Below are 72,089 nucleotides of genomic sequence, written 5' to 3' on the forward strand. Positions count from 1 at the left end.
CAGTGGAATGGTTTGCCTTCAGATGTTGTGGTTGCCCTATTGCTGGAGGCTTTCAAGAAGAGACTGGACAGCCATTTGTGTGAAATGGTATAGGGTCTACTGCTCAAGCACGGGGGTTGGGCTAGATGACCTTATAGGTCCCTTCCAACTCTGTTATTCTGTATTCTATGTTCAGCCCAACCGATCCATTGATCACGTAGCATTACATCAGCTAGCTTCTAAGTTGGTGTTCCCAAGTTGGCTTTTTCTGTCCAGTTGTTGGTGGCCCTCTGTATGCTGCATTCTCCCTCATCTCCTTCCCTGCCTCATTTGACTCTCCTTTTCCCTTTTGTGCCCCTGCTTCCCTCTGCTTGGCTTCTGACTTCAGTGACATTGTTATTCTGCTTGGGTAGCCATTCTGCCTTCTGACTATGGCACTGAAGACCTAAGCTTCCCCCTCCTCCCCCTTCCAACGTTAGCAAGATGTTACCCTAGCAGATTCCTCTCCCCGGCCTGCCATTCCCCTTCTGCTGACAGAGAAGGGAGAGTCACTGACCTCCCAACAGGGAGTGACACAGGAAACCTGTAATTACAAGTTTGTGACAGCAACCTTTCCTCATCTTAATCATGTATAGCTGCCACAACAAAGATGTTGCTTGATGGTGGGATTAAGAAAAACACAAACGTTGACGCAGGGACAGTTGCCATGTTTGAGAATTTCTCTGGAAATGCGTTTTTGGCTCTAAATCCTACTTGAATCCCTGACTGTTCTGCTGGAGGTGGCACCTCCTAGCTGTCCCTTCTGATCTCTGAGTCTACATCCCTCCCATTACAGTATTCCAAAAGGGAACAAGCCCAATCAAGATGATACAATAACACCAAAGAATAATCACCAATAGAGTACAAATCTGACATATTCAAAGATCTCCATAAACAAATCATAGGTTTCCTTTTTAGATTATTGCCTGAAGGAGAAACAGATTAATCAACTATCTTGATGGTAAACTTGTTGAACTTCCTAACACATTAGATTTTTAAAATATATTATATATATTTAATATACTGAGAGCATTTTATCCTGTTCTTTAGCCAAAAAAAATAATGCATCCAGATTGATTTATGAAGCCTATTGGCATCACAACCCTGATCTTAGGCAGACAGCTTAAAAGACATGACATGTAAAGAAAAATGGAGGAAGGAGGGTGAGGAAGAAGCCATACTGACTCATTATTCAATGGAAGGACTGGATGCTTCTCTTGTGTATTTTAATATTTATTGATGAGACTTATTTGTAAAAATAATGAGGTTATTGGACTTGTATTGAACTCAACTTCTAGAGACTACATAGGCACTTCCATGTAATTTGCCTAGTAACAATACAGAGATGGCTTAAAGTTGTTTTTGTCCAAGATGTTCGTACAGGGTCACCAGTGTGTTTCTATTGGCTGACATTCTTTAGGCCATCCAGATATGTAACATGGTAGATAAATAGACAGATATCCAGATACTGTAACACGGTAGGTAAGTGCGTAGGTAGATTGATTGACAACGTGGCTACTGAAGGACATCAGATGTGGAATATGATAACGTCACTAACAATAGTATCAGTGGAGCAACATTATAGAGCAAAGGAAATCCTGGCTCATTACAGCTGAAGGAATAAAGAAATGAATATGAGAAATGAATATCAGTAGAGGTCTGAGTAAAGTGCACTATTCCTCACTAGCAAAAAAGAGCTTACTATGAACACATAAACACCTAAACAATGTCAAAGTTAAAGCCAGAATTTACAGAATAAACTCAGAGAGAACTTCCTTTAATGGGGTAGAGCAGGAGGTAGTACTTACTCAATCGGAATCCGATCTTGAAAAGGTCAAGGAAGGGTGGATCTGAGAAGTACTTAGTTGGAAAACCAGTAGAAAAACACAGGGCCTGTGGATGTTTTATCAGCATGTGGAAGAAAGCAGTTGCAAACTACTTCTGAATTATGTTGGGAAAAGAACACAGATATGGACATAATCAGTACATACAAAACATGCTTTGACTAGGAGGGTAGTTAAGTAGGATAATTGAGCAGAACAGAAACTATGATTGGACAAGCTGCCCTTTCTCTATTCTCACTTTTACTCATCATTTGACGTCTAATTATTCCTTAGCAATGAGGCCTAAAACATGTGTGCAATTCAGGGCTAGAGTTTCCTTGAAGTCTGTTCTGTTGGTTGGTGGGTCTAAAAAAAGTATTAAGTCAATGACTGTAGCTGAAGACTAGGAGATATTTAGAAGAGTCTGAATAGGGAAGATTGGAGTTTCAGATACATTGGATTAACTCCTACAATTCTATGAAGCAGTGATCTGGGAATTATGGAGGTTGTATTCATTGCACCAAGAGGCCAATATATTGGGGAAGATAATTGTATCCAGTAGTCAGAATCAAACAGCATATCTTGGCCATTGAGTGATAATGAAAAATGTGGGAATGGGAGGAATGTCTAGAGACTATCCCATGTTTTCCCCAAAATAAGGCAGGGTCTTATTTCCTTTTGACCCCAGAAATAAGCACATGGCCTTATTTTTGGGGAGATGTTATTATTTTTGAGGTGCAGGAGGTGGCGAGCATGGTCACCCCATGGCTGCTGCTGTGTTGCAATATTTTCAGGGAGGGCTTATTTTTAGAGCAGGGCTTATTTTAGGCTTATTATCCAGGGAGGTATCATTTTTGAGGAAACAGGGTAGTTAATTCTTTGATTATTGTTGTTAACTATAGGACCTGGAAGGGACATATCTGGTGAAGTGATGAAGACATGGAGGGAGGCAAATATTTCCAGGGTTCTTTAAGGTAAGAATTTAAGTATTTTTAAAGGGCAAATTGGGTGTGTAAAAAACAGAAAAACAATAACTGGGCTGGAAGTCTAAGTGTTGTTCCTGAATTTTGCTGGCATTTATGATCTGTCTGTGAATGTGTTCTGTGGATTACATATTGAAGATGGACTGCCGCCTGCTGCCTATACTTTTTCCTAATGTATAAAAAGCTGCACATGGCCCAATTGGAGAGATCCTACAGCTGAGGTTTGGACCTTGGACCTTCCATCGTTAGTAAGGTAAAGGTTCCCCTCACACATATGTGCTAGTCGTTCTTGACTCTAGGGGCCAGTGCTCATCTCCGTTTCAAAGCCGAAGAGCCAGCCACGTCCAAAGACATCTCCATGGTCATGTGACCACCATGACTAAATGCTAAAGGTGCACGGAATGCTGCTACCCTCCCACCAAAGATGGTTCCTATTTTTCTACTTGCATTTTTACACACTTTCGAACTGCTAAGTTGGCAGAAGCTAGGGCAAGTAACAGGAGCACACTCCGTTACATGGCATTAGGGATTCGAACTGCCAAACTGCTGACCTTTCTGATCAACAAGCTCAGTGTCTTAGCCACTGAGCCACCGTGAACCTTCCATTGTTATTATTGCATATATTCAGAGGCTGATCTCTAGATGTTTTCATTTAGACCCAAGTTCTGCTTGGTACTTCTTCAGTAAGACAGGAGACATCATTAGTTACATACTGGTATCGATGATACTGAACACCTAATTAAAAAGGACAAATAGAGGAAAAGATAGAAAGACCAGTCATCCTGGTTCTTATTTTGGGAGAGGCATTTCTGGCACTGGGTATATCTAAATCTAAACTGCAAATATACATATAACTGCTAGATGGTAGCAAAGAGAAACAGAAACCTTAACTCTTGTCTACCAAATGGGCCATCTGTATTTTTCATTTTTGATGAGGTTGCTATTTCCAGAGGGCCTGGGTTTTCTTTCATTCATCAAATTTGGGTGCCATGGAAGAGGAAACCTACTTTGTGTTCCATTTTATGACTGATAAGTAGGGGGTTACATAAAGGCATTACTCAGAATGGGAAGTATGTGAAATTATTGGACTGAAAACTGCTTCATTACAAAGAAAAACTTCCAAAAACCAGTTTTTTGTTTCTTCCCCTGTTCTTTTTTGTATTCTTTGCTGTGACTCTTGGGTGATAGAACTATGGATTAACGTTAATATGCATTTATTAAGATTTACAGGTATATGTTCTAGTTTTTTTTGTCTTGGGAATCTGTTCACCTGAGTAAAGCAAAGGAAATGGAACAGATCAAGCTCCAGTTCCTATGGAATTGCTTTCCTTAAATGTCAGTCTGCTGCAAGCTGTGATCTTAGACAAACAACCCAAATTTTGCACTCCCTTCTTAATGAATTCCTTCTCTGACTGTTGTTTTTGGCCTGAGGAGGACCTTATGGTTTTCCTGCCCAGAACCATGTGATACAAGCATGCCTGATATGGCTCTTCTGGGCCCTTTGCTTGGTGATAAGCAAGATACCTGATGCAACAGAAACTTCCTCTCACTTTTCTAGACTGGTTCAGTATAGTTTCAGGTAATCCTTGACTTACCACCACAACTGAGTCCACAATTTGTGTCGTATGTTATTAGAGTTGTTAAGCAAGGTGCCCTTATTATGACCTCATTCAATGACTGCAATCCCAGCTCCCTCACTGCAGTTGTTAAATAACCACATGAAGGGTGCCTCAGAGGGTGGGAGATGCCCTGAGAGGCCTGATGCCCAACACATGGGAACTTGCCATGGGCTGGGAGGCCTCACTGGCTAGACTAGACCCACCAGTGAGTAGAGCTTCTTGCCAGTGGTTTGCGGATCTGGCAGCAGAGTCGGACAGTGAGGAGGTTGGGGAGAAACATGGGCCAGTCCTGGAGTCTGAGGAAGACTAGGATGAGGGCTCTGTGTTGGAGATAGAGAGGGGGCCGGGGCCATCTGGGAGTTATGTGCTGCTTCTGGAGCCTCCAGAATTAGACATCAGCAAGGCAGAAGAACAGGCTGCCCTCTGCATGCGAACAGCTGCCAAAAGGCAAGAACAGTTATAAAAGGGGAGACTCGGGAGTAAGACTTGGAAGTGATTAGCCCCTCCCATAAGACATAAAGGAGGAGCAAAGGCATGTGAGCCTTTGCAGGAAGCCACTTTGTTTGTTCTGGCCAGTTTAAAGTCTGAAGCTCCATTTTGACTCTGTGCTCCGTATGGCCTTGCAAAGCTAATTGCCAATTAGGTCTTTGGCAGCGTTTCAAGGGAGATAAAGGTGGGTGCTTATCAGCCTTATCCTGAAAGATTTTGGCAGACTTCTGTTGGACTCTTTACAAACTATTTGTGACTCATTACAAGCTGTGAATGAACAGCCATTGAAATAAAAAGAGAGTTTTGGGACTAAGCGTGTGCTTTTGACTGTTACAGGAAGCCCAGATCAGAACACTTCTTCCTACTTCACCACTCTCCCAAAAGACATGGCCTTTCTTCCTGCCAAATTGCATGGCTCCACTTTTTACCTTCCTTTTTTATGCAGCAGCTGACAAGTACACCCAGCTGATGCGAGATGCAGTTACTGTAAGAAACCTAGCAAACACAATGTTTCTGAAGGTAAACATTGCAAGGATTGGTGCTTGTCTCATGATGTTTCTGAGGTTCTTTCTAGCCACCCAAAATCAGCCACTATGCTTTCCATTTTCCTTGCCAAGAATAAGGTAGTACAAAGTAACTCATACAAAGTTCAACATCTCCTCTGATATTTCTACTTGGATGTTAATAGAAACACAGTGGAATAGTGCTCAACAAGTTATTTAAAAGACATATAAGTGCAAACAAATGGCAAAAATAAAAGCAGACTTTTTGAAAAATATCCAAGCAATTGTTTGATAGAAATAATCTATATGGAAATAATTCTATGATATTATTCCATAAGTTGAAGTGGCCAGATGTGATGGCACTGTTTCAAACATGAAGAATGGTAAGGATGCAACTAACTGATGAGATCTCTCTCTCTCTCTCTCTCTGTATCTCATCCTCTGTGTGTGTGTGTTTGTTTGCACGTACATGGCAGTGTGGGTAGGAGGATGTGCAACTCACACCTCACCAGGGCATCATGAAAACTGCTTTGGTGTGGCTAAACTTCTTGTTGCTACTACGTTAATAAATCAAATCTGCATGGGCTGGATGATCCCCATGCCTGCTTCTCAAGCCACCATAAACAATATCATTATATAAGCTTAGTGCTTATGACTGAGCAAGCAATGTGACATCTAACTTAGATAAGAGATTGCCAACTTAATTCTTGGGAGGTGATCCCATTCCCTAAATGGAAGAGGGTAATCTTTTTCCTGTTGGTCACACTTCATGTCTATGTCCTGCCTGGGGCCCCAAAGAGTGAAGTCAGAGAAGATATGATGACCCAAGAGTGGACATAATGGAATGTTTTCTTTTTAAATTTTATTTTGGAACCATGGCAGGTTTTTTATCTGATGAAATTGGTCCAGTTTTGTCTCTTAAACCTCCCCAGATATGAAAAGTGGATCCTTGGGGTTTCCGGATTTCTAAGAAGTGTTCTTGACACTGTACATTTCTGCAAATCTTAGGATACCCATTGTGCCCCCTAAACAAACTTCCAAATAAATAAAGGCCTATAAGTTTCAGCCTTGCTCAGTTTGATGGATTTTGGGGAACATAAATTGAATGCTGCCAGGCTGTGCACTCTTGGCTTACCCATTTTTGGTCCAAAGAGTTACTTGGGGACCCAAAATGTCTTGATCTCACCCCACTCATCAACAGTGAGCCTCTATGGGGACATCAGAGTCATCTATAACCAGAAATGTACAGTCATACTATATGGATCCAGGGCAGTGGTGGGATTCAATTTTTTTTTTACTACCACTTCTGTGGGCGTGGTTTGGTGGCCATGGCAGGGGAAGGATACTGTAAAATCTCCATTCCCTCCACACTCCAGGGGAAGGTTACTGCAAAATCCCCATTCTCTCCCGATCAGTTGAGACTCGGGAGGCAGAGAATAGATGGGGACAGGGCCAGTCAGAGGTGGTACTTACCCGTTCTCCAAACTACTCCAAATTTCTGCTACTGGTTCTCCAGAACTGGTCAGAACCTGCTGAATACCACCTCTGATCTAGGAGCCAGAATCTATAAAACCAAAAGATGTGCTATCAAGAGAAAGGTCATAATATTTTATGTGTCAAAGCTAGCTAATAATTTTAGATCTTCCTTTTTTACTCCCTTACATGCACATGAACAATCATGAATGCTTAAACAAAATTGTATAAGTTGTATGGAATCATATTAGATGGGACAAATTAGGTCAGAATTAAGGAGGTAGAATCATACTTTAGAAAGATTTCTGAACTTCATGTTCCACAAATGCATTGAGATTAAAATTTTCAGAATTCCCAAGTTGAAGATAAAGGTTTTAAAATACTGTAGCAGTTAAGTTCATGGACTGGTGTAGGACAGTTATTCTTTAGGAATGTCATTATCGTAAAACTCTGGGTTTGCATGTACAATCTAGGCTGAAGACCCAGGATCCCCAAGTGAAATAATCTTCCAACAAATTATATCTATGAAACCTGCCTGTGAGAGATTAACTGTGAACATCAAAATTAAAAGGCTTCACAGACAAAGTCCTGACCTGGTATAAGACAATTAATCATCTTTTATTTATTATGTATACATCTCTCTCATTCTCTTTCTTTTTGCCTGAGTTGGTTTTCTAGGAGCTAGAAGATATTTTATTCAAATAAAGCTTTCCTTGTCATTGCTTCTGAGGAACGGGAATATTACCAAACTTCAAATCCCCCGCAAACTCTGCTCCATCGTGATCTGTATCATGATCTGATAGAAATTATATCAGCTAGAAGTTATAGTTTACCAACCTCTGGAATACACAATTTCTATCACACCAATAATTAACATCTCTTTTCCCAATGCAAGTATTTTTCTCTAAAAAAACCCCCCAACCTTCTTGAAATTCCTCAGTTCCTTCTTAGTACCTCTCTCAGTACCTATTGCTGATTCTAACCATGTGATACAAACATGCCTGACATTGACTGTCCTGCTCCCTTTGTTGGGTGACAAGCAAGGCATCTGATGCAGCAGAACCTTCCCCTCAGTTTTCTGGACTGGCTCAGTTCTGGCTATAATAAACAAGATCATTGGGAGTGCTCCTTCTCCTCTTCTTCCTCCCTCTCCTTTAAAAATAATAATAGGTGAAGGTGACTTGGTGTTATTTCATCTGAGATTCCCACAATAACATCTCAGATGATCTTATTTCTAAAAACAAAGCTTCCATTTACACCAGGGCTGTCAAACTCCTGGCCCATGGGCCGGATGTGTTATGCGCTGGCCACGCCCAGTTTAGCAAAGGGGAAAAAAGGCCAATACGTCACATGACGCTGCCCTAATGACGTGAATTTGACATCCCTAATTTACAATAATGCTTCTAAAGTTCCCATTTTTAATTTAAGGAAATGTGGGAAAATGTGAAAACTGAGGAAAAAATGGCTTTTTCTTATCAGAAGCAGTCAATAAGTTTCTTCTTAATTTGAGTCAACCCTTGGAGTTCTGTCTCTGGAAGTGAGAAAAGCTGTATCCAGACCTTCACCAGGCTATGAAATCTGATCACTTTACCAATCCTTGCTTTTCTTTTTTTCCTTTGGTTTGTTCAATAGAGTCAGTTCCTTGCAAATAAAAGTAGTTTCCAACAACCATCATGCATGTAAGCAAATGAAAGGAATCCAAATGCAACCTCACCATTTAGGTGAATTAATGCTGGGTATCTCTGACAGGGTGTCCTGTCAGTAAAATTTTTTCAAAATGTATGTTCCATGTGCTTGACAGGAAGTTTGTTCCTAAGGAAGTAATGAATGAGTTTCATTACCACCTGCATTCTGTTCTGCAAATGAGACTACACCTCCAGTTTCAATAAACAGCTTCACCTGATCCGATGATGGTGGTTGCAGACTGATGTTTATAAATTCCAGATGCACAAATCCTACAAAGAATTTCTGCTTCTCTGATTGATCTAACTGAGGCCTAGAGTGTTTTCCCACAAGCAAGGCTTCTATCATGATGGGTATAGCATCTGTTGGGTGATGAAGTCTGAAGGGAACGCTCTGAAGGGGCGCAGGAGTTCATGGCTTCCATGACAGCCATGGGCTTGACCCAAGTAATTCGGGGCCCAACCCATGCAGCGGGTCACATGCTCGACCTCGTATTTCTCTCGGAGCAGTGGATGTGTGATCTTGGTCTGAGGGGTAATGAGATCATACCCCTGTCGTGGTCAGACCATTGCCTACTGAGGCTTGACTTCCGGAGGCCAAACCCCCACCGTAGGGAGGAGGAACTGACCAGGTGGTTCCGCCCCAGGCGACTTATGGACCCTTTGAGGTTCCAGACGGAGCTTGGGGTTATTCCTGATACCCTCGCCCACAGTTCGGCGGAGACTCTGGCTGCCGCCTGGTACTCGGCGGCGTCGGAGTCTCTCGACCGGATTGCGCCACTACGGCCCCTCCGGGTCAGTGGATCCCGGAGAGTTCCCTGGTTTACCGAGGAACCCCGGGAGAAGAAACGCCGGAGGAGATGCCTAGAGCACCAGTGGAGGTCCGATAGGTCCGAGGCAAACCGAGCACTCTTAACTACCTGCACCAAGGACTATGTCCGAGCATTAAGAACTGCAAAAAGATCATATATTTCTTCCTTGGTTGCGTCCGCCGAGTCACGCCCAGCCGCCCTGTTCAGGATAACCCGCTCCCTCCTTAATAGGAGGGATGCGGGAGACCCCTTGCAGGGTAGGGCTGAGGATTATGCTCAATTCTTGGCGGACAAAGTAGCTTGGTTTCGATCGGACTTGGACTCCACCGCAGTAGATCCAGCTGAGACACAGGAGGATCATTTGCCACATCAGTTCTGGGTTGAGTTCCAGGAAGTTGCCTCTGGGGATGTGGACAAGGCCATCCGAGCTGTAAGTGCCTCCACTTGTATTCTGGACCCGTGTCCCTCCTGGCTGGTGGCCAACAGCAGGGAGGTGACACATGGCTGGATCCAGGCGGTTGTCACCGCCTCCCTTCGGGAGGGGCACTTCCCCGCCGCGCTCAAAACGGCGGTGGTGAGACCCCTCCTAAAGAAACCATCGTTAGATCCAGCCATCTTAAACAACTTTCGTCCTGTCTCCAACCTTCCCTTTATCGGGAAGGTTGTTGAGAAGGTGGTGGCCTTTCAGCTTCGACGGGCCTTGGAGGAAGCTAGTTATCTTGACCCCTTCCAGTCCGGCTTCAGACCTGGTTACAGCACAGAAACCGCTTTGGTCGCATTGACCGATGATCTCTGGAGGGCCAGAGATGGAGGCTATGCGTCCATCCTGGTTCTCCTTGACCTCTCAGCGGCTTTCGATACCATCGACCATGGTATCCTTCTGCGACGACTGCGGGAGGTGGGAGTGGGAGGCACTGTTTTGCGGTGGTTCTCCTCCTACCTCTCGGACAGGTCGCAGTCGGTGTTAGTAGGGGGGCAGAGATCGTCCCTGAGGCCCCTAACATGTGGAGTACCTCAGGGTTCGGTCCTATCCCCCCTACTATTTAACATATACATGAAACCGCTGGGCGAGATCATTCGGAGGCACGGGATAAAATACCATCAATATGCGGACGATACGCAATTGTATCTGTCCGCCCCGTGCCAACTCAATGAAGCGGTGGACGTGATGAACCGGGGTCTGGAGGCCGTTAAGAACTGGATGAGTGCTAACAAACTGGTGCTCAACCCGGATAAGACCGAGTGGCTGTTGTGTTTCCCCCCCAATAATTTGGCTAATACACCAACGCTTAGGCTGGGGGGTCAAATTTTATACCCCTCAGATAGGGTTCGCAACTTAGGAGTCCTCCTGGATCCACAGCTGACTTTTGACCATCAGCTGTCAGCTGTGACCAGGGGGGCATTTGCCCAGGTTCGCCTGGTCCGCCAGTTGCGGCCCTACCTAGATCGGGGGGCCCTCACAACAGTCACTCGAGCCCTTGTGATCTCTAGACTGGAATACTGCAATGGGCTCTACATGGGGTTGCCCCTGAAGTGCATCCGGCGACTACAGCTAGTCCAAAATGCAGCCGCGCGAGTGATAGTGGGCGCACCTCGGTTCGCCCACGTTACACCTGTCCTCCGCGAGCTGCACTGGCTGCCTGTTGGTCTCCGGGTGCGCTTCAGGATAATGATGACCATCTTTAAAGCACTCCATGGTAGTGGATCTGGGTACTTGAGAGACCGCCTTCTGCCGATTACCTCCCTAAATCGACCAATCAGATCGCACAGACTGGGCCTCCTCCGAATTCCATCTGCCAGTCAATGTCGACTGGCGACCACACGGAGGAGAGCCTTTTCTGTTGCTGCCCCGACCCTATGGAACGAGCTCCCCATGGAGATCCGCACCCTCACCACGATCCAGACCTTCCGCGCAGCCCTCAAGATCTGGCTCTCCCAGCAGGCCTGGGGATAGGCTTCCAATTACCCGCCCGAGTGTTTGATTGCTGAATGAAAGTTGTGTTTTATTATTTTTCTTTTGTTCACAAAGTGTTTGTTTTGACCTTGCACTTCCCCTCCCCTGTGGTTGTAAGCCGCCCTGAGTCCCCTCAGGGAAAAGGGCGGCATATAAATCCCAATAAAACCTTAATAAAACCTTAAACCTTGAAGCTTGAATAGCTGCTGACCAGCTTTCCTGATTGGTGGTGTCTTAAAGCTACAGGTTGTTTGTTCCCTGAGTTATTCAGAGGCACTAAACTCCTGGGTTTAAGAAGTTGCAAACATTTCTCATGGTAGCATCTAATTCTGTGGCTGGGAAATGGCATTTACAGCTCTCAAAAGACTGAGGTTGACTACCACCATAATGTGATTTGTGAGGAAACTCTATTGGAGCCTCCATCACTCCGAGGAAAGATATTAGCACCACTGTCATAGGTGACAACTGGACATAAACAACAACTTCATGGCTAATTCAAGCCCATGAAATTTCAATGGAATAATTAAAAAGAGGAAAAACAGCCCCCAAGTAACTTGTACACACACCCAAGTAAAGAAAAATAGGAATTGTAGTTCTTATAGTCCAACAAAACTAGAATGTACCAGAATGAGAAAAGGTATAATTTAGTTATCTAATGTCTGGGAAAAATGTCTGAAAATTACCTCTTCTAGTCTGCAGGTATGCTCAGATTTGCTTTGTGCCTACATTCTAATCCAGTCATGGAACACAAATATCCATAGCTAATTTGTTTTAAATAAATAGCAAACAGCTTTTCTTATTCTGCTCAGCAAAGGTATCACATTTCTATTGTTCTGCTTGATCAGGGTTAAAAAGATGAATGTTCTGCTTTGTTACGAAGCTGCTTATATATATATAATACTAAATGCCATACCTGTCTGGTCCTGTGGAACCCTATACCGGAGCACCAAAGACTTGATGCTTCCCCCTCAGGTAGGAATGGATTCCCTGAAAATCCTGCCTCGAATTATAGTTCTTGAAGGCAATGCAGAAGGTATCAAAGGTCAACCAAGAAGTCTAAGAAGGCAAAGAGGAGTGCTTTTTCCTGAGTAGGCCTCAATGAGGTCATCAACTAGGACCATCTATGACAGGAGTGTCAAACTCACGTTGTCATGGCAGCATCACATGACATATCAGGATTTCCCCCCTCCCTTTGCTTGGGCATGGGTGTGGCCAGTGTATGACACATTGGGCCCGTGGGCCGGGAGTTTGACAGCCCTGATCTATTTGGACATGGACGTGTGTCTCTGTGTGTGTGCGTGTGTGTGTGTGCGTGTGTATGCCAGAGGTGGGTTCCTACCAGTTCGCACCTATTCGGTAGAACCGATTCGTCAAATCTACCGAACCAGTTAGAAGAGGTTCTACCAGTGGACCTGGAAAGCAGGCCACACCTACAGAAGAGGTTCCAAAATTTTTTGAAACCCACCACTGGTGGGTGTGTAATGTCCCGCAGCTATCTATGCATTAATAATGATCTAGTAATATTTCCTTGTATATTTTAGGGAGCTTTCCTTACATAATTGGTATTTTCTTTCATACTTTTGGATTTCTAATTTCTGTTTCCGTTAGTTGGCAATTGCTAAAACCAATCCCACATGAAAAAGTATTCAAAGCCTTCTTGATTTTAATTGTCAATTTATTTATTCCTGCACATTGTAATATTTATTCATTTATATATCTCTGTTTTTCCACTGTTGTGCAAACACAATTCAAGCAGCTGCTAACATGTGTAAAATTAAATATATATTATACTCCCTTTCAAATAGTCAACAAAATATTTCTGGTTTTAATTCCATATCTTGCTTTACGATTGCTTCTAACCACTAACTTCTGAATAGCTACTTGGACCGACCTAAGTACTAATTCATAATTTCATATCCGGTCACATGGGCGGCAAGCCACTCCCATCCGGTCACATGGGTGGCAAGCCACTCCCACAAAGGAGGCTACACCCACAGAGTAGGTTCCAACAATTTTTGAAACCCACCACTGGTGTGTGCATATTTTGTATTTGGATGGATCCAACTCTATTGTTTAGAAGAACTGTGAAGACCTAGCTCTTCATCCAGGCCTTCAGTTAGGGAGAGTGGGATCTTTCATTTCATTGTGCTTGTCATCTTTTTTCTTTATTTTGTTTTAATGATTAATTGTAGTTTCTTTGTTTGATTGTGGTGAGCCATTCAGGATCTTTGAGAATCAGGTGGGACAGTATGCAAAAGTATATAAAACTTGTAGCCCACCAGACTCTATATGTGCATATATAATATTTATAGACCAAAGCGACCAGTATTCTCAGTGTCTCACAACTAAAGTAAAACAGCAATTTTATAAAATTCCACCAACTGTCAACATAAACATACCTAAACTCCAAAAGGCATCTGGTGTCATCCAAGAAGGACATCTAAGTCATGGACAGCTCCTTTATGGGCTGTGCTACTCCATCAAGAGACAATGCAGGGGACATGGAAGAACTCTGATAAACAGTAGCTCTAGGGTTCACTTTAAGTCTCTTCTCTCCCATCTAGTCTGTAACAATTCCAGGCACTAGGATAAAATGTCTACAGCATCTTCAGTAGACCCCATGGTCACACTGTTCAAGCTGGTGATAGTGAACCCTATAATTTTTCCTTGTGGCTATAACTGTGAAATAAGAGGAAAGAGAACATTGATCCCTATGGCACCCCATAAAGAGCAACCAAGGGGCCAATCTCTCTTCCCCAGTTACCAATTATTGGAAGGGGCCACCAAGGAAGGAATGGGACCATTGTAAATCAGAAGCTCCAGTCTCAAGTCCTGTAGCTGGTTGTTTCAGGAGCCAAAGATCAATGGTCTTAAAAGCCACAGTGTGGTCTAAAAGGACCAGGATGGGCACATTGCCCCCATCTTAACACAAGTGATCAGCTACAGAGATCAATACTCTCCCTCTCTTTCATACCCAGACCTGAACTCTGGCTAATAAGGGTCTAAATGCTCCACTTCATTTAGGATCCTGAGCCATCATTTCCACAACCTCCACAAAAAAGAAAAGCCAGAGTTGGGATAATAGAAAAAAGGGAACGTTGGTAGTTGTCCAGTTCCAGGGAGGGCTTCTTCAAGAATGGATGAACCAAACAACTGTAATCAACACAAAATATACTTGTGATTATGTAATAAAAAATAAATGTATAAACAAAAAGTAGGGGACAGGGATAAACATGGCCTGTTCAGGGACCATGACTACAAATCATGGTCCCAATTTGAGCACCTGTCAAATACTCCCCAAGAATGAAAGATGGCCCTCTCCCATGTCCTTCCTCACATCACCACACACCTTGCCAACATTACTTGCCATGTGCAAGATACGTCTACCAATCTAGCTTGGTATCATCCACCCAATCACTTATTCATCTAATACTAAGTACTTAATCTAACTAATCATCCGAAGCAATTCATTTATATCCCTATTAACATACTCCAATTTTTCCTGATGTTTTTCTGGAGTCCTTTCATACACAACACTAATATGCATTAAATTACAAGGTTCTCCAATAGTGGTATTCTGTCCCTGCAGGAGAAATACTCTCCTCAGTCCTTATTGGTGGTCACTTGAAAAATGTGCCCTTGTAAGTTCCACTCAGTCTGATTAGATCTTTTCCAGCTCATCTAATTTTGCAGATCAGCTCCAGAAAGTCTTCTGGAATAGCTAGCACCAAAACCAATGGTTGATACCTTTCCTGGCAAGGCACCAAATATTTTTTGTTCTATTATCATTCATGTTCAGTCCTTCTCATGCTACCAAATCTGGTTATTCAGTCTTCCTGGCTGCCCTGCCAAAGTGGCTCATATCCAAACAACCACTCACAAGGTTTTGGGGAAAGCCATTCTGTCCACAGTGGCTCACAGGCAAGTCTGGGGATGAATCCAGGGGTGGACTGCTATTGGTTCAGCCAGGTTCAGGAAAACCCATAGCTAATGTTATGGCTGGTTTGAAGAACCTCCAAATCCCACCCCTGGCTGGTCCCACTCACCCACCCATCCCTCCCAGGAGTATCCACACGGCCCATTTTGGATGTGAGGTAAGTGCGGGGCCCATGCAGAGGCTTGGGGAAGGGGAAAAATGGGACTCCTGGAAGTCCAGAAGGTTGGAAATGGGTCTCCAGAGCCTGGGAGAGGCAGTTTTCACCCTCCCAGAGGTTTGAGGAAAGCCTCCGGAGCCTGGGGAAGGTGAAAACACCCCCTTGCCATGGTGCAGGAGGCCGAATAGGCCACACCCACCATGGCCACATCCATCCAGCAACTGGGCAGACAACCTGTTGCTGAAATTTTTGAAGCCCTGGATGAATCCAATAGCAAACCCCTTTAATCTTACCCAATTCTCACTCATTTATCCAACACCATCTAACTTCACTAGCTCATGACATATATTACAAGAATAACTTGTTGAACTATAGAAATAAAATAAAATAAAATCAAAATAATCCTCTCCATCAAGAACCATCCATAATTGCATTCATTCATTCATTCATTTATATTTTCTTTTTCCTATTTTTTTTTACTATCACTAAAATTTTCCTTTTCCTGTCACAAATTATCATCCAAAGTTAAAAACATGCCTTATCCAGAGAAGGAAGGTAGTGTAGAGGTTATTTAGATGATGAGCAAACCCACAACAGGTTGAACAAAAAGCTTCACCTAACACTTTATTGTGTCTGATACTTCCTCCAGTACAGGACAATGCTTTTGGCCCAGTTGGGTGAGATTAGTTTCCAGTCATTGTGTTCTGACTTAGTCATGTAATCAAATTCCATGGGGTTTGACTTATTCAGACTCCTTATAAGCCTTGCCTTCCTCCAAAGTTTTTGGCCCATGTTGGGGATTTTGTGCAGTTTGGTTGCTCCTTAAGTTATTTCAAGCCGTTGGGCAGAATGGCTGCCAAGCTCTAGGCTGAGCTCTAAGCTGAGCTCTGAGTAGGGGCTGCTGAATGTTTTCCCTCAAGGCAAACTCAAAGCAGAGATCAGACAGAATTTTAACTGCTTAGTTAGATGCTAGAACTCTGTTTTTCCCCTGCTTTTGTTTAATGGTCTCTGGAGACCACTTTCCTGTTCTTTGTTCATGGGCAGATTTTTCTTCTTTTATCCTCTTACTCATCTACACCCTCCACATACCTTCAGGGTTAGCTTTCTTTCTTATGTATGTTAAGAAATAAGAAATATAAATCAATAAATACAATGTTGAAAATGTGAGCAAGCACATATGTACATCAGCACCAGAGGTGGGTTGCTAATTTTTTTACTACTGGTTCGGGAATGCTCGTCTACATGTGTGACGCTTTTGCGCATGCGCAGAAGTGTCCGGGTGGGTGGGCGGAGCCTCCCACCACCGCTACTACCGGTTCGGCCAATCCAGGCGGAACCTGCAACAAACCACCTCTGATCAGCACAGAATAACAGCCAACCTCCCTCATAATATAGCTAGTAAGAATGGGGAAAGTAGAATAAGTTACACGGAGAAGTGAGAGCATTCCAACAACCAATCTCAGTATCTTACCCCTGCACAAATACAGGGATGCAATACAATGAATGCAGGTAGTCCTCAACTTACGACCATAATTTTGCCCCGAAATTTCTGTTGATAAGTGAGTTTTCTATTTGTTAAGTGAGCAGCAAAAACTAACCATCCAGCCCGGCCACTTTGATGTTGAAATCCAGCCACCCCTTCCTCCACCCCTTCCTCAGGGCGAAGCGCAACGCAGCTGTCGTGAGGGGGAGGGAAAAGGCTGTGGCGGCGATGGTAAACCCGCCGTTCGGTTCGCCTAACCCCGATGACAGCCCAGTCCAGAAGTCTCCTCTCTGGGGGGGAAACAGTCAAAAGAAACTCCCAAAGGCTCACCACTGCAAACAAACAGGGCAGGAAGGCAAAGCAGTCACCAGAGTCGCTGAAAAATGTCGCTGTTATCAGAGTGAGGCCGCCCTCTTCATCGCCGAGTAGCAGAAGTAACACAGAAGCCGCTGAAAATTGCGTGGTCCAAGGCCGCTCCAAAGCGACGACCCCTACAGCTGTCTGGTCTCCTCGGGTCCTCTGGATCTTGATAATCCCGAGTGACCCTTTTTTTGGCTGGTGTAAAGTTGGTTCTCAATGATTTTTTTCAGCGTTCTTCACCTGAATGATTCAGGATGAAAAAGCCTAGCAGCCATCTTAGTCTCGCACATGCGCGTTAATGAGTTGGTTGCAACTTGTTTCTAGATCCTTAACAAATAGAAAACTATCTAGATCCCTTCCAGTCGGGATTTAGGCCTGGCTACAGCACGGAAACAGCTTTGGTCGCATTGATCGATGATCTCTGGAGAGCCAGGGATGGAGGTTATGCCTCCGTCCTAGTGCTCCTTGACCTCTCAGCGGCCTTCGATACCATCGACCATGGTATCCTTCTGCGATGACTGCGGGAGGTGGGGGTGGGAGGCACTGTCCTACGGTGGTTCTCCTCTTACCTCTCGGACAGGTCGCAGTCGGTGTTGGTCGGAGGACAGAGATCGACCCCTAGGCCCCTGAATTATGGGGTGCCGCAGGGTTCGGTCCTGTCCCCCCTCCTGTTTAATATCTACATGAAGCCGCTGGGTGAGATCATTCGATGGCACGGGATAAAATACCATCAGTATGCCAACTCAATGAAGCGGTTGACGTGATGTGGCAGTGCCTCGAGGCTGTTAGGGACTGGATGGGGGTTAACAAGCTTGTACTCAATCTGGATAAGACCGAGTGGCTGGTGTGTTTCCCTCCTACTAATTGGCCAAGTTTTCCATCTCTCAGGCTGGGGGGTCAAACAGTACGCCCCTCAGACAGGGTTCGCAATTTGGGAGTCCTCCTGGACCCACAGCTGACTTTTGAACACCACTTGTCGGCTGTGACCAGGGGGGCATTTGCCCAGGTTCGCCTGGTGCACCAGTTGCGTCCCTACCTGAACCGGGAGGCCCTCACAACAGTCACTCGTGCCCTTGTGACCTCTAGACTGGACTACTGCAACGTGCTCTACATGGGGCAGCCCTTGAAGAGCATTCGGAGACTTCAGCTTGTCCAGAATGCAGCCGCGCGAGCGATCGTGGGTGCACCTCGGTTCACCCATGTAACACCTATCCTCCGCGAGCTGCACTGGCTGCCTATTGGTCTCCGGATACGCTTCAAGGCGCTAGTCATCACTTATAAAGCCCTTCATGGTATTGGACCTGGGTACTTGAGAGACCGCCTGCTGCCAATCACCTCCACTAGACCGATTAGATCCCACAGATTAGGCCTCCTCCGAATTCCATCCGCCGGCCAGTGCCGACTGGCGACTACCCGGAGGAGAGCCTTCTCTGTGGCTGCTCCGACCCTCTGGAACGAACTCCCCATGGAGATTCGAACCCTCACCACCCTCCAGGCCTTCCGCAAAGCCCTTAAAACCTGGCTGTTCCGACAGGCCTGGGGCTAAAGAGCTGTTGCCCTCGTCTCGAATGGTATGACTGTTGTGTGTTTTTAAATTATGTATTGTTATGTTTCGTCTTTTATTTTTTGTCTGTACCCCCCTTCCCTGATTTGAATTGTGAGCCGCCCTGAGTCCCCTTCGGGGGAAAAGGGCGGCATATAAATATAATAAAATCAAAGCAATCAAATCAGTTTCGCCCATTTTATGACCTTTCTTATCACAGTTCTTAGGTGAATCACTGCAGTTGTTAACAACCAAAGTTGTTAAGTGAATCTGGGTTTGCTTGTCAAAAGGTTTCAAAAAATGATAACATGAATAATCTCTCCTGGTTATCATCTAGTTTTTCTGCTTCTATGGAATGTGGCACAAAACTTCATGAATTATCAATACTTTCTTTTCAATCCCTTTTGCTGCCTTTTGGCATCTCCTCAGCTAGCCCTACTCACAGAAATGTGATAGGAAATCAATGGTGACTATCTTGCCCATGTATGCTCTTCCGATTCACAAAACAGTAGATGTAAATTCCTGGTTGATAGGCTTCTTTTGGAAAAAGACATTTCAAAGCTCTTGGAGTCACCATTTTTCAAGCCTGAACTTGTTTATTAATTAGGGAAGAAAGAGATTTGGAGACATTGCATCTCTGTAATGCCACTAAGCTGGGTGGAAAAAGACTGAAGATTTCTGAAATAAGGGACTGAAAAGGGCTGTTGCCGCTTTGTCATAAAACTGAGTTTTGAGCACAACATTTCTCTAATTAGGAGGAGCAGAGTGGAGTCAATTAACCATTTGCCAGTTTCCAAACCACACACAGACTTCGGTCTGTATGTTGTAGCACTGTGTTCTTTCTTGCACTTTGGTAAGAGTAATGAAAAATAATAACGCTCTCAGCATTTATTGCAGGATGTTTCAAGTGCTCTGAGTGCTTCATAAACACTAGCTTGTCAAAGCTAATGAGACTAGGCATCCATTATCTTAGTAATCCTTGCAATATCCCAGTCTCCTAGGCAGGAAAGAATATAGTACTCTGAATAAGAGAGAAAGTCTTATTTCCTTTCCATCCTGTACTCCCTCCCCACCATGCTATTTATCTATATTACATTTACTGTATATCCCACTGCAAAATAGCAATGCTTGAAGACTATGTATTTGTCCCTTAGGTTACATAAATCACACTTATGCAATCTTAGATAAGAGTATTATCTAAATATTTTCCAAAATACTATCTAGCCCTGGTGGCTATCTACCTCTAATAGAATAAGAGAGTTGGACAGGACCTAGGAGGTCTTCTTGTCCAACCCGCTGATCAAGCAGGAGGCCTGTTCCATTGTTCCCTTTTTGGCTTGTTGATTGTCTCTTTTGCATGGTATGGTGATATGGCTTATCTCTATGTGTGTATTGATGGCTAAATTGTTGCAGGCTTCCAGAACGTTTTTGGACTTGGCTTGGTTGATGACGGTCACAGTTTCCCAGTTGAAACTATAGTTAAGTTTGTCCATATGTTATGCAAAAGAGACAGTCAACAAGCCAATAAGGGATGAAAAAAAACCAAAAGACCTCCCCACCAGAAATCAGAACCCAGATGAGGACATATTAACTTGAAGATTAACATTAGACCAACAAACAAGAAGTAAACAATACCCAAACAAGGAACTGCCAAACAAGCTAAGAGTAAACAGCACAAACAAAAAACCTCTAAGGCCACCCCCACCAATATGACAGGGCAACCTACTAGATTATAAAATGAGAGCAAACTCCAATTCTTACTAGCACTGGTGATGTTACCTAGTTTGGGTAATGAAATAACTGCAAGAAAACAACCAAGCTCAGAAAGCACCAAAGATCCCCCATTTCAAACCCAAACTATTCTCCTTTATTGATACTTAAAAAAAAAACAATTTTAACTTAATGTTGACTACACTACCCTGATAGTTAAAATATCAATGATCTGCAAGCTCTAGTACTGAGAGTCAAGGAGCAGAACAGGAAAGCAGAACTAAGATTATCTATAAAGAAGATTGAATCAGTGATATCAGGCACAGCAATTAGCCTTAGACATGACAATGGAGATTTTGAAATGGGAGATATCTTCTGCCTTTTAGAATCAGTCATCAACAGCAAAAGAACCAGCAGTCAAGAAATGTTCTACAGATAAGCATCTGGTAGATAACAGTAAAGACTATACCTTTGTATGTCAGAATAACAGAGTTTGAAAGGACCTTGGAGGGCTTCTAGCCCAACTCCCTGCCTAGGAAACCTGCTGTCCCACTGCTCAGGAAACCCTATGTCATTTCAGACAAATGGTTGTCCAATCTCTTAAAAACTTCCAGTGTTGAAGCTTTCCCAACTTCTGGAAGCAAGTTATTCCTCTGATTAATTGTTCTGTCAGGAAATTTCTCCTTAGTTCTAGGTTTCTTCTCTCCTTGCCTACAGATGTCTATACCTACAGATATGAGAATTGTACAGGCAATGGTTTTCCCTGTGACCCTGGACTTGGAAGAAGCAGGAGAATGTTGATGCTTTGGAAGTTTGATGTTGGAGAAGAATCCTGAGAGTACCACAGTTAGCTACAAAATTAAGCAAATGGATCATAGAGCAAAATCAAGAGTTCTAACTAGGTAAGGGGACATGGTGGCTCAGTGGCTAAGACACTGAGCTTTTTGATCAGAAAGGTCAGCAGTTCATATCCCTACTGCCACGTAATGGAGTGAGCTCCCGTTACTTGTCCCAGCTTCTGCCAACCTAGCAGTTTGAAAGCATGTAAAAATGCAAGCGGAAAAATAGGGACCACTTTGGTGGGAAGGTAGCAGTGTTCCATGTGCCTTCAGCATTTAGTCTTGCTGGTCACTTGACCATGGAGAAGTCTTTGGACAGCGCTGGCTCTTCGGCTTTGAAACCGAGATGAGCACTGCCCCCTAGAGTTGGGAACGACTAGCAGATATGTGTGAGGGGAACCTTTACCTTTACCTAACTAGGGGACCAGACTTAAATTATTATATTTTGGATACATTAAGTGAAAACGTAGCTCTATTGTACTGCTGTGAGAATGGAAGCGCCAGGTTGATTTGATTTGATTTGATTTTATTAATATTTGTATGCCGCCCTTTTCCCTGAGGGGACTCAGGGCGGCTCACACAAAATCAGGGGAAGGGAAAACAAACATTGACAAAGAAACATACAATAAAATAGTCAGCAACATACATTCATCATTCGGGAGGGGCAGCTATCCTTGTCCCCAGGCCTGACGGGCTAGCCAGTTCTTAAGGGCTGTGCGGAAGGCCTGGACGGTGGAGAGGGTACGAATCTCCACGGGGAGCTCGTTCCAAAGGGTCGGGGCTACTACTGAGAAGGCCCTCCTCCTTGTAGTTGCCAGCCGACACTGGCTGGCCGATGGAATACGGAGGAGGCCTAATCTATGTGATCTTATTGGTCGCAGGGAGGTAATTGGCAGAAGGCGGTCTCTCAAGTATCCAGATCCACTACCATGTAGGGCTTTATGGGTGACTAGTAGCACCTTGAAGCGCATCCGGAGATCGACAGGTAGCCAGCGCAGCTCGCGGAGGATAGGTGTTATGTGGGTGAACCGAGGTGCACCCACAATCACTCGCGCGGCCGCGTTCTGTACTAGCTGAAGTCGCCGGATGCTCTTCAAGGGCAGCCCCATGTAGAGCACATTGCAGTATTCCAGCCTAGAGGTCACAAGGGCCCGGGTGACTGTTGTGAGAGCCTCCCGATTCAGGTAGGGTCGCAACTGGCGCACCAGGCGAACCTGGGCGAAAGCCCCCCTGGTCACAGCCGTCAAGTGGTGGTCAAACGATAGCTGTGAATCCAGGAGGACTCCCAAGTTGCGAACCCTCTCTGAGGGGTATAAAATTTGACCCCCCAGCCTGAGTGATGGAATATTGATCGAATCTTTGGGAGGGAAGCACAACAGCCACTCGGTCTTTTCTGGGTTGAGCACAAGCTTGTTAACCCTCATCCAGTCCATAACGGCTTCAAGGCCTCGGTTCATCACGTCTGCCGCTTCATTGAGTTGGCACGGGGCGGACAAATACAATTGAGTATCGTCCGCATATTGATGGTATCTAATCCCGTGCCTGCGGATGATCTCTCCCAGCGGTTTCATGTAGATGTTGAATAGTAGGGGGGATAAGACCGAGCCCTGAGGCACCCCATAAGTTAGGGGCCTAGGGGACGATCTCTGCCCCCCCACTAACACCGACTGCGACCTGTCCGAGAGGTAGGAGGAGAACCACCGCAAGACGGTGCCTCCCACTCCCACCTCCCGCAGTCGTCGCAGAAGGATACCATGGTCGATGGTATCGAAAGCCGCTGAGAGGTCAAGGAGGACCAGGATGGAGGAATGTCCTCCATCTCTGGCTCTCCAGAGATCATCGGTCAATGCGACCAAAGCGGTTTCAGTGCTGTAACCGGGTCTGAAGCCTGACTGGAAGGGGTCTAGATAGTTTGCTTCCTCCAAGGACCGTTGGAGCTGGAAGGCCACCACCTTCTCAACAACCTTCCCCAGAAAGGGGAGGTTGGATACTGGGCGATAGTTATTGAGAACAGCTGGATCCAAAGATGGTTTCTTCAGGAGGGGTCTCACCACCGCCGCTTTCAGTGCGGCGGGGAAGTTCCCCTCCCGAAGAGAGGCGGTAACAACCGCCTGGATCCAGCCTCGTGTCACCTCACTGCTGGTAGTAACCAGCCATGAGGGACACGGATCCAGTACACAGGTGGAGGTACTTACAGCCCTCATGGCCTTGTCCACATCCCCGGGGGCAACGTCCTGAAACTCAACCCAGAGATGTTCTACTTGATCCTCCTGTGCCTCGGCTGGAACTGCGGGGGTGGAGTCCAAGTTCGACCGAAACCGAGCAATTTTGTCCGCTAAGAATTGGGCATAATCCTCAGCTCTGCCCTGCAAGGGTTCCCCCGCTTCCCTTTTATTCAGTAGGGAGCGGGTTACCCTAAACAGGGCGGCTGGGCAGGACTCAGCGGACGCAACCAAGGTGGCTATGTAAGATCTTTTCGCTGCCCTAAGTGCCCTGGTGTATTCCTTGGTGCAGGTGGTTACCATTGCTCGGCTCGATTCGGACTTATCGGACCTCCAACGGTGCTCTAGGCATCTCCTCCGGCGCTTCATCTCCCGGAGTTCCTCGGTGAACCAAGGAGGTCTCCGGGATCCGCCGCCTCGGAGGGGCCGTAGTGGCGCAATCCGGTCGAGGGCCTCCGATGCTGCCGAGTGCCACGCAGCAACCAGAGTCTCTACCGGACTGTGGGCGAAAGTGTCAGGAATAACCCCAAGCTCCGTCTGGAACCTTAACGGTTCCATAAGTCGCCTGGGGCGGAACCACCTGGTCGGTTCCTCCTCCCTACAGTGGGGGTTTGGTCTTCGGAAGTCGAGCCTCAGTAGGCAGTGGTCTGACCACGACAGGGGTATGATGTCGTTCCCCCTCAGACCAAGATCACAAATCCACTGCTCCGAGAGAAATACGAGGTCAAGCGTGTGCCCCGCTGAATGGGTTGGGCCCCGAATTACTTGGGTCAAGCCCATGGCTGTCATGGAAGCCATGAACTCCTGCGCCCCATCAGAGTTTTCACCGAGCGACGGCAAATTAAAGTCCCCCAGGACCATCAACCTAGGGAACTCAATTGCCAGCTCGGCTACCGACTCGAGGAGCGAGGGGAGGGCTGCTGCAACGCTGTTGGGAGGCAGGTACGTTAACAGCAGACCCACTTGACCCTTGAGGTCCAACTTCATCAGCAGAGACTCACACCCGACAATCTCCGGAGCAGGGACCCTACGAGGAACTAACGACTCCCGGATAACAATGGCCACACCCCCACCCCTTCCCTGGGCCCTCGGCTGGTGCAGCACCTGAAATCCTTCTGGGCACAGCTCTACAAGGGGGACTCCTCCCTCTGGGCCCAGCCAGGTCTCAGTAATACATGCCAGGTCTGCCCTCTCGTCTAAAATTAAGTCCCGGACGAGAGGAGCTTTATGTACAACAGACCTGGCATTTAGCAACAACAGCCTGAGACCAGGGTCCTGACTACTTGCGCCATCTGGTCTCGGAGTGGGACTCATAGGGCCGGAAGGAGGGATCTCTGTAATGTAGCGAACCCTCCTTCCCCGGTAATGGCCTGCCCTAAAGTCCCCGCCGTATCTGCCCCTCCCTGCTATGACCGTAATACCCCGACCCTCTCCCGTGTCTCTGGACCCCTCAACCACCCCCATGGCCCCCGCATCTCCCGGCAGGTCCTCCGAATCATACATACCCATGCACTCCCCCAGACAATCCCCACGTAAGAATTAAAATACACAAATTTACAACAATATAATGATAAAAAGTGGGACATTCATTCATCTCATGCATATCTCATACATATCCCATACAAAGAGAGAAGAGAAAGATGAAAGAAAAGAAAGAGGATAAGATAGTTGCGCAATTGATTAAAAATTTTAAATTTAAAAGTGCGAGTTCGGATGGCAAAATTGGCTCTTAATGTTCAGGGTTAAAGTGGCTAAGGACCAATTATAGTTCTGATGGAATATGTGGAGGAGGATTTTGTAACCCTCCTCTTCTTTAGCAGATTTGTTGATCAAAAGGTCCTGCGGGGGTCCAGTGCAAACACACAGTGCTGCCATCATCTGTCCACCCGCAGCCCGGGTCTGACGTTTTCCTCCTGGGGGTAAAGCCACTCCAAGGGGTTCCCAAAGGCACACCAGTAGAGATATGTAAAGTACAAGGATGGAAAAGGCGTTGTAATTGCCAAAGGGCGCCGGTTGAGATGACCATTCTGAAGATTTGTTGCCCGTGTTGTCAGCACATAGAGAAATTGCCCACCATTGGTTTAGGAAACTTAATTATAGATAAGAAACTCTTAGACCAAGAACAGTAGCCATTTACAGTGCAAAATAATATTTTAACAGTGTTTTATCTTATCTTTTCTCAGGTGATGTTTTACAAGTTGCCTTCTTGCAAGGCAATTTAACATATTGCATGTTCTTTCACTGTGGCTCAATTAGTTCAATCATCACTTAACAGGATACACTGACATTCCAACAGCAGTGATAAATAGATCGTTTTGTCTGCCTTCCACAGAAAGAAAGACAAGAATGAGGATGTTTGCATGCAGGTCATGTGAAACAGAAATTTGTGGTGCTGAATGATTTTTAAACAGCTCTGGCAGAACCATAAGCTTTAAGCCACACAATGCAAAAGCTAAGGATGCTTGGAATCCAAATAATCCTAGAAACTATGCCACAAAGCTCGTTGTATTTACAACTCACTCCACACATCATCACATGCTACTGTATTGGCAGTCACATATGCATCATATAGAACTCCCAGTAATTGGATACTCAATAATTATTCTGCCCTATGGATCAGTTTTTAGAGAGTAGTTGTTCTGACTTGGACTTGTGTACATAAAATTTGAGGGTCTGCCATCTAGGCAGCGTCTTTCTTCCACTTCTATCTCTGACTGAATAATCTATTTTCAATGGATGGTGATTGTGCAGAGAACTGGAAAATATTGTCTTCTCTTATAAGAATATTGATCCCTTAAGACATTACACCACTGTAAAATGGAAGACTGATTTTTAGGGAAAAGATGGTTCTTGTAAATTTAGACAATAATTCTCCTTCTCCTCCTCCATCACCCTCAAATTCATTTTCATCCTCATCATCATTTTAGCAATTGTCTATCTGCTGTAGGATGAAGGCCTCTTCCACATGCTTCCAACCAATACGGTCTTGAGCTTTCTTTTGCTAATCGGGCCCACAATACTTGCTGATGTCATTGATCCTTCTTCTTTTAGATCTCTTTCATGGATGTTTTTTAATCAAGTGGGCCATTCTATGATTATCTTGGTCCACCTGCCATCAGTTCTTGCTATGTGACCAGCCCATTTCCACTTCCATTTTTCAAACTCTCTTGATGATATCACATATTTTTGTTCTTCTCTAATTCATGTGCAGGTCTTTCTATCTTGTCTTGTTATGCTGAGCACGTATCTTTCCAAGGCTCTTTGTGCCACTCTTAGTTTTTGTATCGGTTGTGAGGTTAGTGTTCATGTTTCACTGGCATATGTTAGAGCAGGTACCACACATCAATTGAAAACTTTTCTCTTCAGGCATATGGAGAGGTTGTTCTTGAAAATTATGATAAACTTGCTGAATGCCTGCCAACTATATTTAACACACTGTTCAATTTTCTTTACTGTATCACCTTCCATTGAGATCGTTGGCCAAGGTATATGTAGTGGTCTACCACCATCTAGTTCTTTTCCAGATATAAAAAAAATTGTTGGTGAATTTATTAAACATAATCTGCCCGTTTTTCTGGTTTATTTTTAAGCCAAACGGTTCTCCTACTTGCAATTCTTGTATGTGTCTTTGTAGCTCTTTTGTATCTTGTGAGAAGAGAAATTTTCACTGGCAAATCTTAAGTGATTTAAATAGACACCACTTATTTTTTTAAATATTTTTTTTATTTTTACTTTTCAAAACAAACACAACACATCCTTCTTTACATACTGTAGAAAGTGTATCAGTTGGTTACAAAAAGACTTTCGTGCATCTCTTCCACAGTCAACAAACATAATTCATATTAACTCAAGTATTTTAACTCAGATATTTATACATGTTACCATCATCATACTCCATTTTCATTTGACTATAATTGTTTAAACGTCCTTCATCATAAAATATACCAAGATTTACTGCATAACCACATATTGGCAATTCATTTACTATTTCTAAAATCCTCCATTAACACTGAATCCTTATGTCCTATTCTAGCTAAACATCCATAATATTTAATAACAAAATTTTCTAATCCTCCTTTCCAAATCACTGTTTACAATTTACATTCAGTTTCCTTATGTTGTACCCATATCTATATATACGTTGTTATACTTATCACTCCTTTATTTAACTATATCCTGTATCATAACATTTTCTGTTCACCGTCTCTGCGGGACAGTTTAGGTCCGATTGGACCACCCAGCGGCAAAAGTATTGGCTGCAGTCTTGGAGTATCAAGACCGTATGCCTGTATTGTCATGACATTGGCTCCTCCTCCAGATGCCACTTATTTTTATTCCATATTTTGCCCAGTCTAGTTTGCGAAATATTTCTTCAAGGCAGGCTGAGAAAAGGATAGGTGAATTGTCTTATTGTGCATCTCGTTCTATGTTGATTTCCACTGTAAGACCATTAAGGCAAATTGTTGCCATTGTTTTTTCATATATTAATTGTAGTAAGTTTATGTAAGCAGTGTCTATGTCTTGGTTGAGCAATGCTTTAATTATTGCTTGCTGGAATACTGAGTCAAATGCCTTTTCATAGTCAGTGAAAGCCATACACAGAGGCATTCTGTACTTGTTGTACCTTTCAATGACTTGCTGAACAACCTGGATGTGCTGTACCCACTTCTGAAACTTGCCTGCTCCTTTGGCTGTGCATCATTTAATATTCTCAGTATTCTTTTTGCTGTTATCTTGGTAAAAACCTTGTAGATGACTGAAAGAAGTACACAGTGCTACAGTTGCATATACAAAATTCAATAAATAGCTTTAACTTAATAAATACCAATAATTATCACATTATATGGTATCAAGCCCATGGCTGTTGAACTCTTCCCGCCTCCTCAAAGGCTGCAATTTCTGAGTAATCTATTGGCAGCTGTGTAATAACCACAAGTAGGAATAAAACACAACATGGATAGGGCCATTGTTAAAGAGAGGCATTAACATTTATTCTCTTTCTTTTTTAGTTTCTGCAGAGGGACCTTTTTTCTTTCTTACATTCCTTCTTTTCTTTTTATAAAAACAAACCAACAAGTTTTAGAAAAAGTTAAAACATGCCTACCCATTTAAAGCTAATGATAGCAGTCTTCTGATATCTAAGGGCTGCCACAAAGAAGAGGGAGTCAACATATTTTCCAAAGCAGAGGGCTCCGATCCTTCTGGCTTTGTGGACTGGCAGGGAGCAGGGCGAGAAGGGATGGTTTTGCATGAGTGCCCAGTAAGCGTGTGTGCACAGCTCCATTTGTGTGAGCAGTGGCCACACATCCCCATCATTCATGCAAATGGAATGTGCATGCACATATTCACCCACTGCTTGTGCAAGTGGGGATGCGTATGCACTCACCCACCACTTCCAGGGGCCAGTTCCAAATGGCTTCCCCCAGTAGCTGGCCATGGCCCGGGGATTGGGGACTTCTGCTTCAAAGCACTGAAGGTAGGGCAAGAAGTAATAGATGAGAACTTATCAAAAAGAGATCCAACCTTGTACTAAAGAGAAATTTCCTTACAGTGAGAACAATTATCAATATAATAGCTGGCCTTCAGAAGTTATCACTGGAGGTTTTAAAAGATTGAATAACCACTGACATAGTATAGGGTCTTCTGCTTGAGCAGGAGGCTGGACAAGAAGACTTCCAAGGTTCCTTCCAACTCTGTTATACTATATTCTGTTAGGGGCAGATAGCTACCATGGCTATACAGTATTGTGGAATAAATTTAAAAAAGGGATTTGGAGCAAACAGGAGGGCAAATTTTCCACTTGTTCTAATGCTTTAAGGCAGCTGTGGTTTTTCTTGGGAACATGGGTCTAAATCATGATCCCATTTGGCTTCACATGTTCTCCAAAGCAGCTTTTGGGAAATGTTCAAAGCATTTCACAACAACTGCAGGAGGACTGAGTTGCACACTGCCAGGGGCCTGCTGAAGCTAGCCTCAACCTTAAATGAAATTAGGCCATGTACTGCACATGATCCTTGTCTATTTGTGGCTAAATTCATTTTTGAAAGATTGAAATCCATGGCTCTTTATTTATTTTTCTCATGAGAATATGTTTCCACAATACAGTTTATGGTCAGAGCTGAAATGCTCCCAATGGGAAATGGCAGTCTACCAGAGACCATGTCTTCTTCTAACGAACTTGATAAAAATCCAGGGGATTTCTGCAAGTGAATTCCCTGGATCAGTTTTGGAGTTCCAGCTTATTAGCAGATCTTCTGCAATGCAGTCCTGGGCGGTTGTAGACACGGTCTTTGCAAGCTTTATGCTGCCTGAAAGCGCCGATAAAAGCTCAGCCTCCCCTTTATAGGCACTTTATAAATTATCAGAAGGCTTTAATCCCCTTTTTCATGAGATAAATGGTAGCCTAAGCCTCCAACTCTAATTGACTGGATTTTTTAAAAAGTTCGTTCCTGAAGGAAAGCAGACCCTTCACCCTGCAAAACGCTTTCCACTCTGATTAGTCCTGCACTCAAATACAGAGGGTAGAGTTCAGAAAGAGACTTTAGGTAGGGCTTCCTTACTTTGTTTATAGGCTTTAAGAAATTTTCAAGTAGAGTAAGAAATGGGGTAGAATTAGCTGCAGGTCCTTGATTCACTCAGTTGTAAAGAATGCTGAATATCTATCTAGTAATAAGCAGCTCATGAAAATAATTAGACATCAGAAAGAATTATTAAAACTTTATGCAAAGTTAATGTATTAGGCAAATATGTTTGGGTCTGAAGCTCTGAAAAACTTTGTATGGCTAAGGGATACACTTAGCAATTTTGGGTAAGGGAATCCACTTAACTTTGAAGAGGTAAGATCTGTAATCATTCATCATCATTCTAGGCATTGTCTGTTCACTGCAGGATGAAGGCCTCTTCCGCATGTTTCCAACCAATACATTCCTTAGCTTTCTTTTGCCAGTTAGACCCACCATACTTGCTGATGTTGTCACTCCTTGTTTTAGGTCTGTTTTGTGGAAGCTTTTTATCAAGTGGGATCCATTCTATGACAGCCTTAGTCCACCTGCCATCAGTTCTTCTTGCTATGTGACCAGCCCATTTCCATTTCCACTTTTTTACTCTTTTGATGATCTCCTATATTTTCCTTTCTCTCTAATCCATGTGTAGGTCTTTCTATCCTGCCTTGTAATGCTGAGCATGTATCTTTCTATGGCTGTTTGTGCCACTTGTAGCTTTTGTATTGATTGTCAGGTTAGTGTCCATGTTTCGTTAACATATGTTAGAACACACAGTGCACACACTGATTGAAAACTTCTCTCTTCAGGCATAGAGGAAGATTGTTCTTGAAAATTATGCTTAGCTTGCCAAATGCCAGTAAAGCACATTTATCATGCCATTCAATTTCCATTCATATCATCTTCCATTGAGATCCATTGGTCAAGGTATATGTAGTGGTTCACTATGTCTAGTGTCTTCTCTGTAATATGCAATAGTAAAGCAATAACACAAAATGGTTGGGTCAATGCCATTTATGTAGACAGGACCTGTAGAGTTGTATGTGTGTGTATGTGTGTTGGTTTTTGATCATATTATGTTTATTTTAGAATTTACACAATTTTTTTTTGCATGATCCCTGCCTCCTCATGGCAGCAGATAACATCATTATTTTTCAGGAATTGCAACCAGGTCAAACCTCAAGGGTTGGAAAAAAGGGATTCTGGGGCTGCATGTCCTCTGCTCCAAATTAAGTATGAAAATTAGGCCCTTTTCTTCCCCAACAATATATTTTTGAGCTTTGACTGGGCTCTTTTAACCAGGAAATGGGGAAAATGTATTCACTTTGCATTTTAATGTGAACAGATTTGCAATCAAAAATAATAACAACATTCCTTTGAAATTTGCACTTCTTGGAATGTTACTGTATTGTCTTCCAGCTAGAAAACAAAATCTGTTTATGGGGACTTATACTTCCAAATATGCATGTTTGTGAAAATAAATCACAAAAATGATTCATATTAGGAAAAGATATGCACAGAACACGCATTGCATGAGACAAAATGTATATGTTTAAATATGGATATTTAAACACAAACCTCCATCCAATAATGAAAATAAAGGAGAAACCAAGGAATTGCTTGCTGAAATGTAACTTTAGGTAATATGCACTTTTTAAAATATCTAAAACTTAGTCAGAAGAGAAATGCACCAAATTTAATATTAGAATTAAGTGAATTAGACATTTGCTAATTTTTCTTTCCCCTTTCAGATTGAGTATTCCTTTAATTTTCCATCTCTTATTTTCTCTCTTATTTTCATGCTTTCAGCCATGACTTACTATAATATTGAGTCCACTGCTTATATACTTTTTCATTTTTCACTTTTTTTCCCCTACCCCCTCTCCAAGTTTTCTGGATAATCAGTAATATAAAACTTGGTGTGACACTAAAGAAGAAAAATCCCTTCTTCCTAATCCCCACAGGTCTCGGATTTCATGGCAAAACAGCTCTACAAACAATTCTGCTTAAATGAGGCAAGTCATTCAAACATGCCATACACAGAGTCACGCTTCCCAGCTCACTAGTTATATCTCTTTAAGAAGTATGCACACCGGGCGTCCTCACATATACTCCTAAGTTTGTCTTGAAGATATCTTGTTAATTTTTCTGTAAGGATATGTCCTCATGTCTCAACCTCTCCTTCATCCTCAAGTCTGCCCAACTTTGGTCTTCTCTAACAGAGTATGGAAGTTGTGTTTTTCATCCTCTCCCAACTGAAGTCATGCTGTATGCACAGTTTGTGTTGCTTTATTAGTAGTAACCTTGGCAGAAACGGGAGTTTCCAGATCTTATTGACTGCTCTTCACTGCTATTGTCATACCCCTTCTATCTGGTCACCGCAAATTTCCATTTTGGGTTGTGCTGCTGGGTTAATATGATACAAGAAGAACAGTAGGATTCAGATTGTTAACAAAAGTAAGTAAGTAAGTAAGTAAGTAAGTAAGTAAGTAAGTAAGTAAGTAAGTAAGTAAGTAAATAAGTAAATCTGCTTGTCAATGAGGCTCTGGTATTCCTCTCTCCAACAATCTTGTTTTTACTGTACTTTAGTGATGGCAAGCATGTCAGGGCCTCTCTAGTTACTAAAGCAAAAAAACAAGACTATTTAAAAATGACCTCTTTGGAGCTTAATTTTCTAATTTCTGAAAAAGTTATTTCTTTTCTCTCCTCTGAATCTCTCACCATTCAGCTTCAGCAGGTGAGGAAGGAAGAGACATTTCTCCCTGTGTGCACTGCTATCGGGACTTTTTCATGATCAAAATTTAGTGAAAGAGGAATAACTAGAAGTTTCACACATCATACTAGGCCACAAGAATATTTCTTTGCCTAACACGTAAAGCAACTATTGCAGTTTGCAAACCAAGGTTTATCATTTAGTGTGATGTGTGAAACCAGTCAGTTATAGGAGTTTCTCCAATCACCTCAAATTGTGACTTATCTATAAATTGAATACATAATTTATGATAGCTGAGTATTTCAAGAGGTGAAGATTAAACGGAAGTAGTTTTATTGATGTAATAGACATAAAGTGCTGCCCAACACATACGGTGTGGCATTGCTGTTTCTCCAAAGCTTCCCAAAAATAAGAAAAACATATCATCTCTGCAAAAATGGGCAATGGGAAAAAGTATTATACTATAAATGCCAATTGGATAGGACTGTCAAAACTCAATACATAGTTGCTGTTTAATATTCTTTGGCTTCTATGGAGACTGAGGGAGTAGAATAAAGTTTATATTGCTTATACTATAAACAGTTACAGGAATGATCAGGAAGAGAGGAAGATTACTGACTAAATTTTGGGACCATGCAGTTGATACTTAAGATTTAATCTTCTTAAGTTCTTTGGCACTAAAAATCTAATATAAAAATTTGGAGTTTCATTAAGAACATGATGGAACTTTGTAAAATAGGTCTTCCCTTTGTATACAGGATGTGTCATGCTCGAATGTACATAACCCAAATTCTCTAAACTTAAAGCAAATCACTCTGCGGAAGGGGTGGGATTCCTTCTAAATTATTCCAGTAAAAAATTGAATCTAAGAATTCTGATTTCTTTTATAGGCTGAATGACAGTTTATGCATGCATTTTGCCTTGAAACACAGAGGGGATGGAGAGTCCATTGAAAATGGGGTAATTTTGTAATGTCAGTTACTGCTTGGGAAATCTTGTTTCTCTGTAGGTATTTCTGCCAATGTTTTGTTGTATTTTGCTCATCAACTAGATTTTTCAAACTCTCCAACACATTAATTTGTAGAACTTTGCTTTATATTATAAGTGTGGAACTTCTTTTTCTTGCAAAAGTTATTTGCAAATATTTATGGAGTTTTTGCCACTAGAATCTTCCAACTCTGAACAAGTGCCATCTGCAGTTAGGAATTTGTTGAAGGTGGGTCCAAGGCTTCTAAGAAAGTTATTTAGTCCATGAACAATCTTGAGAAATACTATTTTGTAAAAATAGAGTTTATAGTTATAAGGTCTGTGGAGCAGTCTCTTCCAACTTGGCCGCTGTCATAATCATATTATAGCAATCATATTATATTAAGATACACCAAACAAGAAACCTGAACTGCAGCACATTTTCTATGTATACTGTATATTGTTAGTATAAAATTGGGGACCATGCTGTAAATATGTGCTTTCCGTGTATCACATGACTCTGGACTTTAGCAACCCCCCTGGAAGAGAAAGAATAAAAAAGATAGAAGGTCAGCAAAATGCTTGATTTTTTTCAGAGTCTCCTGAAGATACTAGGTGGAAACAAGTACAGCAAATCTTGCCTACGCTGCACCTTTATCCTACTTGGGACGAAATGCGTCAGCTACAAAGTTTCTGATGGAAATTAGAATTTTTCTGCTCAAGGGGGGAGTAAGGGAGGGATCTGGAAGAAAATATTGACTTCGCACAAATCTGTTGTTGAGCTTTGTTGGAGTTTGTGATGGTTTCATTGGGGCAGGTTTTATGCAGAGGTTGGTAAAAATACAGAGGTAGACCTGCCATCTATTATTAGAAGTTCTTCCTTAACTTCTCCCTGTGATCTTTGCCATTTCCCCCCTTTGAATCTAGACAGGTATCTCAATCCCCAATGGCATCTAAAATCCAATAAATTCCACAGAATGAATACCTATTATATATAAGAAAGGATGCCCTCTGTCTATACTAGTCTGAGGAATGTCTGAATAACACATCACAATGAATAAAAACTTGAAAGGTTTCCATTTGTACATTGCAACATAGAACATGATAGCTAAATTTAGTACCAATCTGTTGTAATAATCAACAAATCATCAAAAGGATTGTAACTGTAGCATATCTTGGAAAGTCAGTTTTAAAGAATTCACGTTTGTTGCATTTACTCAAAAGTAATTTTGAGATCAGAAAGATCGGCAGTTCGGTGGTTCGAATCCCTAGTACCATGCTACGGAGTGAACTCCCATTACTTGTCCCAGCTTCTGCCAACCTAGCAGTTCGAAAGCACACAAAAGTGCAAGTAGAAAAAATAGGACCCACCTTTGGTGGGAAGATAACAATGTTCTGTACTCCTTTGGTGTCTAGTCATGCTGGCCACATGACCATGGAGATGTCTTTGGACAGCGCTGGCTCTTTGGCTTTGAAACAGAGATGAGCACCGCCCGGTAGAGTCGGGAATGATTAGCACATATGTGTGAGGGGAACCTTTACCTTTACCTAATGGTTTACCAGTAATGGTGTAACACTTTCTTGATGTTCTGCAAATGCACATCTTTATTTACTCAAGGATATTATTGAAACAGTCCTTGATAGCCTTGTGGGATTGGATCCATGCCTCTGATGGTATAGATACAATACTCCAAATAAGTCTATTATATCAGTATAAGAGAGCCAGTTTGGTGTAGAGGTTAAGATAGCAGGCTATGAACTGGGAGACTGTGAATTCTGCTTCCACTTTAGGCATAAAGCCAACTGGGTAACCTTGGGCCAGTCAATCTCTCTCATCCTGGCAAGGAGGCAATTGCAAACCACTTCTGAAAATCTTCCCAAGAAAACCACAGGGACTTGTCCTGGCACTTGCCAGGAGTTAACACTGACTTGAAGCCACAGAAAAAAAGGAGAGAAACAATATACACCTTTGTGTGCATATGTAATGAGAATCATCTTGCAGTCTTTCTCCATTTTTATCTTTAAATAAATCTCTGCTGAATCTATTTGCTGAAATGTTGCCGCACAGTAAATGTAGTAAAAATGTACTCAGTGGGCATAGCTTAGTCTGCAGCAGTGGATTAATGGTAATTTTAAAATCTTCACAGGTTCAGCCCTTTGCCAAATTTGCTGTGTTCAGGTAGCTTTTAAAATTCTGCAGCATGTGCTATGAAGGACCTTGTTTATGAATACTGAGAAATGAACCAGCTTTGATACCAAATGTTCTTGTATTGCAAAATCGAACTATGAGGGCTTTTGTGGGACAGTTAAACTGCCTAATAAACATTATAATTTATTTCTCATAACATTAAATAGAACATGCAGATTTGTCCAGCAACTATCTCAATTGTCACAAAATATTGTTCACATCTCTCTAGAGATTGTCCATCTGTGGCACTATCTGTGCTGTTATCAAACACATTAATTTTCTCAATAAAACTAACCATCTGCTCGTTTCTCCTTGTTTTTACTGCTTACAACTGATCCAGCATTATTCTTCCTAGTTTGTTTTACTGCCTGCCTCCAGTTTCTTTATTAAAAGGTCCCACATCACTGCCACCGTTCTGTCCTTCTGCCAAACAAACCATAGAAATAGTGCCAGGAGTTGGGGATTTTTTTGGTTGCTGCGGTGATATTGCCAAAAGTAGAGCCTGCAAGAGTTACAACATATTCATGAACTCAGGATAATGAAGTAACAGTACCACAATAAGCGATATCCCAATAATCTAATATGCTGTCTACTTTTCCATCATTCCAAAGCCTCTTTCAGTGCCCATACTTCCTAGGTTAAATTGGCCTGTGGCGTTTTTCCATGTGTCCAGTGTATTGCAATGTGAGAGGGAGCACCGATCCACTGAACTCCCCTAGAATTGCAGAAATAATAACAAATCAAGTTCTCAGTAGGCAGTTTTCAACCTTGGCAATGAGGATTTTGAGGAAACAGAAGAAAGTGCTTCTTAGTAGACTATACATAGCATTCATTTTCATCACACTCTTCACTGGAAAATTCAGGATTTCGCAATTTCACTAACAACAAATCTGTAATTTTTCATGTGAATATAGCACCGCCATTGTAAGTAAATAAGCAGATAGATAGATAAATACATCTGAATAGTATAGTAGCATTCTACCTGTAGTATATCAGCACAGCCAATTATAAAGCAATAATAATAATAATAATAATAATAATAATAATAATTATTATTATTATTATTATTATTATTATTATTATTATTATTATTATCAGCTGCTGTAAAAAAATCGCGCAGACTGATTATAAATTGCGGCACAATTCAGTAGCACAAATGATCCATTGGAATTTGTGCAAAAATTATAATATTAAAACAGCAACAAACTGGTGGGAACATCAGCCTGAAAAAGTCACCGAAAATCAGATGGTCAAGGTCTTGTGGGATTTCCGTATACAAACCGACAAAATACTGGCGCATAATACACCAGACATCACACTGGTTGAGAAAAATAAGGTCACAATCATAGACATCGCAATACCAGGTGATAGCAGGGTCGCCGAGAAGGAACATGAAAAAATCGCAAGATACCAGGACTTAAAAATCGAAATTCAACGACTATGGCACAAACCAGCAGTGGTAATTCCAGTGGTAATTGGCACACTGGGTGCTATTCCAAAAGCACTGGAATTACATTTAAAACAGTTAAAAATTGACAAAATCACCATCAGTCAAATGCAAAAAGCCGCACTGCTTGGATCTGCACGCATATTACGAAAATACGTTACGACGTCCTAGGCCCCTGGGTGGGGCCCGACTAGTAACCAATGCCAAATCCGGCGAAACAACTGGCCGCTGTGATACAATTGTACAACAACAACAACAACAACAACAACAATAATAATAATAATAATAATGTTTGAATGGAAAAGACAGAGTCAACGCAAAAGGAATACATCAGGAGAGTCCGCAAAATATTAAAATCAAAGCTGAATGCTGGAAGCATAATTAAAGCCATTAATACATGGGCAGTTCCAGTGATACTCTATTCAACTAGAATCATCAACTGGACTCTGGCTGAACTGGAAAACCTGGACCAGAAAACATGCAAACTTTTGAATATGTACTACGCTTTACATCCACTAAATGACATTGCCGGGTTGTACCTGCCAAGAAAAATAGGGGGCAGGGGGCTATTGCAAATCCATCGAACTGTAGAAGAAGAAAAATGAAGTTTGAATGATTATGTGAACCAAAGTACAGAAAAATTGCTGCAGGCTGAGAAAACGGAGTACAGCATAAAAACAACAGAAACAAAGGCAGAATATAAGGAGAAACAGCTGTATGACAGATTAAATAGATGGAAAACCAAAGCTTTGCATGGACAGCACTTGAAAAACTTTGAAGGAAAATGTGATGACAACCTGACATGGACATGGCTTAAGATGGGAACTATCAAGAAAGAAACGGAAGGTTTAATACTTGCTGCTCAAGAACAAGCACTACAAACTAATGCCATGAAAGCGAAGATACAAAAATCAATTGACAACCCAAACTGCTGACTTTGCAATAACAAAGTCGAAACTGTTTCACATTGAATATGTGAATGCAGCAAAATCACACAAACTTATTACAAAGCTAGACACGACCAAGTTGCTAAATTAATCCACTGATCATTATGTAAAAAATATGATTTACCTGTATCCAGAAAGTCATGGGAACATAAAGTGGAAAAGGTTATCGAAAATGAGAAGGTGATCTTGTGGGACTTTCGAATACAAATAGATTGTCATTTGGAGCACAACACGCCAGATATCATGGTTGTAGAGGGCCAAAGTGTACAGTTTATTGATATTGCTGTTCCTGGAGATGCCAGAGTCGAAGAAAAAGAACTAGAAAAAATAATGAAATATCGTGACCTGGCCATCGAAATTACACGATTATGGATGAAGCATGTAACAGTGATACCCATTGTCATCGGGGCACTTGGCACCATGTCCAAGAATTTTACAAGATACATCGACAAATTGCAGCTTTCTGCAATAACACCAGCGGAACTTCAAAAAACTGCTCTACTCGGAACATCTTATATTTTAAGAAGGTACTTGGTTGATACCTAGGACTCTGGTGGCAAATTGTATCAACCATTAGCACTAGTCACTGGTATTTGTAATGCATTTTTGAATGTTCAGTTGGCTGAGTTTCATGTTTAATGAATAAAGTATATAATGTATTATTAATAATACATTCTTGAATGTTCAATTGACTGAGTTTCATGTTTAATGAATAAATGAAATAATAATAACAACAATAGCAGCAACAACAACAAAGACTGACCATCAAAACTATGTGATTATGGATGAAACATGTAAAAGTGATACCCATTCTCATCGGGACAATTGATACCATGTCCAAGAATTTTCCAAAATACCTCAATAAATTGCAGCTTCCTGCAATAACACCAGGGAACTGCAAAAAACTGCACTACTCGGAACATCATACATCTTAAAAAGGTACTTGGTTGATACCTAGGATACTGGCAGCAACCCATATCAACTATCAGCACAAATCAATAATATTTGTGATACATTTTTAAATGTTCAGTTGACTGCGTTTCATGTTTTACGAAATTGCCAAACCAGTCTGAACAGCTGACTATTTTGCAACAAACTATAATATTACAGCTTTGCAGGGGGGAGGGACAAAAAAGAAGGCCCATTATCAATGATAATAAATTTATCAGTATTAATAATCCCCAACTCTCTTAAATTGTGCACATTCTTCATAGAACTGTTGAATTAGCCCAGGGGCACCACACGAGAATGACATAGTTTGCTGGAAGGCCTGGACTCCATGTGTAAATTACTACTGACATTAGCTGACACCTTTCCTGCTCTGTACTCCAGAGACACACAACAGCCTTAACAATGTAGTGCCTCATTCATGCCTCAGGCCACCCACTTCTCTTCACAGATCAATGCTGAATTTTTTAGTGATAGATTTAGAGCCATTGAAGGGAGATGAGATTAGCAGGTCTGGACCTTTGAGCCACTTATCTCTTCCTAAGAACAATACTTGTGATCCTGCCACCCTGACCTATGCAGCATCTTCTCCATTATAGTTTATTCACTGGTCAGTAAAGAGGCACTAGGAAACTATCCACAGCGAGTTCTGATTTATTTCATGTATTATTCATCATATCTACTTCCCATTTTCCCTACAAAGAGCTTGGACCAGCCTCCACCGTTCTCTGCCTCTGGTTTGTCCTAACACAGGATTGCCCAGAGTCATCAATAAATCCTGCAGCAGGGTAAAATTTTGAAACTTGTTATTCATACTCTGGCACAACAAACAAACAAACAAATAAACAGAGCGAGTTCTAATCCTGTATTAGGCATGAAAACTGGCTGGCTGACTTGGCACCAGTGACTCTCCCTCAGCCCAACCATATCACAGGGTTATTGTTGGGGAGAATAATAGGAGGAGGAAGGCATACTAGGTGTGTTTGCTGCCCTGAGTTATTTATTAAAAACAATAAAGCCCTGATTTTAAAAAATCTAAAAAAAAATCCAGCATGGAATAATCTGTGGTGTTTCAAATATGGCTAAACCAGAACTTCCAACATCCTCCCCATTAGTTACACGTGGCTGTTAGGAGCAGTAGCTTCCTTCCTCCGATTTCCTGCCCCTGATTTTTACTACTCCTCTCTAAAACAATCTACATTGGAGACTATTGGAATCAATTTTAGTAGTTGTGTTTGTGTGTATACATACAAACACACACACACACACACACACACCCACACACCTACTAAAGTTTACCTAATATAGCTGAGACATAAAAACATCTTGAGTGTGTGTATGTACACACAAACATACATGCACACACACACTCACACTCAAGATGTTTTTATGTCTCAGCTATATTAGGTAATCTTGGGATTTAGGAATATAAAAATAGAACCAGTTTAGGTGAAGGCTGATATGATATATAAAACAAAGTTTTCAAGAATATAGGAAAAAGCAGTTAAATAAGACTCAGAATGTAATCAGTAATTTATTGGTGAATAGGAGATTATAAAACTGGGCATATTCCTGAGGCTTCTATGGTTTTGTGGGTGCCCCTTCACTGGAAGTTTTGTCCAGAATTGTGCAGGGTTTCCTGCTTGAGCAGGGGAATGGCACAAGACCTCCAAGGTCCCTTCCAACCCTATTATTCTATGTTCTAACTTCTACAAGACTATAACTTATCCTATAGTTCAGTAATAATTTTGGGCATTTGTGGGACATATTTAGTGGTGGGTTGCAGGCAGTACACCCTGGTACAGGCGTACCGGAGCCAGCCTGGAGCACTGGATACTGTTCCGGTACGGTGCTCCGGAGGGCCCACCTGCCTGCCCTCCTTACTGGAGTTTAAAGGCTTCTGCACTTCCGCACAGTTGCATGGCGCATATAGCGCTTGCGTGACGCTCTGTGTAGCAGCTGGATTGTTGCGGAGTGTTGCGGAGGTGCTTGAACACATGCGCGCGTCCATGAGAATGCTGCTGACCCTTTTTTGACCTGTACTGGTTGGAACGGGATTTGCAACCCACCACTGGACATATGCTATAAAACTTCCATACATGATACTTCAGTTTTTATACTATATCAAAATATTACTCTATATTTATTGATCCATCATTTTTTTCAAATAATGCAACAGCATATAATTTAGCGAATATGGTACAAGGGAAGCCATTAGCCATTTTAACTAGGAACATAATAATCCCACAAATGAAGATCCAACAAGCTTGGATTTGACTGCAAATCCACATTTTTTGAGTTTACTCAATTAGAGGAAATAAACTTGAATTGAATTGAATTGAATTGAATTGAATTGAATTGAATTGAATTGAATTGAATTGAATTGAATTGAATTGATTTTATTTGTAGGCCGCCCTTTTCCCTGAGGGGACTCAGGGCGGCTCACAGAAAACCAGGGAGGGGGGAATACAGCACTAAGACGACAACACATAATAAAATAATAAGCAACATGCATACAACATTCGGGCGGGGTAATGGTCCTTATCCCCAGGCCTGACGGGTGAGCCAGTTCTTCAAGGCTGTGCGGAAGGCCTGGACGGTGGAGAGGGTACGAATCTCTACGGGGAGCTCGTTCCAAAGGGTCGGGGCCGCTGCTGAGAAGGCCCTCCTCCTTGTGGTTGCCAGCCGACATTGGCTGGCCGATGGAATGCGGAGGAGGCCTAACCTATGAGATCTTATAGGTCGTAGGGAGGTAATTGGCAGAAGGCGGTCTCTCAAGTATCCAGATCCACTGCCATGTAGGGCTTTATGGGTGATCAATAGCACCTTGAAGCGCATCCGGAGATCGACAGGTAGCCAGCGCAGCTCGCGGAGGATAGGTGTAATGCGGGTGAATCGGGGTGCACCCGCGATCACTCGCGCGGCTGCGTTCTGCACTAGCTGAAGTCGCCGGATGCTCCTCAAGGGCAGCCCCATGTAGAGCACGTTGCAGTATTCCAGCCTAGAAATCACGAGGGCCCGAGTGACTGTTGTGAGGGCCTCCCGGTTCAGGTAGGGTCGCAACTGGCGCACCAGGCGTACCTGGGCGAATGCCCCCCTGGTCACAGCCGCTATATGATGGTCGAATGACAGCTGTGAGTCCAGGAGGACTCCCAAGTTGCGAACCTTCTCTGAGGGGTGTAAAATTTGACCCCCCAGCCTGAGTGTTGGATTAATGGCCAAATTTTTGGGAGGAAAACACAACAGCCACTCGGTCTTTTCTGGGTTGAGCACAAGCTTGTTAATCCTCATCCAGTCCATGACGGCTTCAAGCCCCCGGTCCATTACGTCAACCGCTTCATTGATTTGGCACGGGGCGGACAGATACAATTGAGTATCGTCCGCGTATTGATGGTATCTAATCCCGTGCCTACGGATGATCTCTCCCAGCGGTTTCATGTAAATGTTAAATAGTAGGGGGGACAAGACCGAACCCTGCGGCACCCCATATTTCAGGGGCCTTGGGGACGATCTTTGCCCTCCCACTAACACCGACTGCGACCTGTCCGAGAGGTAGGAGGAGAACCACCGTAACACGGTGCCTCCCACTCCCACCTCCCGCAGTCTTCGCAGAAGGATACCATGGTCGATGGTATCGAAAGCCGCTGAAAGGTCGAGGAGGACCAGGATGGAGGGGTGCCCTTCATCTCTGGCTCTCCAAAGATCATCCATCAATGCGACCAAGGCGGTTTCAGTGCTGTAACCGGGTCTGAAGCCTGACTGGAAGGGGTCTAGGTAGTCTGCTTCCTCCAAGGACCGTTGGAGCTGGAAGGCCACCACCTTCTCAACAACCTTCCCCAGAAAGGGGAGGTTGGAGACCGGGCGGTAGTTGTTAAGGACAGCTGGATCTAGGGATGGCTTCTTCAGGAGGGGTCTCACCACCGCCGCCTTCAGTGCGGCGGGGAAGTTCCCCTCCCGAAGAGAGGCGGTTACAACCGCCTGGATCCAGCCTCGTGTCACCTCACTGCAGTTAGAAACCAGCCATGAGGGACACGGATCCAGGGCACAGGTGGAGGAACTCACAGCTCTCATGGCCTTGTCCACATCCCCGGGGATAACCTCCTGAAACTCAACCCAGAGCTGTTGAACTTGGTCCCCCTGAGTCTCGGCTGGAACTGCGGGTGTGGAGTCCAAGTCCGTCCGAAACCGAGCAATTTTGTCCGCTAAGAATTGGGCATATTCTTCAGCTCTGCCCTGCAAGGGTTCCCCCGCCTCCCTTTTGTTCAATAGGGAGCGGGTTATCCTGAACAGGGCGGCTGGGCGGGACTCAGCGGATGCGACCAGGGAGGCTATGTGTGATCTTTTAGCTGCCCTAAGTGCCCTAGTATATTCCCTGGTGCAGGTGGTTACCATTGCTCGGTTCGATGCGGACTTGTCGGACCTCCAACGGTGCTCTAGGCATCTCCTCCGGCGCTTCATTTCCCGGAGTTCCTCGGTGAACCAAGGGGGTCTCCGGGATCCGCCGCCTCGGAGGGGCCGCAGTGGCGCAATCCGGTCGAGGGCCTCTGACGCTGCCGAGTGCCACGCAGCAGCCAGAGTTTCTGCCGGACTGTGGGCGAGAGTATCAGGAATAACCCCAAGCTCTGTCTGGAACCTTACTGGCTCCATAAGACGCCTGGGGCGGAACCACCTGGTCGGTTCCTCCTCCCTACAGTGGGGGTTTGGCCTCCGGAAGTCGAGCCTCAGTAGGTAATGGTCTGACCACGACAGGGGTATGATGTCACTCCCCCTCAGACCAAGATCACACATCCACTGCTCCGAGAGAAATACGAGGTCAAGCGTGTGTCCCGCTGAATGGGTTGGGCCTCGGATTACTTGGGTCAAGCCCATGGCTGTCATGGAAGCCATGAACTCCTGCGCCCCATCAGAGTTTTCACCGAGCGACGGCAAATTAAAGTCCCCCAGGACCATCAGCCTAGGGAACTCAATTGCCAGCTCGGCTACTGACTCGAGGAGCGAGGGGAGGGCTGCTGCAACGCTGTTGGGAGGCAGGTACGTTAGCAGCAAACCCACTTGACCCTTGAGGTCCAACTTTAACAGCAAAGACTCACACCCGACAATCTCCGGAGCAGGGACCCTACGAGGAACTAACGACTCCCGGATAACAACGGCCACACCCCCACCCCTTCCCTGGGCTCTCGGCTGATGCAGCACCTGAAATCCTTCTGGGCACAGTTCTACAAGGGGGACTCCTCCCTCTGGGCCCAGCCAGGTCTCAGTAATACATGCCAGGTCTGCCCTCTCGTCTAAAATTAAGTCCCGGACGAGAGGTGCTTTATGTACAACAGACCTGGCATTTAGTGACAACAGCCTGAGACCAGGGTCCTGATTACTTACGCCATCTGGTCTTGGAGTGGGGCTCCTAGGGCCGGAAGGAGGGATCTCTGTGATGTAGCGAACCCTCCTTCCCCGGTAATGGCCTGCCCTAGAGTCCCCGCCGTATCTGCCCCTCCCTGTCACGACCGCAATACCCCGACCCTCTCCCGTGTCTTTAGTCCCCTCAACCACCCCCATAGCCCCCGCAATTCCCGGCAGGTCCTCCGAATCAAGCACACCCATTTATACACTCAAGCAGTCCCCACGTAATAATTAAAACACATAAAAATACAAGAATCATAGGGTAATAAAAGTGGGATCATCCAATTCACACATACAATCACATGCACTCACCATACCATTTAAAAGTTTGCGCAGTGTGCGTAGATCTTGTAAAAGAGTATATCTAGAAGGGGAAGTAGCCTTTCTTCCCTTCTTATGTAGTTGGGAAGATCCCAAAAGTCCAGGCGACTAAAAGAAATCGTCAAAGATGTTAAAGTCCGATTTGTCAATAATGTCAGTAGAGGCAGAGTCTGGGTAATTAAGATGGTTGCCCTGGGACGATGAGGGGTAGTGTTAACCAGATGGATACAGTTAGTTCGTACGTGAAGAAGCCCAACAGATGTAATTATAGATGTAATTATAGGAGGGGTGGGTAGGTGGTAATTAAGGAGATGGTAAAGATGGTAAAGATGGTAAAAATGATGAAACCAGCCAAAAGGTGGAGGAAGTGTCGGTAATGGCCACTGGAGGGAGTCAGAGGTCCACATATGCTGCCTTTCCGGAGCAATGGTGTCCAATGCAAGATGATCCGGTGGACGATTTTGCCTAACGCGGCCCTCCTGAGGCAGCAGCAGCAACAGGTGGTACCCAACACAACAAAGGGCTTGTCGTTGAAATCCTGGGATCACAGTCCAGGTGGATAGATGATAAATAAAACGTTGCAGAGCCCAGTGAAAGCAGCGGCAAAACACAAAGGGGATGCCGTGCCAAGGGGAAAGAAAGCAATCAGCAGGGCCGCAGTACAAAGCAACAAAGTTGCGGTGGGGGTAAAGAGCTAGTCCTCCAGTCCAAGCAGGCACTTCCATACAGCTCCCTGCCCTCTGTTCAGGGCACAAATCAAGCCTCCCAAGGTAGCGGGGCAGCCTCTTGAGACAGCGGGGCCAAAGCCACCGCCATTCATACAACGCCGCCACCGCCGCCGCCCAGCTGTTCGAAAGGGAGCAGTCAATAGGACCGTAGTGCAAAGCACCTGGGTTGCGGTGAGGGTAGAGAGTCAGTCCCCCAATCCAAACAGGCACTTCAAGGCATGAATCAAGCCTCCCAGGGTAGCGGGGCAGCCTCCTGAGGCAGCGGGGCCGAAGCCGCCGCCGCAACGCCGCCACCGCCGCCGCCCAGCTGTTCGAACGAAAAATCACCAGGGGAGGTAACGCCGTCCAGGAGCCACCTAAAGGCAGCCCCCTCCTCAAATAATTACCTCCCCGGGAAGCCTGGATGTTAATCACTTGCAAGGACCCCTCCGTTGTCATGTTCGGGGTCCTGGTCGTCTGGAATTTATCGCTATTATTTTTCAATAACCGGAGCGTTGGAGCTCGGCGGCCATTCCCATTCTTACGCATGCGCCAAAGCGCAAACTTAGTATAAGACCAACGTGTTCAGCATCCTGTCTTCAGTCTGTGGCCATTACTTTTCTATTCTGAATAACTAATTTGAGACATGTACCTGCCCTTCAAAAAAACCTCTTCATGGCAACTATCATTTGCTGTTTCAATACAAATAGCAAAACAATGAGCAATTGTTTTGTTGGTTTAGGTGATGGTCATGTTTCTTCTTGAAATATATACAATATTGGGAATATTTAATCTGGTTTCTGCCATATGAATATTACTGTGAGGACAATGTAACCCCCTAGAGGGTGCTTAATATGGGAAGTTAACACTGATTCTATGTAAACCTAGCTGCTTGAGATCAATGTCTGCCTAAAATTTTAAGACTTTTTTTCTCTATGGTTTATTGGTCTTTTATAAAAATAACATTTCACTTTCCTTCTCTTCTCTATTTGGTCACATAAAACCAAAAGAAAATGTAAGTTGTACTTAACAATTCTATTAATATTAATAATAATTTTGTAGCTCATGACTGGGGAGCTACAGCATATTTAGACTTACAAGATTCTATTATTACAGCCATTCTCAATAAAAGTAGTTCTAGTCTTCCTGTGGGTTTGATTTCCCAGTCTGATCTACCTAGTGTGGATACGAGTAGTGCTAATATGCTGGGTATGGCTGTCTCTAAAGATGAATTCATGTTTCCAAGAGCAAAAAAATGGTTTGGATCAGAGGTGGGTTTCGCCCTGGATTGGGTGAACCAGTAGTGGCAACGGCGGGAGGCTCTGCCCACCCGCCTGGATGCTACTGCGCATGCACAGAAGCGTTGCGTGAGCAAACTGGTAGTAAAATAAATTGAAACCCACCACTGGTTAGATCATGTGATTGTGAAACAATGCATGTTTCTCTTTTCTTGCAGGATTATCCGGAAATTTAAATGACATCTTTATGACCTTGTAACAGAATTGTTCCACCGAATATCAACATTTGGATATATAAAAGAATTTTGACCCAAATTTTTCTTGCAGAGGATGTGATGGGCTTCTTCCCAGAATATCCAAAATGGAACAAACCCTGGCTAATATTCACCCTTTACTCTGACTAAGCAACAGTAGGGCTGGAATGGTGTACTTGAACAAAAATTGGGGCAATTGATATGTTTTTTGCAATATCGTTTAAATAAGCATTCAAGGTTGGCTAAGAAACAAAGGAGAAGGTAAGAACCTTCTATGAAAATATGCAGCACTATTATCAGCAACCTAGCCTTTCAAAAATTGGAAAAGAGCCCTTGGGGATCTTATGTACTTTACACAAGTTGCTACCCCTCTTTTAATTTGAGGGTTGGGATCTGGTTAATTTTAATAAAAAAAAACACTGAAGCAGAATATTCCGTATTTACAGCAGAAAGTAAAAATTAAGCAGCTTTTTGAAGAGTCACACATCAGTAACTGCAATCCCATTTAGGAATCCTGCCTTTTTCCTTTACTGAGGATAAAGTACATTGCTTTGTTTATTTTTCATTAGGCCTCTTAGCTGTTGGACTGGAGGACAAAGAAGTGATGAGGGCAAGAAAAAAAAGAGAAAAAGAAAGAGAGAGAGAAGAGCAGCCTCCGCAGCCTCGGTCTACGGAGGGCTTTTGAAAGGTTGATTGAAAGGAGAAAGGACCTCACATAATGAGATCTTGGTGATTTCAAATCTCATGAGAAGCTGGGAAATAAGGAGCAGAATCTATACCACACCATTCTCTACGAGATCCATTGTGAAAGCAACTCATTGGACAATATGGCTTTTAAAACGAGCTAAAAAATACTCCAGATCCTGTGCTCTCTTGTAAAATGAATGGGATGAAGACTGCTTTAATCTTTCACAGAGCTCCTTCTCGGCCTTAGACAGTTGTATCATCTAGGAAAATAGGGGAAGAATTTCATTTCATTCAGTTTCTCTTAATTTCATTTAAAAAATGTTATAAGCTATAGCAGTGATGGCTAACCTTTTTGTTGTTGCGTGCCGAAAGCACGTGTGCACATGCACCCATAATGCAATGTATGCGCAACCTCCCCCGTACCCCCACGTATGCATTCACAACCAACCTGTGTGCACCCCATCCCTGCACATGTGCGCATGGCATCCCCCGCACTCCCCTGCCCCGTGCATGCCCGTACGACCCCCACATGCACCCCCCCCGCACATGCGCCACAGAGACTCAAAAACCAGCAGGCCGGCAGGAGGCATGCATACATGTGGGGTGGAATTGAGCTGGTGTGACGGCTCATGTGCCCACAGAGAGGGCTCTTTGTGCCACTTGTGACACACATGCCGTAGGTTCGCCATCACTGAGCTATTGTGTAAAGCCTAAAATAAGATGAGTGAAAATGCAATTCAAATTCAGTTGTGTGCTTTTTGGGGACTCACAAGTTGTTTCCTGCTCCCTGGTGTTTCTTCCATGACAGAGATGGAGTTTGCAAGCAAAAGCAGGAGTGATATTTCTGGGCTGGCGATTCTCCCCTAGAGAAGCAGGTCTGTTTTGCCCTTCCTTTATCTTAGCATCTCTTTGCTGGATGTCCTGATCTCCCCTTCTTCCTCAACATGAATAATGTCAAATTGTCCTAATAAGAGTACATAGAAAACAGAGCTAATTGTCAGGGACAAGCCTGATCCACAGATTAATGTGCACCCTCTTATATTCTGACACAGCCATGCTGAGCAGATGGCCACTCCATTTCCTGATTGAAAAGAGCTGAGGTGATCCTTTTTTTCCCCCTCCTTTGTTTGCAGAACATGGTGCAGTACCTGGAGGTGGCATTTGCAAGTTTGTGTTTGTGTTCTTTGGAGGAGGGGTGTTGGCCATGCCCTCAATCAGGAACACATTAGTTCTTAATTTCTTATTAGGACCTGCTTATAGACAGGCTCACTCAATTACTGGATGAGAGCCTCCCTCGGAATGCCAGCAGAGAATTTACAAGGCCTGCATATCCCTTCCTGCTGGGGGATGCCAAATCAATTAAAGGACTAGAGGGAGTATGATATCCAGCCTGTCTTGCCAAAATGTGCCTGGAGAGTGGCCAGAGGTAAGGCACCAGAATTCAAAATGGTAACAGAAAAAAGAGGATCTTAAAGCACAATAGTGTTGAATGCATAATAACCATACATTTGTTTTTCAATCCTTCAGTCACAGAATACATGATCTAGCAGCATAGAATACTATAAGGCAGGCTAGCTGATGCTTTTTAGATTCATCAGACTACAATGACTATGCCTGTTGAGCAGGGGAGGGCTTCAAAAATTTCAGTAACAGGTTCTCTATCCAGTTGCTAGCTGGGCGTGGTCATGGTGGGTGTGGCCTAGTCAGCCTCCTGCACCATGGTGGGGGGAGCCATTTTCGCCTTCCCCGGGCTTCAGAGTCTTTCCTTGAGCCTCTGGGAGGGCAAAAATTGCCGCCCCAGGTTCTGGAGGCAGGAAATGAGCCTGTTTTTAGCCTTCCGGAACTTCAGGGAGGCCTGTTTTTCTCCCTCTCCAAGCCTCTGCACAGGCCCTGCACTTACTTCGCATCTCAAATGGTCTGCGTGGTGACTCCTGTGTGGGGCGGGATGCAGTGGGTGGAGTGGGTGAGGCCAGCCACAGTGGGATTTGGAGATTCTCCAAACTGGCCATAACGTTAGCCACGGGTTCTCCTGAACCTGGGCGAACCTGTAGAAGCCCTCTCCTGTTGTTGAGGAGAATAGGATTCAAAGTCAAAGCATAAAAGGGAGACCAGGTTGTGGAAAATTGCTTTGGATTCTATTCCCACAACACTCTATGACAAAACAACTACATACAGGGACATTTTCTCTCTTATGCTATCTCTCTGCTGAACACCTAATTTCCACAATACAATCTTATGCCTAAGTATATTTACCCATGTGGTATAGCTGTATTATTACTATCCTTCTCATTTTCTCTGCTACTTCCTCTTATTGGTATCATGATTGTTATTTTTCTGTTTTGCATGTACATCGAGAGCTTCTGAACTGAAGATAAATTCCTTGTGTGTCTAATCACACTTGGCCAAATAAAGTTCTCTCTTTTCCTGTTCATTTTTTAGTTATTCTGCTTTCAAGGTATTTACAACTCACTGGGTCATGGCATGTGATATGATATGACTGTTTCCTATCAATAAGCTATGAAACAACAGCCTGCTTTGCAAATCATATTTGAATGAGGTTGTGTTTTGGAAATATGTTGTAAAAACCTACCTGACATACCTCTTGAGTATTATATGACAATGTCAATTCAGGTTAACATCATAGTGCCCAGTCTAATTTTCTTTTAAGCCAGTTTGGTAGGAACAGAATTTCATGAACATAAATCCAAATATTTCAGATTGGCTATGATCCAGACGAAGCCTTACAACTTTCAGTTTTAAAAACTGACTCTTCACTAAATGTTTAGATTCCATACAGCTTTTTCAAATCGTAGTGTGGTATTATTGAACCATTGTGACAGTTTTGCTGTAATATTACACTGACATTGCAAACATGGAATTGTACAAACCATACATTAGAAGGGCACCAGAGTCTGTTTCATTTGATTTCACAAATATACCTGTCTACTAAAGTTTTCCCAAGACAAGCCTGAGTCCTGGTGACTGCATTCATGCAGGTTTGGGGTCATGACATCAAGGAAATTAGTATCTTCTTCTGGGATAACCTGAAATTACCACATGTGCTACTCTAAGTATTAACTCATGTCCCTGCTTAGTTTCTGAGATATTATGACCATGCAAACTAGAAATAATTGGTTCAAGCTTTTTATATGCCAACGTTTCCAATCCTCCACCAACTATTTACCCTAATTTGAGAAGGTAACTTCTCAAAGCAGATGAAACAAGGCTTTCCCAGGAGAACTACTCCTAAATTCACCTAAGCAAGAGATATAATTTTTTCTTAACACCAAATGAGATTTTTTAAAATCAAACATGAATTAATCTCATCCATCTAAGAATCTACTCTGTAACTCTGTTACATTATTTGAGCACAACTAAACATTTCATTACAAATTATGGCCTTTCCTGTAGCCTTAGAGAATGGGCTAAATTATGATAATACGTGAAGGGTGAAACAGTGATAGAAGGCTATCTTTTGTTGATCTCATTTGGTCATATTTAAAACAGGCAGCACATATACTTTAACAAATTGTGATGAAAATATCGAATACAAGAATTATTGTTCTCTAAAATTGTTCTATAAAGATTATTTTACACCTGCAATGTTGGAATTGTAGTTAAGACTCTTAATCTACATGTATTAACTTTCTATAGTATTTGTAGACACAGATTTTTTTTTGTCTTGAACTTAAATGGCTTGTCTTTCTCTTCTGCATTAATGTAGTTTAATTTATTTGTCGAGTGCTATTAAATTCTTTCGTCCCTATAAGCTAAATATGAAGCACCCTTTTAATTACTGCCCATTGCTCTTCTCTGTATCAGTTCCAGTATGAATTAATATTTCAGGAATTTTTGTAACAAAAACACACAGTATGTTCTCTAAATAGCACTTATATGTGGAAATTAGTATTTCTTGATCTCTATTAAAAATCCCACATCTAATAGTTGGAGGACACTCAGATTATATTGTATTTGAACCTCTTATTGTTTATGTTACTATTCCTACATCTGGGGAGGAGCCATTTAAATTGCAAATAAGCATTATGTTCAATACAAGAGTTGTGTTCATTTTAGAAAATGATTTAATACAAATTCCACTAAGTTCCATATGCAAAGATGTTTGAAAATTAAATTGGGTCTTACAATTGCTTGAAATGGGTGGCTTGTAGTCCAGGCTATGATGAACTAGTACTTTGCTATCTATATTCTCCTTAGTAATTTCCATTTAGTAAGCCCAGCAATAATAATACTCATTAAAGCATCCTGACATTGATAAACCAATAGAAGAGAACATCTGCAGCTTAGCATTGAACAGTGGAATTCTTAGTAGTCTCTGAGTTTGGCTCTTTGTTTGTTTCATTACCCAACTATGTAACATTATCAGTATGAGATGATGTTACTATTTGGATAATGAAATACCTACCATTAAAGCTCAATTGATAAAAAGTCACACTAGTAATAAAAATATATTAAGCTAATTCAGGCCACTGTTGCTGCAATTCAATTTCCTAATAGATATTCAGCCATTCCAAGCTAGAATAATTCTTTTGAAATCCTTTTAAAACTTTCCACATTGTTAGAAGTAAATGGATATCCCAGAGTCTCAATATTCTTCCATTAGTTTTTAATAGTTTTTAATAGTTTTTAATAGTTTTTAATAGTTTTTAATAGTTTTTAATAGTTTTTAAATAGTTTTTAATAGTTTTTAATAGTTTAGTTTTTAATAGTTTTTAATAGTTTAGTTTTTAATAGTTACATCTAGAAACATGTCTGGGATGAAGTTGTAGTTTTTTCGTATCTCACTTAACTATAAATATGAAAAAAATATTTTGTTATATGTTGATTATCAGAAAATCCTTGACTGGTATAGAAGCAGGAAAAAGAAGTTGATGACCTGGCTGGAGCAGAACCAAATTTAATGAAAAACTATCATCACAAATTATATTGAGCATTGTGTTTTGAGCCTGACTAAAGAATGTAGTAATAGGATGAAGCACAAATTTTGAGAAAGGAAGTCGAGAACTATCTTATCTAGGATTGTTGATCCTAGTATGAAGGTTTGGGATTACAACTTTCACTTGCTGCTTGTGTGGTCACTAAGAATGTTGAATTTATAGCCAAAGATCATCTGATGTTATTTTGCAAGCATTATCCATTCTCCCAGGCAGCCGATTAGACCATAGAAGAGTTGTGGTTTTGGAACTGATATAGTTTCTCTTTTAGGGAGATGTCAGTATGGGAGAAGGTGCATGCATGCAGTAATTGAAGAGATCAAGGCTGAGTACACTCCACTGACTGATAAAGCCAATTACTTTCCAGGAATTCCTGCTTTTGAGACTCAGTGATCACAAAATTGTAACCATTTAAAAATTAACTATCGGAGGGATTTGTTGCAGGAAACCAGCATGATTTTCCCAGGCTTATCAAATACAAAATGCATCTACAATATATACACAACAATCCCACTCTGGCGCATTGCACATTGCTCTCCTCAATTCTGCAACTCTCGGCAAGAGCTAATTATATGTTGTAAAGTCTATTAAGTATCCAGTCTGGTTCCCGTAAAAACTTTCAGAAAATGATACATTGGCCACATGAAACACACTTGTGATTTCTAAGTTAAACAAGAATGGGTACCAGCATGAAAAGTATAGCAAATGCAAAACCAAGTATGTTTCTTGAAAGAGAAAAATTATTATTAAGCGTTTAAAAACTGTGCTTGCAGACATAATAATGGCACTGTACAAATGTCTATGGTCAAAAAACTGCCCAGATAGTCAAATTTTCAGAAATACTGTAGTAATGCAACTCTTCCCAGCCCACATTCCGATATCTGTAAAATCTTTAGTACATGTAACTGTGGGGCAAGAATGGTTTGTCTTTTAAAATCTAGCACCCAAACCATGATGCATGATTAATGTCTCTTGCCAGTTTTCACACAGCTTAATTGCAGATGCTGGGTTAATGGACTGATTAGTCCTCTTCATGACAGGTGCATTAAAGTGCTTTCCCCCCAACTCATTGAGATGGCAGAATAGTATATTGGTGTATTTTGCACTGTCCCATTGTCAATTTCAATTCTGCCTCAGTAATCTGCTCAGGGAAAGGTGTTGACCTTAAGGTTTTGATGCAGGACCCATTAAGGGAAATAATTGGTGGATTCCTCTGCATTTATCTTTCCTTCCACCAAACATCACCAGCAGTTGAGAAGACTCTCCAACAATCATTCTCCCCAACATGGGCTGGCGCTGAGATGGCTGTGTCATGAGGGTATTAATTTTAAAAATGGTTAATAAGGCAGCATCTTCATTCTGCAATTAAAAGGATGTGCATATGAACCCAGTAACAGACACAAGGCAGTCCTGTGTTTTGTCTACATTCAAGGTAACCTGGATACCTTGATCCAGCGTGAGACATGTTCATACAATATGTTCTCTTTTATCTCCAAATCACACAGAAGGTGAGCTGGGTAAACAAAGTTGAAAGCACTCCATGGTAATAGACAGACCAGCTCTGTTTTTGGGTTGGTAAATTCCCATCCAGGAGACTTACAAACATCCAGAACTGTCTAAACTTGCACTGTTGGGAGGAGGGGTGGGGTTGGGAACTTGGGGAGAAATGGAGATAAGAATTTTTCTTCTTGTTCAGTAGAAGACCTTTCTTCTCTTCTTAAATCCTTTCCTTATTTTGATGCACAGTGGGGGGGAGGGGGAATGAAGCATGCCAATTCCAGGTTTGGTATAATTCATATTATTTCAGCAATAGAATAGTAAATGTGTGGCACACCCTACCCAATCCTGTTGTTAGTTCCTCTAACCCCCATACCTTCTACCTTAAGTTGTCTGCCATGGACCTTATGCATTTCTTAAGAGGCCGCTAAGGGAGTGTGCATAAGAACACCAGTGTGCCTACCATCCCTGTGCTACTGTCCCATTTATATATACGCTTTTTATGTGTCAATGGCTATGTTTTGCTTATTTTTATCCATTTATTCGGGGCATTTTTTCATGTGTTTTTCCTACTTGTTTCCTTGTACTTGTTGACGAATTAAAATTAAATAAATAAATAAATAATAGCTTCTGAGGGCAATTGTGGGCCATGCCCAGACCCTCCCACCATCCAGTGCGATCCCACAGAGTTGGCCTCCTCAGGGTGCTGTCGGCCAGACAATGTCGGCTAGCGACCCCCATGGGGAGACCCTTCTCTGTGGGAGCACCTTCCCTCTGGAATGAGCTGCCCCTGGAGCTTCGTATAATCCCCAACCTCCGGTCCTTCCAACGCGCCCTAAAAAGTTGGCTTTTCCAGCAAGCCAGCCTGGCTTGAACAAAACAAAATTAATTATTGATCATTGTTCATTTTAATTTGATTTTCTTTTTAAAAAAATGTTATTGTTAATTCTAATTGGGTTTGTTTGGGATATTCTATTTAATTTTTTTAACTTTTGTATTATGTGTTTCTTTTAATATTGTACGCCGCCCTGAGTCCTTGGGAGAAGGGCGGCATATAAATCTAATAAACCAAACCAAACCTCCAGAAATCTCCAAAATGCTTCATTTTTGAAATGTGTAAGGACATAGTTCCAAAGTTCATAAAGACTCTCTCTCTCTCTCTCTGTCTCTGTCTGTCTGTCTGTCTCTGTCTCTGTCTCTGTCTCTGTCTCTGTCTCTGTCTCTGTCTCTCTCTCTCTCTCTCTCTCACACACACACACACACATTTTCACTAAAAAAAAACCTCCCTTCCCCCAACTGTTCACTTGCTGCCCCAGATACTTTGACTCTCTTTGGACTAATGACAGATAAATTATAAATTACGGCTTGGACATTTTCTTGGCTCTGTAGATTCTGATGGTCTCATAATGAGCTACCAAGATTTCTTCCAAATATAACATATCAGTAATTGATTTCTGGAAATACAAACATTCATAAACATTCACAATTTGAATCCTGAACTTATTAACTCAATCAGATCAGCTAACTAAATTATTATTTGAATTTGTATAGCTAGTTTGTAATTTTTTTCCTGTAAATTAGAACATTAAAAAATCATGAACATTAGACTTTTTAATTCCCTCTCCCTCTACCAATTTTTTTACCCTCTTATGGATCTCCCTCCCCACAAATATGCCATTCTTTATTCATTCATTAGATTTATATTTCATTTTTTCTCCAGATATCCAGTTGGGTAGTGTATCTTCAGTTCATTGCCATAATAATCTTGAAAGGGAGACTGGCTTGAAAAGTGGAGGACTAGTCAAAAGGGAGCTTCCATGTTTGAACATAACCTTGAACATGGATTTCCTTCAGCTCTAGTCCAAATATGCTAACTATTAAACCACACATGTATAGAAACACGAAGAGCAGAAGTTCTTTTTCTAAAAGACTTAAAACAAATTCCACCTTCTTAACCAAATTCAATTATTCTCAGGCCTTAAAGCCACTTATACTTCAATCAAGTCAAGGTTAACTCCCTGCCAAATGGTTCTTAGAAACAAGACTTTACATCCAAAACCCTGAGACTGCACATTTGGTTCCAAACCATGATGTCAATTGGGTATGCAGTATTGAGACTTTCCAGCTGCATGTTGAATAAAAAGCCTGCTCCAAAGAGGTTACATGTGTTTGCAAAGATGATATGACAACTGGAGGCGGGCAGTCATTGTAGCAATCTTTATTGTTTTAACCCTAGCTTGTAGCAAATTTGATTGATGGTGTCATCAATTTGCTGACTGACAATTTAAAACATATAGTATGGTAATAATGAACATGAATCAACCCCAAACTGCAGCTGATACGTTTACATAAGAGATGATCAGATAGAGAAGGGAGACCTTCCAATGTCACTAAACACAGCAACCTCCCCTTCCCCCATCACAACATTTCCTAAGCAGACATTTAAAATATAGCACTCAATTACAGATGTGAGTTATGAACTCACATTACTGGAGTGATTTAACCATTGATTTTGCACAGCCTTGCACTGCATTGGAAAGGACTACTGTATTTTTGTTTTTAATGAAAGTTGAGATTCTTTCACAATAGTTGCATAGAAAACTTACATTTTTACCGCTATCTTCTCATGCACCTTTTCTCTGTTAGAAATAACAGCTTTCTGCTCTCAAAGAAATAATGCTTCAAGATTAAAAAAAAAACTTCTGGGTTCTGTAGCTCTTGCATTTTCTTCACCTTTTTCCTCTGCGGTGCATTTTCTTCCATGTTGCAAGGTCTCTGCGGCTCTTTTTTGTGCAAATTTATTTGTTCAGAAAATATTTGCATTGTTGGGCAGTATGCACTGATTTGAAGTAGGAGATAAGAATTTGCTCGGGGCTCTTCCTGGCTAGGTAGATATTTATTTTAAAATGTTACATCAGTCATCTGTGAATTCTATAGAGGTGCTCATTCTCTGTTCACTCCTTTTCCAACAGACTTTTCTGTGCTTTTAAGAGTTACCCACCAGGATGAATAGGTGCACATTTGGCCAATGCAGAGAAAAAGTGGAGAACAATATTTCACCATTCCCCCCCCCCCCCCAGTGAGGGAATCTTTTTGCAAAAGTTAAAGATTTCAGCACTCAAGCCCTTGCATTGTTGGTTACAGATCCAGTGCCCTTTAACTCACATCTTGCTGGAGATTCTCAGTGCAATCATTGGTTAGACTAGCAAATCCAACCTTAGGGATCTACCATCAGTTTAACCAGATATTATTACATACCAACTGTATAGAAATAAACATCATCCTCTCTTACTTTTGTACTTTTTAATTAGTTTGTATAGTTTTCAATAATTGTTAATAATGACTGTTTATACATACCGTATTTTTCAGAGTATAAGACCTAAAAGAGGGTGAAAATTTGGGTGTGTCTTATACTCCAAATGTAGCCTTGCCCACCCGCCGGCCCCCACCCTTTGGCCTCCGCATGTCACATTTTAGATCTGTTCCAGGCTACAGGGATTGCCACTGTGCCTCGCGTTTTCAGCCTCTGAACACTCCATTTGAGACCCATTCAAGGCTGCGGGAATTGCCAGAGCACATTGTCACCAATTGCTGCCTCCACGCATTGTGTTTTCAGCCTCCATGCGTGATGCTTTAGGCCTCCGCACACCCCGTTTTTAGCATCTCTGTGCCACATTTTGGAGTGGCCATTGGCATCAATGTGCTTTGGCAATCCCCACAGCCTTGAAGAGGTCTCAAACGGAGCATTTGGAGGCTGAAAATATGAGGCACAGAGGCCAAAATGGCAACCTAGAGCAGCTGCTGCCTTATCTGTCCGCTTCTGCACTTTGCCTGCTTTACTCACTGGAGCTCCCTGTGATGATCAGCTGTGATTTTGAAGCTGCGTATCAGCCCCAACAAGGCACATGCAAGCGCAGTGAGTATTCACAACCAGTGAACTAATGTGCTGAAGCTGACGAGGCTGTTTGCTAGTCAGATGAATACCATCTGGATGCTAGCAGGCAGAGGCAGGATTTTTTTTTCTTATTTTCCTCCCCCAAAACTAAGGTGTGTCTTATAATGCACAGCATCTTATACTCTGAAAAATACGGTATTTATTGGTTTTTTCCCCCATAACTTTTGTATGCTGCCCAGAGTCAGGCTCTTGTGAAATGGACGACCATAAAAATAAAAATAAAGAAGGAATCCATTAGATGTCATAAAAAGAGACCCTTTTTATTCAGAAAACCAAATGCACTAGAAAAAATGCCTTTGATAGAGGGTGGATCCTATTTCCTGCATTTTCAATTTTGTGGCCAGTCCCTAAACTGGGATCATCATCAGATATTCTTTTAGGAATTGTTATGCTTTAGGAATTCTTTAAGAACCACGAAGGCCACAATTTTACAAAGAACATCTGTGCGGCCTGTAATCATGGGGCTTTTGCTACCCAGCACTTCTTTTCATCTTTCCATATCTCCCTCTTGAATGAGAAAGGAAGAAAAGCATGAGGATACGAACCTGTGGTCAGAAAGCATCCTATTTCCACAATCCAAAGCTGCTCCCTTTGCTGATTACCCTGTGTAATCAATGTAAGCAAATAACTCAACTGGTCTTCAGAAATGTTACAAGTTTCCTATCTCCCTCTCTGGTGTAGAATCAGTGGCTTATAATTCACCAGCCTAGGGCACAGCTGGCCGTGGGAAGGTAAGTGGCATTCCTGATTACTTTTTTAAAGGTAGATAATGGGATTTACTATGTAGTTAAGAGCAATTTTAAATAGAAATGCCGAATAGCTCTATGTTAATTCAAGATGATATTAAATAAGAGCAACACGAGATTATAGCATTGCAGCGGCTTTCTATGAGAAAAGAAAAATTGCTGAAAGGTGCCAATTTTCTTGGTGCAAATTGTTTATACTGTGATTCTTACTTGTCCTCTGAGCATGAAAATTATGCCATTATGCATGGGAAGAAACCCGGTGACTTTTTAAATTGCAACACACAAAACACAGCGAGAAACTCAGGACTTGTGCCAAAGAAGTGAGAAAGGTAGAAACTGGAAAGCATTATTGTCAGCATTTTTCCAGTAATGCAATAGAGTAATACAGTTCCTGAGAGAAGAAGAAGTAAAAAGCCTTTCCATATGTTCAATTTGTGCCAATCTGAGATGCCCTTGTGTCTTATGACATTGGTGGTGCTTTTCAGCAGCTGTTTTGCAGCTGAGCTAATTAATTTCTAGCTCAGCTAGAAGAAAAGGAAGAAAAGTTATGAAGATGGTTTGCAGAATGAACGTTAGTCCTTCAAAGAGGCCAGTTTCCCATTGGTAGGAACTGATGCCTCGCCCCACCTCTTAGCTACCCTAGCTCTCTCCCTCTGCAGCTGGTAAGGCAAACTCAATGACACAACATCAAGGATGGGTGAACAACATTGGTGGACATTGAAGTTTAGGGATATACAGATAGTCCTCAATTTATGACCAAAATTGGGCTCAAAATTTCAGTTGCTAAGTGAGGCATTTGTTAAGTCTGTTTTACTTCATTTTACAACCTGTCTTGCCACAGTTGTTAAGTGAATCGCTGCAGATGTTAAATTAGTAACATAGTTGTTAAATGAATCTTGCTTCCCCATTGACTTTGCTTGTCAGAGGTTTGCAAAAACATGACTCTGGGCCACTGTAACCATCATAAACATGAGTCCGTGGCCAAGCATCTGAATTTTGATCATATGCTTCAATGTCCATAAGCATGAAAAACAGTCAGAAGCCATTTTTTTTCAGTGCTGTTGTACTTTGAATGTCATTAAATGAACTGTTGTAAATCGAGGACGTCCTGTGTATTTGAGTTTCAAAAACTCGAATAAACATTAATAGAAACTAAGCAAGTAAGAAGGAAAAAAGAAAAAGGAAGGAATAAAGAAAGAAAAAGTGCAAAAGAAAAAAACCTTCTCAAAGCTTCAGACCCCATCTATCCTCCCTCTTCCACCTTTTTGCACTAATATTGCAATTTAGGTTTTAAATCAGCTCTAGGAAGTGCTGGTTAGCTCTTGACAGTTAGTGAGCATTATGTGGAAATTAGTAGTGAGAACATGTGCTGGGTGGTGCAAAAATGTTTCTGAGGCTTTGGGATATGTGTGAAAATTGCCTTAATCAAAGCATGTATACTAGATTAATGAGTCTGCTTCTCTCTTTCTCTTTCTCTCTCTCTCTCTCCCTCCCTCCCTCCCCCTCCCTCTCCCTCTCCCTCCCCCCCCGTCTCCCCTCCCATTATGAATGAGGCATTGAGGCATCTAGGCAATTGAAGCATGAGTGAATCATATCAGATGCTGCTGAGGGAAGAGTGGTCATCTCTTCCACGAACTACTTTGGAGCCATGGACAGCAGACAATAATATTTTTGTAACTGGAGCAATTAGCCCCCGGCTGGGATAGGAACAATTACTAGTCCGGCTATATACCTCAAGACATAGACACAAAAATGTTGCTCTAAAGCCATATTTTGAATTGTTGCTTTGATTTAGGATTCTTGGGAATCCTTGGGAGGCAATGAATCTTGACATGGGGTTTGCCTTGAACACCATGGGGACATGGTGCTTTGGGGTTTTCCTAAAATTGTGGTCAGTATCAACACATTTGTAAATATAGCTGAGGTTCTCAAATCCAATAGAATAGAACAGAACAGAATAGAATAGAATTCTTTATTGGCCAGGTGTGATTGGACATACAAGGAATTTGTTTTTGGTGCATATGTTCTCCGTGTACATAAAGAAAAATAAAATAGAATACATTAATCAAGAAGCATAAGATACAACACTTTGTGATAGTCATAGGTTACTAATAAACAATCAAATCATACTAGAAACAGTTAAAACAATATAAAGGCACTTTGTACTAATACTGCACATTTAGCTTTGAGATTGTTATGATACTTCTATCACAGGATTTTCATTAGTTTAAATAATCCCATTCATATTTAAATGGTAGAAGGAACTACTACTCAAGGTCATCCAGCTGGCTTCAAGCCCAAGATGGGACTAGAACTCACAGTTTCCCAGTTTCTAGCCTGATGCCCTAACCACTACACCAACTGGAAATGATAGATATTTCTTGATGTACTATCCAATATATATCCTACAATTATTCTATCAATTTTGCATACCTGAGTTAAAAGTAATTAAATGCTAGCTGTGCAAGAATCATTTGACTTTTTAAAAAGCCAAGCAACAGAAATTATCCACATTTAAGGAATAATATCAAAATGCAAAGGGTAATTAGTTAAATATTTTAAAATGCAATGGATCCTTAGTTAAATTAAATACTTTTCATAATGTAATTCAGATTAATCCAATAATATTAGTCTGATCCAAAGAATAGAAGAAAATAGAAGAATAAGAAATTGGGGTATTCCCTAGGTTAGTAGGAGTCAGAAATTGGTGAATAAATGATTTCCCCATCATTTTGATTTGCATAAGATAGGTTACTGAATCACCAAATCTAGACAAAACACATTCAAAATTTATTGAACACTTCAAATGTGAGATTGCTGATTTTCTAAGGAAAATATGTAAATTCTCCCTTAAACTACCACTCTTGATGTCTGGAAATGGCCAATGTGACTACAAGTTTTAAAGAGGAATCAAGGGAGAGTCACTAAGAATCATAGGTCAGTTAGATTAACATCTGTTCTGGTTGATTAGTGGAAAGTATTACTAAAGAGAAAATCATCAAACATCTAGAATAGAAATGTGCAATTATTTCCACAATGAGGGCCGAACTATACTTGGTCTTTTAGAAGTAGCTGAAAGCTATGACCCCTGAAGACGATTCTAGAAGAACAAGTCTTGCTGAAGAAGAACTCTCATGGCATCAACAAAAGTAAATCTTGTCTCACCACATTTCTAGTCCCTTCTGACAGTGGCAATAATCATTTAGATGCTATATATTCAGTTTCAACACCCCTATGACAAAGTTATGTCAGTAAAGAGAAGAACAAAGTGAGACCCACCAAAGATTACTGGGCTGGAGTTTTAAATGGCTTAAATTTGGACTTAGGGTTAAACAACGAGGGAGCAAGGCAAGACAACTTGATGGCATCAAGTTATTTAGTTTGGTACAATAAGAAACAGATTATGTAATACTCCAAAAGAATATTTCCAATAGATGAGAATATTTGTAGCTCAGGGTTGAAATGAAGATCCTTAGAACTCTCTAGGCTTGGTTCTTTTCTTACAGATGTTTCATTATCCAAACTAGGTAACATCATCACCATATCTTTCCAAATGGAGTAATTGTCAAGATGGAGATAAGCAAATAAAGCATGATGCACATTTAAAGACATCTCTACTCCTGCAATTTTACATACAAACAATATTGGAATCATAATAGATGGCTTCATGAAAATTTCACCATAGCTTCTCTAAGAAAGGGAAATCAATGTTAGGAACTACTGGTTAAGGGAAATAAAATAAAAATACCCTCCAATAAATACTTTATGAAGTATTTATAGTATACTGATACATTAACAGCAAGAATATGGTTTATGAAACCTGGCTTTCCAATAAGGCATGGAAGTGGGAATGTTCTGGAGTGCTTCTGCCTGCAATATGGAGTTTATTAGCACCATTCTTATTTTTGATTCTGTACTTTGCATTAAATCATTATTTATGTTTTAGACTTTGTGCTTCTTAACTTCAGGAGTGTAAATACACTGAGTAAACCATTCAGAGTCGGATTTGGCTAGAGCAGCATATACTGTAAGCCTTTTAAATAAATAGAGTAAATACATAAACTCTGATTACTGAATCTAAAAAACAAGACATTGAGTAGTGGAAAAGCAGCAGAAAAGGGCAACAATGTGATTAGAAGATAATTTTCATGTCTTGCTTGTTGGATTCCAGTGTTCAGTTAGCCATAGTGTGATCAGTGCTGGCCTAGAAATATTTTTTCCCCAAATAGAGATCTTTTAGGTTCTTACAAAGGCAAAGCAAAGCAGCAAAGAGATGGAATAATACAGCATCACATCTAGTGGGACTAAATCAAACCAGATAAATATCAAAGATAGGCACAACCATTCAATTTTGACTACTTCAGTTCAAAATTCTGTCTTCATTAAGACATAAACTGTATTACATTAAAGTGAAGGATTTTTGAAAGAGTTTAACCCTAAATTTGCTAGATCATAACCTTGAGTGCTAAAGAATGTCTTGGAGTTTCCTAGATTAGAGGTCAGTATTTTAGACGGCACTTTTAGGACAGGGGTGTCAAACTAGCAGTCATGCTAGTGTCATTAGATTAGATTAGATTAACAGAGTTGGAAGAGACCTTGTAGGTCATCTAGTCCAATCTCCCCACCCAAGCAAGAGACCCTACACCATTTCTGACAAATGACAGTCCAATCTCTTCCTAAAAGCCTCCAGTGATCCCACAACTTCTGAAGGCAAGCTGTTCCATTGGTTGATTGTTCTCACTGTCAGAAAATGTATCCCTATTTCAAGGTTGAATCTCTCCTTGATCAGCTTCCATCCATTATTCCTTAACTGCCCAGGCCACATCCATGTCTCACATTTATGATGTCCTAGGGTCATGTGATCATCTTTTGTGACGTTCTGACAAGCCAAGTCAGTGGAGAAGTTAAATTCACGTAAAAGCCATTTAAAAACTACAGTGATTCATTTAACAACTGTGGCAAGAAAGGTCGTATAACGGGGCAAAATTACTAAATGTCTCACTTAACAATGGAAATTTTGGGCTCAGTTGTGGTCCTAAATCAAGGACTACCTGTATTTGATATACAGAAGCCAATAGATTGGCATTATTTTAGGGAAAGGTGTGGATTTCTTTTCAGGTGAAAGGCCACACCTGGCTTTCCAGTGACATGTAGGACTGCATTAGAGAAGGGAATGGGCATGACAAATGTTAAACTACAGTAAGTTGACTATTTATGGTGGTTTTTCATGTACTGTTTTCTAATACAAAACAGCAGGAAAGGAAGCCTTATTGGGATTGCTCTCCCTCTCATAACTTTCAGCATCTTGCTCTCCTGATGTGGTGGGTTTATTCAGCTCAGGGAAAGAGTTGGCCCTGGTCCAGCCCTGGCTGAAGAGCCACGAGGTAAGAGGAATTTGTGAGAAAAAGAGTATGTCAGAAAAAATGTGGATTTATTTCTCTTTAATGTTGATGAGTAGCGCAGGGTAGGCCAAATCAGTGTAATGCCAAGAAAACCAAAATTAAATAATATATACACCTAAAACTGAATCTGGTGAGAGATCGTATATGCCCCTTTGGCCAGAATCACTTCTGGTGTAAGTAGGTTGAACTCCATTGACCTCAACTAGTGAAAGATTTAACATGTCATAAGATGGACTTTTGTTTTCCTAGCAAAAGTGAATGTCAATGAATGGGATCTAGGCTGGATGAATTAGCTGCAGAAAGGGAGGAAAGGATCACCAAGAGAGAGTGAAGGCTGAAACCATGGAAACCATCATTCTGTCTGACCCTCTGCTCCACCTCTATCCCCTTCCTTCCCCCCCCATCTTTCCTAGAATAGACAGTGAACTCTAGATTCTTTTGAAGGAGCAGACACCAAGATGAATGCAGCAGTGATAAAAGTGGTCAGTGAGGTAATCTAACCAGGGGAGACAGGCAGAGCATCAGACCTGCCCCCTCTAAGCCCCTGTGCTATTCTCCAGGAAGGCAAAACTTATTATTTCCCACAATCTTGCCAAATCAGAGGGGGAAAAACAAACTGGGAAGCAAATGTTCAATTTACTACAGCTCATGTTATCTTCATTTACCTTTCAAAATGAAACAATCTTTTGAATCTTTTTCTGTTGAAAGAGGAAAATGAGATATGGTGATGAGTCGTCTCTCACCCAAATCCCAATTTTTGTAGAAAATTATTTATTTTTTGCTCATTTGATATTTTTTTATATGTTTCCTTAAGGCAAGTCTTAGCTTGCACTAAGTGTGCAGTTTAATTTAACCTTCCGGGGTAGTGTTTGCTAAGTTTGGTAAAGCAGTTGCTTTTATATAGAAATGTGGTGGTGAGGCGGGGAAGCCAAATAAAACAATTTGTAGTCTGTCTGACCCATCCAGTTGTACAGCTTGGGAACTGTAGTGACTCATTGGTCACCTGGGAGTTTAACATCCATTCATTTTTTTGACGTAATAGTAATTTAGGACTTAATTTAACCAAAAGCTCAGAGACCAACCTCATGGTCCCCTAACTGTGGCTCAAACTTTCCTTGGGACCCTCTAATCATTTTAAATATCATGTCCTTGTGACATTGCTTCATTTCATTCCCAGTTCACAGAGGATGAAACATTATCTTTAGCTACTATAGCTACTTAAAGCAGAGCTTTCTCTTTTCTATAGCCACAGTTTTTATTGTGGGCCTAATCTAGCATCCTTTATCAACATAAGGCCATCCAACTCCATACTAACTGTGTCCTATGTATAATAATCAAACCATTACCCAAACAATTATAAATAGAAACATAGGCATCCAGGAAAAAAAGAATGCTTTGCAGGTAGTTCTCAACTTACAACCGCAATGGATCCCAAAATGTCTCTTGTTAAGTGAGACATTTGTTAAGTGAATTTTGCCCCATTTTATGACCTTTCCTGCCACAGTTATTAAGTGAATTACTGCAATTGCCGTGTTAGTAACTTGGTTATTAAGTGAATCTACTTTCCCTGTTGATTTTGCATGTCAGAAGGTTATATAAGTTGATCACATGACCTTAGGACACAGCAACAGCCATAAATATGAACTAACTGCTAAGCATCTGAATTTTGATCACTTGCTGCAAAGGTCGTAACTGTGAAAAGTGGTCATAAATCACTTCTCCAGTGCCGTCGTAATTTTGAACAGTTACTAAAATGAACTGTTGTAAATTGGGGAGTACCTGTAATCCTAAAAATAATACAATTTACAGAATCCATCACTGTCTAATCCATGTTTTGGGAGAAGAACCCAAGAACTAAGAAATTATTTAAATGTTGTCATGTGTCTAACAGACACACAATCAATCAATCTCAGCCTAATTCCATCCACCTAAAGATGAAGAAGACCTCTTCAGCTGCTTCCTAACTGACACATCACAAGTCATTTTTTCAGTTCACAGCTTGGAACTAAGTACCGTATTTTTGGAGTATAAGACACACTGGAGTATAAGACTCACCAAGGTTTTGAAGAGGCATTTTTTTAAAAAAAGTAGGTAGGTAGATAGAGGGATAGAGAGGAAAGAAAGAGAGAGAAATACAGTAGGTAGGTAGGGATAGAGAGTGAGAGTAGTTAGGTAGCTAGGTAGGTAGATAAAGGGAGAGAGAGAAAGAGAGAGAGAAATATATATAGAGAGAAAAATAGAGAATTACAGTAGGTAGGGAGAGAGAGAAAGGTTGTAGGTAGGTAGAGGGATAGAGAGAAATAGAAAGAGATAGAGAAATACAGTAGATAGGTAGGTAGGTAGGGAGGGAGAGAGAAATACAGTAGGTAGGTAGGGAGAGAGAGCGGGTAGATAGGTAAATGTTTCCAGGTGTATTTATCCATGTGCTGGACAAAGAAGTCACTGATAATCTGCAGCACCTAAGACTTTGTTTCTGCTGGCACAGCACTTGATCAATCTAATTCTCATCAATCACTTTAAAGAGCTTTCTGAAAGGGTAAAAAGTTTTTGCACTCTGCAAACTTCCCCCCAAAACGCCCCATTTTTCATGAAAACAGGTTCATTTTTTTTAAAAAAAAGCATGAATAGTCGGGGGGGGGGGGGCTTGCAGAGTGCTCCTGGGGTGGGAGGGGGCAAAATGAGCAAAAAATGGTGCATTTCTTGTCAAAACAATTGCATGCATAGCCTTATGGAGGCTTATAGCGTGCTGCTGGGGGCTGGGGGGGGGGCAAAAACACCCATTTTTTTGCTCATTTCTACCCTCCATAGCGCCCAGGAGCTCTCTGAAAGCCTGCATAAGGCTATGCACGGACACTTCGGTGAAGGGGGCGGGGCTTCAGGAGGCAAAATATCTGTATTTGATGTATAAGATACATCCAGATTTTCAGCCTCTTTTTTGAGGAAAAAAGGTGCATCTTATACTCCGAAAAATATGGTATATCCTCCGCCCAAAATTTATTTGGGTATTTTTGGGTTTGTTTTTTAAGGTTGATGGGTATCTGATTGAATATGTTGTTTTCCAGTATTGATTCATTCATTGTGCAGTATGAGCCTGTCCATTGCCTTTACTGTGTAGATACTCACTTCATTATGTCATAATCTATAGTTCTGTTTCTTGGCATATATTTCTTTTCTATTCCCATCATGTTATAGTACTGTATATACTCGAGTATAAGCCTAGTTTTTCAGCCCACTTTTTGGGCTGAAAAAAGCCGCCTCGGCTTATACTCGAGTCAGTGAAAAATTTGCCCGAAATGGAGGAGAAAAAGGGGCGGGGCCATGCCGCTGGGTGACACTCGTGAATGGCCCAGTGCCCCTGTGAGTTTCCCCTCCCTCTGTGTCAGTTTGCAGCACAGCGCGCACCGCACCATCCCCCCTCCTCACGTTCTAATGTAATGCAGGGCTGTCTTACGATTCCCCTTCCTCCCCCTCCTGCCGCTCTGCAACGATGTCCCACCTCCTCCTTGTTATGGCAAGCAGCCACATAGCGATGTCCCACCTCCTCTGGTACAGTGATCCAATGATAGGAATCACTGTGCCGTGTGTCATAGGAGGCGGGACATCGCTCCCGCGGCTGCACGGGACATCATCATCACAGCGGGACATCAGCATCATGAGGTGAGTGAAGCATTTCATTGAATACACCGCTAGTTTACTGTTTTTCTTTGAAATAAATATTCAAAAACATTATTGGTATCTATTTTTATTTTTGAAATTTACCGGTAGCTGCTGCATTTCCCACCCTAGGCTTATACTCGAGTCAATAACTTTTCCAGTTTTTTGTGGTAAAATTAGGTGCCTCGGCTTATATTCGGGTCGGCCTATACTCGAGCATATACGGTAAGTATCAGCTGCTCCATGCTTCGGCATTGATTTTGCATTAATGTGCAAGTTTTATATGCATATGTTAGTGCAGGTAATATATACAAATTAAAGAATTCCCTCTTTAAACAGGTTGCTATGTTACTTTTGCACAAGTGTATGTACAAACTTTTACATAACTTTCAATAAAGAATGACCATATTTCATTGTAATTGTCAATTCATAATCCATGTTTATAAGCAACTCTTTTATAAGTTAAAAGTTGCATCAGATCTTAAATCTACTCAGTAATTTAGGCCATAAACTTATGCAAATTGTAAAAGTCCCTCTACGGATCTATGGGCTGAGGAGAGTCTTGTGATATTTTCAGATCCAAAATGCATGAAACTCTCTGGAAAAAAGGAGACAAATAAGCATCCTTGAAACCACATGAAAATAAATGCATCTTCAAGGCTTGCTGGGAAGAAGAGGTAATTGAGAAGCACTGCCCAGGCATATATGTTTGGCCATATACTGGGCCAAACATATATGCTTCATTAGTGCTCCTCAATTACCTCTTCTTCCCAGCAAGCCTTGAAGAGGGCATAAAGAAGATGCAGCTTTAGAGGACTTGAAAGCATGGACTCATCTTTCTATGTTTTGTGTGTGTGCCTCCAAGTCAAAGATGACTCTCAGTGATGACTCTGAGTGACTGCCTGGACTAATCCTTGTAGCTTTTTGGGTGAGGGTTTTTGGAAGTAGTTTACCATTGCTTTCTTCCAGGGCTAAGAGAGAGTGACTGGCCCAAGGTTACCCAATTTGCTTTGTATCTGAGGCAGGACTAGAACTCCTGTTCTCCCTGTTTCTAGTCTAGTGCCTTCACCTCTACACCAAAGTGCCTCTTAAGGATTGACAGCGATATTTACATCATACATAGAGCAGGAGGGAGAGGATGGAAGGGAATATTACTCATAAAAACATAGCAGGAACATTGGTATCAAGGGAGAGCTTCTTGAAGGGTGTGTTCCTCCTGGATTGTATGATGATGAAATTAAATGGACCAGACTTTTGTTTCATCGTAAAATTTGGAATGATTTTGCACTAGAATTACATAAACAGGTATAATATTTGAAGGGACAGAACATCCTTTTTTGTTTCTTTGCACATATATTTGTGCACGCACCATCTTGGATGCATATGAGTGAGGATAGAAATAGTGAATAACTGTTTCTTTTCAAACAAAGGGTGATCCGTGACAACAGCTTCACTCCTGACACCAGTAGGTATATCATTCATTCGGACCATTCTTTCACATGCTTGAAATAGTTTCTTTGTTAAAGCCTTGTGAGAAAAAAAAATCATACAAAAATGCCCAATGCATAAATTAAAACAAATTATAAAGGAAAGTTACACAAATAAGACAGGTATTGTGGGAGAGTTCCTTGAACGAGGGGTTTCTCAGGATTTTTGTATGGATGTGTATGCGTGCGTGCGTGTATGTACACATACTTTTGGGTGGGAGAATGCAATGGATTACAACTTCAGAAACCAGCAAGAAGTAAATGCTTTTACAATCCAAGCATTCTCTGCATTTCTCAAAAAGTTATTTAAAAGACTTAATTAAAGTTTATTTCAAAACTTGCAGAGGAGAAACCAAACAAAAATAAAAGGGAAGCCTTATTAGAAAAGTAATTTTTAAGAGGGGAGACAATTTTTTAAAAATTTTATTCTGAAACATAATCTGTTTCCTCATTGAAGTTAATACCATAATGGGATTCTTCCCATTTTTCAGATTCAAGGCTTTGTTGAGCAACATTTATCTATCACTTACAATTGTTTTTGCATAGAAAGAAGATATCCTTCCAGTGCTTAGGTTTCAGGTGTCAGTTAGTTCTTGGTTGTCAAATTATGCATTACAGGAATAAAATATAAGTCAAGAACAGCCAATTTAGCTAGTTCGGGACAACTTCCTAAACTTTGATCACAGAGATATAACACTGCAATTAAATGAGATTGTGCATGTAATCTAATTCTCTGAATAAAATGTTAGAAGAATGTCATAAAATTAAGCAACTCATATTTCTTAAACAAAAAGGGACTCACACACAAAACAGATACACAGTAGGGATAAAAAAGGCACACACCAAAACAAATGTCTTATGATTTTCTTTCAAGTTAAATGTACTGTTTGTTTGAAAGCACAATTTGGTTTCAATGGAAGACAAAAAAGATCTGAAAACATGTGTATGTCCTTTGGTGTCCTGGTATCAAGCCAGGCTAGGCCCTTCCTCTATCCAACAACTGTTACCCTTTATATGATATCATAGGTCAAACCCAGTAGAAAGAACAACAAACAATCACATTTTGAATTGTGTTCGTTAGAAATTCAGGTTTTCATCAAAAACCTAGGAATGATCCAAATAATGTCGTAAGATGCAACATGTGCCTAATGAAGTGTTTTTCTTCATAATAAGCTTCAGTTAATATAGCCAAAGTAATTAAATCTTGCAAAATTTGTTCTCCTAATTTGCCAACAATTATATATTATGGTGGATATCTTTGCAAGATCTTTTCCTATATAAATAAATAAATAAATAAATAAATAAATAAATAAATAAATAAATATATATATATATATATATATATATATATATATATATATATATATATATATATATATATATATATATATATATATATATATATATATATCACATAAATGTTAATATCCTTATTTTCAACAACTTCCTCAATTTTATGGTCATACCACATTTGGGAAATTTGGAAATTACAGTTTACGCACAGACACACCTTTTTAATAATTTCTTGATTAGATTTTAATATTCATACTTTACAATTTGTCATATTTTTATTTAGAATGTAATATCTTCCTGCCAAGTCCATCAGCAGTGGCTCTTTGACTTAAGTTCTGCTTTTAAAACCATTCTACTCGTTGAGACTTTCAAGAAGAGGCTGGACTACCATTTGTCAGAAATGGTGTAGGGTCTCCTGCTTGGGCAGTGGGTTGGACTAGATGACCTACAAGGTCTTCCAACTCTGTTAATGTGTTAAATCTGTTCTGACTCACAGATCAACTTGATTCAAAATTGAGACACCCTGGAGTAGGTAGATTACTGCAATTTTTCTGCAAGAATTGGCTATTTGGGGCTATAGCCACTTAGCAAATATCTTCCTATTTTGTCTCTCTTAGACATCTAAAATGCTTGTCAGCATGGTTTTACAAGTAGGGCCACATTCTTCAAATCTCACATAAAATTCATACTCTTATCTAAAATTATGATCTAGCTGAGACATGCTAGGTCAGCCTGGTCATGACCTTTCTGTATGGTTAGCATGCATGCACATAACAATTTGTATATTCTCCTTCTACAATTTAGTGTCTCCGGGAAAATAGGAGCCTTCTCATAAATAAATGAGCCACAATGATTTGAAGTGCCAGGAAAGCTGCAGTTTGCACACTCCCTTTATTAGCAGCATTTTAAGCATATTTAGAGCATTCATACAGTTCATTTACAGCTAGAGGAGGCTGAGACAATGTTGGCAAATCCATTTGTCTTATCTAATTCTATGTAGAACAGTTTTTTTTGTCCTTCTCATTTTAATCAATGGAAGGGGATTAACTGTTCATGACTTTGTCTTGGCATCTTAATATTCATCAGTGAGTCATCCAAATACATCCCCCCCTTCATTTCATGAATAAGATCCTCAAAATATGCAGTATGTGCTAAGGGTGTTACCTGCTTTGGTCCATTTCGT

This window comes from Thamnophis elegans, chromosome 4 (genome assembly GCF_009769535.1).
Source record: "Thamnophis elegans isolate rThaEle1 chromosome 4, rThaEle1.pri, whole genome shotgun sequence".
Classification (NCBI taxonomy): Eukaryota; Metazoa; Chordata; class Lepidosauria; order Squamata; family Colubridae; genus Thamnophis; species Thamnophis elegans.